Here is a 70,660-nt window from a genome sequence, read left to right as displayed (position 1 = left end):
GACCCGGTCTCAATAAATAAATAAATAAATAAATAAATAAATAAATAAATAGAAAACAAACCTAAGAACACATGCTGTGCACCAATTGTTAATATTTTGGCCATATCAGAGCGTTAACTATAGCGGCTGGAGGAACACGTTTCTGGAAGTACCTCCGAATGACTTGCTCCCCTGCCCAGTATGTGTAAAGATCTGAATTCCTTATAAATGTGTCATTGATTAGGAGGCAATTACCCCAATCTTCCTGGCTTTGTTGTGTTTTGTTCCATTCTGGCCTGCACATGTCTGCTCACGTAAAATTGTACCAGCAAGTACAATGTTCCACTCCCGCCATGCCCGGCTGGAGCCTGCTCCCAGACGAAGGTAGGTATGGAACAGCATATGAACAGGGCTTCCCAAGTGGGCACTGCCCAGGTGCCCTGAATTGGGATCACTCCATTCATTTTTTTTTTTTTTTGAGACGGAGTCTCACTCAGTCACCCAGGCTAGAGTGCAGTGGTGCGATCTCGGCTCACTGCAAGCTCTGCCTCCCGGGTTCACGCCATTCTCCTTCCTCAGTCTCCCAAGTAGCTGGGACTACAGGCACGTACCACTACGCCTGGCTCATTTTTTGTATTTTTTTAGTAGAGACAGGGTTTCACTGTGTTAGCCAGGATGGTCTCGATCTCCTAACCTCGTGATCCGCCCACCTTGGCCTCCCAAAGTGCTGGGATTACAGGCGTTAGCCACGGCGCCTGGCCATGGGATCACTCAACTTTTTACAAGTTCTTTAATTGGTGCTACTACTATCTTATTTTACTAAGTGTAAAAGCTCATTTGGAGGGTTTGGGTTTACACTGTTACCATTTGTACCAAAGTGGGCCAGTGTCAACAATTTCAAAGTAACTGTTTTAAAATTTGGAATGAAAACCTAACAATGTCCAGACTTTCTGTGATAAATTTTAAAGTATTTTCTACTCTGGGATGAAGACAGAAACTCTGGCAATAGTCCCTCCTTGAGTCCTTGCTATGCAGGAGGATGAGAAGGTCCCAGAAGCCAACAGATTCCATTCTGAATCCAGCCAATCATCTTACCCTTTGCCAGCTCCTCATTAGATAAATTAAAAGGCATCCTGCAGTTGTTTTTTTTTGAGAAGCGGAGTGCCTTACTCTGTCAGCCAGGCTGGATGCAGTGGCCGATCTCAGCTCACTGCAACTCCCCTCCCGAGTAGCTGGGGACTACAGGCTCACCACCGCCCGCTAGATTTTTGTATTTTTAGTAGAGACGGGTTTCACCGTTAGCTAGATGGTCTTGATCTCCTGACCTTGTGATCCCACTCGCCTCTGCCTCCCAAAGTGCTGGGATTTCAGGCTTGAGCCACCGCCTCCCGCCCCTGCAGTTGTAAAACTAAATTTTTTTAAAGTTATTGGATGCAATTGCTGTGAATCCAGATTGCCTTAGCATAAAGTAAAAGGTGATGGTTTCACATCCTTTGGGAGATTTTAGGTCAGGAGATCAAGATCATCCTGAGTTAACACGGTGAAACCCCGCCCTTCAGGTCACAGAACCAGCCGGGCGAGGTGGGCGAGGTGGAATGAGTGAACCCGGAGGCGGTTGCAGTGAAAGTTGAGGTCCGCCACTCCAGCCTGGCGACAGATCTCCTCAAAAAAAAGCAAAATGAGATACTGAGGCTACTTTTAAAATACTGCAGCCTCTCGTGTGTGAATGCACGTAAGCAACATAGCCCTTTGCTGGTTAACTTTTTTTTTTTTTTTTTTTTGAGACGGAGTTCTGTGGCCCAGGCTGGAGTGCAGTGGCCGGATCTCAGCTCACTGCAAGCTCTGCCTCCGGTTTACTTATTCTCCTGCCTCAGCCTCCCGAAAGTAGCTGGGACTACAGGCTCGGCCACCGCCTCGCTAGTTTTTGTATTTTTAGTAGAGACACAGGGTTTCACCGGTTAGCCAGGATGGTCTCGACCTCCTGACCTCGATCTCACCTGGCCTCGGCCTCCCCAAAGTGCTGGGATTACAGGCTTGAGCCACCGCTACCGCCGCTATTAACTTTATAGCAAATATTTCTTTTAAATTTTTATTAATAAACCTTTTGCATTCCTAATTTTGTGCTAATTTTACCATTTCTTTATACTTTTTTTTTGGAGAGAGACAAGGTCTTGCTATGTTGCCCAGGCTGGATTCAAACTCCTAGGCTCAAGTGATCCTCCCACCTCAGCCCTCCTGAGTAGCTAGTGCTGCAGACAGGCACTACCGCTTGCTGAGAATTTTTATACTTTTTAAATGTGGGTACAAGATTACATATGGGCCTTGCATGCTATTTCTTTTTTTTTTTCCTTTTTCTTTTGAGACAGGATCTTGCTTTGTCACGCAGACTGCAGTGCAGTGGTGTGATCATACTTGACTGCAGCCTCAGCCTCCCAAATAGCTAGGACTACAGGCATGTCCCACCACACCTGGCTAATGGTTTAAATATTTTTTGCAGAGATGGGGTCTCACTATGTTGCCCAGACTAATCTTGAACTCCTGGTCTTGCAATCCTCCCACATCAGCTTTTTTTTTTTTTTTTTTTTTGAGACGAGTCTTGCTCTGTCGTGCCCAGGCTGGAGTGCTGTGGCCGGATCTCAGCTCACTGCAAGCTCCTCGGGCCCGGTTCGGGCCATTCTCCTGCCTCAGCCTCCCGAGTAGCTGGGACTACAGGCGCTCAGCCACCTCACCAGTTTTTGTATTTTTAGTAGAGACTGGGTTTCACCGGGTGGTTAGCCAGGATGGTCTCATCTCCTGACCTTGTGATCCGCCTGCCTCGCCTCCCAAAGTGCTGGGATTACAGGCTTGAGCCACCCGCCCCACATCAGCTTTTTTTTTTTTTTTTGAGAGACGGGAGTCTTGCTCTGTCGCTTCAGGGCTGGAGGCAGTGGTGCAATCTCTGCTCACTGCAGTTCGGGCCCCTCCCAGGTTCACACCATTCTCCTGCCTCAGCCTCCCAAGTAGCTGGGACTATAGGCGCCCACCAGCATGCCTGGCTAATTTTTTGTATTTTTTTTTTTTTTTTAGTAGAGACGGGTTTCAACATGTTAGCCAGGATGTCTCGGGATCTTCCTGACCTCGGATCCACTCACTTCGCCTCCCAAAGTGCTGAGATTACAGGCATGAGCCACTGCGCCCAGCCCCACATCAGCTTTTGAAAGTGCTGAGATTGGCCAAACACAGTGGCTCATGCCTGTAACCTCAGCACTCTGGGAGGCCAAGGCAGGCAGATCACTTGAGGTCAGGAGTTCGAGGCAAGCCTGGACAATATGGCAAAACTGCATCTGTACTAAAAATACAAACATTAGCTGGGTGTGGTGGTGGGTGCCTATAGTCCCAACCACTTGGGAGGCTGAGGAATGAGAATCACTTAAACCCAGGAGGTGGAGGCTGCAGTGAGCTGAGATCATGCCACTGCACTCTAGCCTGGGTGACAGAGTAAGACTGCCTGAAAAAAAAAAAAATTGCTGGATGCTGGGATTACAGGCATGAGCCATAACGCTCAGCCCTATAACAAATATTAACTTGAAATTGTAAAATAACCTGTACATCAATACATACATTATACGATGTATACCGGCCAAGTGTGGTGGCTCACAAGCACTTTAGGAGGCCAAGGCAAGTGGATCACCTGATGTCAGGAGTTCAAGATTAGCCTCACCGACATGGTGAAACCCCATCTTTACTAAAAATACAAAAATTAGCCAAGCATGGTGGTGGGTGCCTGTAATCCCAGCTACTCAGGAGTCTGTAGCAGGAGAATCACTTGAATTCGGGAGATGGAGGTTGCAATGAGCCGAGCTCTTGCCACTGCACTCCAGCCTGGGCAACAGAATGAGACTCTGTCTTAAAAAACAAACAAACAAAAAAAAGTGCTGGGTGCTGAGATTACAGGCATGAGCCATGGCGCCCAGCCCTATAACAAATAAATGTTATTAACTTGAACTTGTAAAATAACCTGTACACCAATACATACATTGTAAATTGTGTACCAATAAAAATAAAATGCCTGCCAGGCACAGTGGCTCATGCCTGTAATCCCAGCACTTTTGGAGGCCTAGGAGGGGGCAGATCACTTGAGGTCAGGAGTTCAAGACCAGCCTTGAGGCCGAGCGCGGTGGCTCATGCCTGTAATCCCAGCACTTTGGGAGGTTGAGGTGGGTAGATCACAAGGTCAGGAGTTCAAGACCAGCCTTGCCAACATGGTGAAACCCCACCTGTACTAAAAATACAAGAAATTATCTGGGCATGATGGTGCATGCCTATAATTCCAGCTACTCGGGAGGCAGAGTTTGCAGTGAGCCGAGATCGCACCACTGCACTCCAGCCTGGGCGACAAGAGTGAAACTCCATCTCAAAAAAAAATACACAAACAGCAAGTTGTTCCATAAACCTGTGCCCAAGAGCTTAAAGGACATCCCCTCCCATCATCCTGGGACAAAGAGATGAATTGGAATCCCACCGCCCCCACGCCCCTGCCACACACACACATCCTTTATAAGCCACATGGCTTTGGGCAAGCCACTCACTTCTCAGCTTCAATGTCCTCATCTGGACAGGGAGTGATAGCTCACCCCTGCTTCATGGGGTGCTGCTGGAACTCAGTGCAGTCACATGGAGGAAGCGCTCAGTGCGCATGCCCGTCACGGCACACAGTAAGTACTGGCTCCACCAATGCTGGTTCCTGGCCCGGGCTGTCATGGCCCTAACCCAGAGCCGCCTCCTGGTCTGTGAAAGAGGAGAGCAAGCCACTGAGGTGCGTGGCAGGCCCCAGCTCCCTCTCACCCACACTCCCTGCCCCGACGGGGGTGGAGCCAAGGGGTTCTGCCTCCCAGGAACGGACGTGTCTCTGGGGAGCTGACTTTCGGCTCCAGCTAGCACCCAGCCCACCGGCATTATCACCCACAGAAGAATGAGGCCCCATCTCCCCATCCTGCAGGGCGGCGCCTGCTGCCTGCATTCCACTCCCACAGCGCTCTGCACCTCCCAGCCTCCATTCCCACCCCCACCTGTCTCCCTGTCCCCCCTTCTTCTGCTGAGCCTCCAACAGGGTCTGAGACCCATGGGAACCCACACTCCAATCCAGGCAGCCCCGCTGGAGGCAGGGGGTGGGTGAGGCCAACTCTGCCTCAAGTTCTCTTCTCTCTGGGTCTGGGCCACAGATGGCGGGTCCAAGCTGGCATGGGTGACTGATGGTTGTAAGTTGTTGTAAGTCGTCTGTCTGGCCCAGAACTGTGCACAGCACGAGGCAGATGCTGGAAGTGTGCGAGGAAGGAATCTTCCCTTTCCCCCGCAGGTGCATGAAGAAAGGAGAGCCCACCACATGAACAGGCCTGGAGGGTGGCTTCACCTCACAGCTCAGTGTGGGGCAGGGAGTGGGTAGGTGGGAGACAGGGCAGGGGGCAGCCGTGTGGAGCATTTGGGACCACAGAACATCTAAGCCAGAGGACCCCCAAAGGTGAGTCCTAGCCTCTTCTAAGGCGAGGAAGCTGAGGCCCAGGGAAGTCAGGCGAGTGACCCAAAGTCTGCCAGCCATTAGGAGTCAGAGACCCCCCCTCAAATCAAACTCAGGCCTTCTGGCTCCTGCTCCAGTATTCTTTTTTTTTTTTTTTGAGACAGAGTCTCTCCCTGTCACTCAGGCTGGGGCGCAGTGGCGCAATCTCAGCTCACTGCAACCTCTACCTCCTGGATTCAAGCGATTCTCCTGCTTCAGCCTCCTGGGTAGCTGGGATTATAGGTGCCTGCCACCACGCCTGGCTCATTTTTTATATTTTTGGTAGAGACGGGGTTTCACCATGTTGGCCAGGCTGGTCTCGAACTCCTGACCTCAAGTGATCTGCCTGCTTCAACCTCCCAAAGTGCTGGAATTACAGGCTGAGCCACCACGCCGGGTTCTGCTCCAGTATTCTTTACCAACCCCATCTCTCCCTCTATTTAATTCAGTGGGTACATGACGTGAGCTACCATGCTGGGCATGAAGGAAAACTACTCCCCACCTTCAAGCAACTCGTGCTAGATGGGGGGTCAGAGGAGAGGTTGTGAGCAGTGTTCTAGAGGGACTGGAGCCTCGCAGAGTGGGTCCTGGGAGGTTTCTGGGAGGAGGAGTTTGAGCAGGTCCTGAAGATAGGCAGGGCACAGTGGAAGGAAAGGTGCCGTGGACACTGGAAGCGAAGGACTGGAGCACAGGCATATTCCTGAAGACCGTGGGAAAACAATCTTTTTTTTTTTTTTTTTTTTTTTTGAGACTGACCTTGGTCTTAAACCTTTTTAAGAGATTGTTTTCAGGCCAGGCGCAGTGGCTTGCACCTGTAATCCCAGCACTTTGGGAGGCCGAGGCAGGCAGATCAGGAGGTCAGGAGAGGAAGACCATCCTGGCTAACATGGTGAAACCCCGTCTCTACTAAAAATACAAAAAAAAATTAGTCAGGAGGGGCGGTGGGCACCTGTAGTCCCAGCCACTCAGGAGGCTGAGGCAGGAGAATGGCGTGAACCTGGGAGGCGGAGGTTGCAGTGAGCCGAGATCGCGCTACTGCACTCCAGCCTGGGCAACAGAGCAGGACTCTGTCCCCCGCCCTCAAAAAAACAGACTAAGGTCAGGAGGCCGAAAGGGCCTGAATCAAGTACCCAGGCCTGGGCACTCTCCCAGCAGCCATTCTCTAGGCTTTGGGGGTCCTGGCAGCCTCTGGGTGGCATGAGGTGTGGGACAGCAGGCCCAGGCCCCCTCCTGCCGCTCCTCCAGCAGGCTCTGAACACACCCTTCCTGTTGTGACAATTCTATTCTCTGTGCAACTGGTTCCAGCCCCTGGCTCAGGTTTCAGATTGCAGCACGTGCACTCATTAAGGCTGATGGCAGTATCATGTGGGCACCGGGGAGAGCCTGCCTGCCTGCCAAGCCTGGCCTGGGTTAATTACAGGTCACAGCATTCCTGCTGTATGCCTAGACAGTGGGCAGCCAGACTAGGACCAGGCCTGTGACACAGCCACCCACCACTCATTTGCACAGCTGGTGGGTTAGTCAATTGCCCATGGGGGCAGACCCTGTACTGGGCACGCAGGGAGGGTCCCAGTGACTGCCACCCTACTAATTCCCTCCACAGTGGCCGGCCGCATGCTCAGTGTTTTATACACGGCACCTCAGGTTTCCTCACAATCTCCCCACTTTGCAGTTAGGGAAACTGAGACTCAGAGGTAAAGGTCATGTAGCTCTCGTGTGGCTTCAAAGCCACGCCCTTCTCACATGCATGAGCACTGGCCTTGGAGCCAGGCTGGATGTCTGCAGCATGTTTCCAGAGCTCACTCTGTGATGCTCTTGCCCACTGAGCCCCCATGCCCTCTCCGTCTCTATGCTTTGGTTCCTGCAGCTCCCACCACCTGCCAGCATGCCCATCTGGCAGATGGTGCTCCTTCCTGGAGATCCCTAAACGCAGCACCCCTTTCTGAGGAGCAAAGGCACCTCCATGACCTGCTGTCTTTGTCAAACTGCAGTTAGGTAGCTTTGGTTTTTGGGGAGTCTCCTCCTGGCGCCCAGGCTGGGTCTGGTGGCCCGGATCTCCCAGCTCACTGCAAGCCACTGCTCAGGTTCCGCATCATTCTCCTGCCTCAGCCTCCTGAGTAGCTGGGACTGGGCCCACCACCTGCTTGGCTGGTTTTGTTTTGTTTTGAAGTAGAGCGAGGGTTTTGCCGGGTTAGCCAGGATGGTCTCAATCTCTGACCAGCCTTGTGATCCATGCGTCTAGAGGCCTCCCAGAATGCTGGGATTGCGGGCTTGGTACCACGCCCGGCCTTTTTTTTTTTTTTTGAATGGAGTCTCTGTCACGCAGGCTGGAGTACAGTAAAAGCAATCTGCGGTTCACTGCAACCTCCACCTTCCAAGTTCAAGTGATTCTCCTGCCTCAGCCTCCCGAGTAGCTGTGATTACAGGCATGCACCATGGCACCCGGCTACTTTTTGTATTTTTAGTGGAGAGGGGATGTTTCACCACGTTGGTCAGGCTGGTCTTGAACTCCTGACCTCAAATGATCCGCCCACCTCGGCCTCCCGAAGTGCTGGGATTACAGGCGTGAGCAACCACACCCGGCCACCCCTTATTCTTTATATGCTGTATTAGGGTGATACCTTTACAATTGATGAGTCAATATTGACACATTATTATGAATTCAAGTCCACAGTTTACATTAGGGTTCATTGTTTGTGTTGTAGTTTGTGAGTTTTGACCCATGCGTAACTACATCATACATAGTAGTTTAACTACCCTAAAAGTCCCCTGTGCCTCATGTTTTCATCTCTCCCTCTTCACTCCCAAGCCCCTGGCAACCACCAATCTTTTTACCATCTCCATAGTTTTGCCTTTTCCAAAATGTCCCAGAGTTGGAATCATAGTATTCGTAGCTTTTCCTTGCTTCTTTCATTGGGTGATATGCATTTAAGTTTCCTCTATGTCCTTTCTTTTTGAGACTGAGTCTCTCTCTATCGCCCAGGCTGGAGTGCAGTGACACCATCTCAGCTCACTGCAACCTCCGCCTCCTGGGTTCAAGCGATTCTCCTGCCTCGGCCTCCGGAGTAGCTGTTATTACAGACGCCCACCACCATGCGGCTCACATTTTTATACTTTTAGTAGAGATGGGTTTTTGCCATATTGGTCAGGCTGGTCTCAAACTCCTGACCTCAGGTGATTTGCCCACCTGGGCCTTCCAAAGTGCTGGGATTACAGGTGTGGACCATCATGCCCGGCCTAATTTTTGTATTTTTAGTGGAGATGGGGTTTTACCATGTTGACCAGGCTGGTCTCGAACCCCTGACCTCAAATGCTTGGCTACCTCCAGCCTTCTAAGCTGGCTGGAATTACAGGCATTGAGCCACCCGTTAGCCCAGCCTAGTTTTTGTATTTTTTAGTAGAGGATGGGAGGTTTTACCATGTTGACCAGGCTGGTCTCGAACCCCTGACCTCAAATGCTTGGCCTGCCTCAGCCTTCCAAAGCGCTGGAATTACAGGCGTGAGCCACCACACCCAGCCTAATTTTTGTATTTTTAGTAGAGACGGTGTTTTACCATGTTGACCAGGCTGGTCTCCAACCCCTGACCTCAAATGATCGGCTTGCCTTGCCCTCCCAAAGTGCCCAGATTACAGGCATGAGCCACAGCGCCCAGCCTCCTCCATGTCTTTTCCCAGCTTAATAGTTCTTTTCTTTTTTTTTGAGCCAGGGTCTTGCTCTATCACCCAGGCTGGAGTGCAGGGGTGCGATCTTGGCTCACTGCAGCCTGGAACCCCTGGACTAAAGCAATCCTCCCTCCCCAGCCCCTCAAGTAGCTGGGACTACAGGCACACACCGCCACATCGGGCTAATTTTTCTATTTTTTTGTAGAGACAGAGTTTCACCATGTTGGCCAGGCTGGCCTATCCAGCCTGGGTGCTATTCAAAGCCTGAAATGTCAAGGGCAGGCAGAGGACAGTGGCAGGGGCTACGTCAGAAGATGGCTGAAAGCCTCAGGGAAATGTTTTGCTTTGTTTTTGTTTTTGAGACGGCGTCTTGCTCTGTCACCCAGGCTGGAGTGCAGTGGCGTGATCTCGGCTCACCGCAGGCTCTGCCTCCCGGGTTCATGCTATTCTCCTACCTCAGCCTCCCAAGTAGCTGGGACCACAGGCGCCTGCCACCACACCCAGCTAATTTTTTTTTGTATTTTTAGTAGAGACGGGGTTTCACCATGTTAGCCAGGATGGTCTCGATCTCCTGACCTCGTGATCCGCCCGCCTCAGCCCCCCAAAGTGCTGGGATTACAGGCGTGAGCCACCGCGCCCGGCCGGAAATGTGTTTTAATTGGGTGGATCGAGCAGGAGTTCAGCAGGTGAGGGAAAGGGGAGGGGACACACATACCGGACACAGGTATGGCATGAGCTGTGGCTCTGGGGCAAGATGGTGAGGAGCACAGGGGTGCCTGAAGGTTCAGTGCCTGTAGTTGGGAAGGCCACTCCTGGCCAAGTGATGGGGCCGAGCCAGGTGTAGATTGGTGGCTGATACCCCAAGGACTCTCCCATGAGGAAGGGATTCCTGGACAGCTGTTAGTCAAAATTTTCCAGCTACCCTCCTGTCTCCTTTCTTTCCCAAAGCCTTTCTGCTTGGGCTCACTTGCCCAAATGTGCCAAATGTGAGACACGGCACCCTCCAGGCTGGAAGTGGATGTCCTGTCACCACAACACACCCCTGACCTTATGGCTGTGACTCAGCCTTCTTCCAGCCCAGGGTTCTGCCAGCCCCAAGCTCACCTGCCCTTGGCACTGGCCCATGTTCCAGCTCCACCAGCTGGGCTGTTCTTCCTCACAAGCCAGCAGGTGGTGGGCAGGGTCTGAAAACTGCCTGCCTGGGAAACCATGGGAGGGGAGGGGCAGCACCCAATGGCAGGTATGCCTTCATGGCGGCTAACAATAGCCGGAAAGCAACCAGACCCAGGCACAGGTGTGCAAACTTGGTCACCTGGGAGGTAGGAATAGCCATTACCCTCATGTCACCATCTGCAAGGAAATATACTCAGAGAGGTGACGGAGCCAACCTGAGCTCACACAGCCAGTTAGGTGGGCAGGGAGTGCCTCCACGGCCTCTTAATTCCAGAGCTCAGGCTTTTTCTCTGGAGGTGTCTGGCACCGTTCTGCACACTGGGGCTACTGAGGGGACTGTGATGACAAGCTCCTGCCCTCATGGGGCAGCCCTGCTCAGTGGGGAGAAACATTCAACAAAACAACAAGCGAGCGAGCAGAAATTCCTTCTCAGGGCCCCGGAGCTCGGCCTGTCCTCGGCCTGGCTTCTCTGTGTCGCTCAGTTCCCAGGCTGGTGCTGTCCTTCCCTGTCCCAGAAGTCCCAGGGCAAAATCTGGGTCTCCCCTGAAAGCTGGGTCAGTGCAACACATGGCCTTCAGCTGAGGGCACTCAGAGGCAGAAAGGCCATCTTTTCCATGTGTCCCTTCTACACACCCCCTGGGGGGAATCCGGCCTCTGCTTGAACTTGCCCTTGATGGGAGACTCATTACCTCACAAAATGAACCATGCCATACCCAGGCAATGTTAATGAAGACATCCCCTGGCCCCTAACATTCGGCTAACATGGCAGCTCACGCCTGTAATCTCGGCACGCTGGGAGGTTGAGGTGGCCGAGGATTCGCTTGAGTCCAGGAGTTCGAGATTAGCGGGGTTTTTTTGTTTTTGTTTTTTGTTTTTTTTAAGACGGAGTTTCGGTCTTGTTGCCCAGGCTGGAGTGCAATGGTGTGATCCCGGTTCACCACAACCTCTGCCTCCCGGGTTCAAGCGATTCTCCTGCCTCAGCCTCCCAAGTAGCTGGGATTACAGGCATGCGCCACCACGTCTGACTAATTTTGTATTTTTAGTAGAGACAGGGTTTCTCCATCTTGGTCAGGCTCTTCTTGAACTCCTAACCTCAAGTGATCTACCCGCCTTGGCCTCCCAGAGTGTTGGGATTATAGGCACGAACCATCGCACCTGGCCGAGATTAGCCCTTTTTTTTTTTTTAAGACGGAGTCTTGCTCTGTCACCCAGGCTGGAGTGCAGTGGCGTGATCTCGGCTCACTGCAAGCTCCGCCTTCCGGGTTCACACCATTCTCCTGCCTCAGCCCCCGCCCAGCAGCTGGGACTACAGGTGCACGCCTCCATGTCCAGCTAATTTTTTTGTATTTTTAGTAGAGACAGGGTTTCACCGTGTTAGCTAGGATGGTTTCAATCTCCTGACCTCGTGATCCGCCCGCCTTGGCCTCCCAAAGTGCTGGGATTACAGGCGTCAGCCACCGTGCCTGGCAAGAGATTAGCCCATTTTTAACCCTTCCTATTGCCCTGACACCTCAACATCCCCACACACAGGCTGAGAGCACCCCACCCTGGCAGCCAGGCAGCCCCGTGGAATAAGCCTGGTCCCTGCCCCAGGTTCCCTTCCAGCCTTCCCCTGAGGGTCACCCAGTCACTCTGAAACACACCGGCGAGATCTGCTCACGTCTCTGGCTAGTGCCTTCCGCCCTGACCCCCAGGAAAGGCACTTGCCTGCGGGACCTCAGGCCCTCATGCTCTCTTGGCCCTGCACCTGCTAGGTGGGCCCGCTCCCTGTGGGCTCCTCCCATCCAGCCCCCTACATGGGGGCCAGCCTTCCTCTCTGGGGCCCATGAGTGTAATTGAGCCCTCACCTACACCTCTCTGAGTGTGATTTCTGCGGCTGTGCTGGAAAGACCCCAAAAGGCCAAAGGGGCTTCCCTGTCTCCAGCACTCCCTCCCTCCATGAAGCCAGTGCCCCTCGCCCATTCCTTCTGTGCCCTGCTCCTCACTCGGCCCCCCGAAACACACACGTCATGAATTGCCCCTCATCACCTAACGGCCTCTGAAATCCTTTGTGTTATACCTAACTCATCCCTTCTTTTTTTTTTTTTTTTTTGAGACTGGAGTCTCGCTCTGTCGCCCAGGCTGGAGTGCAGTGGCCGGATCTCAGCTCACTGCAAGCTCCGCCTCCCGGGTTCACGCCATTCTCCTGCCTCAGCCTCCCGAGTAGCTGGGACTACAGGCGCCCGCCACCTCGCCCGGCTAGTTTTTTGTATTTTTTTTTTAGTAGAGACGGGGTTTCACTGTGTTAGCCAGGATGGTCTCGATCTCCTGACCTCGTGATCCGCCTGTCTCGGCCTCCCAAAGTGCTGGGATTACAGGCTTGAGCCACCACGCCCGGCCGTATTTTTAAAATAATAATAAAATAGAAGAGAAAGAAGAGACCAGTGGAGACTAGAGTCACCAGGAAAGGCTTCATGGAAGAGGCAATGATGCCTTCTTGAAACCACAGAATTACAGAGGAGTCATTATTTCCTATGAGCAGTACAAAAATCACCCCTTTAAACATGCGGCTGGGCATGGTGGCTCCTGCCTGTAATCCTATGGGAGGTCAAGGTGGGCGGATCATGTGAGCCCAGGAGTTTGTCTGTTTTTTGTTTTGTTTTTGTTTTTTTAGACGGAGTCTCGCTCTGTTGCCCAGGCTGGAGTGCAGTGGTGCAATCTTGGCTCACTGCAAGCTCTGCCTCCCAGGTTCACGCCATGCTCCTGTCTCAGCCTCCCAGGTAGCTGGGACTACAGGCGCCCGCCACCACACCCGGCTAATTTTTTGTGTTTTTAGTAGAGATGGGGTTTCACCGTGTTAGCCAGGATGGTCTCGATCTTGCGATCTGCCCACCTCGGGCTCCCAAAGTGCTGGGATTACAGGCATGCGCCACCACGCCCAGCTGAACGCAGGAGTTTGAAACCAGCCTGGGCAACATGGCAAAACACCATCTCTACAAAAAATACAAAAAAAATTAACCGGGCATGGTGGCACATGCCTGTAGTTCTAGCTACTCAGGAGGCTGAAGTGGGAGGATCACCTGAGCCTGGGAGGTTGAGGCTGCAGTGAGCTGTGATTGTGCCACTGCACTCCAGCCTAGGTGATGGAGTAAGACCCTGTCTCAAGAAAAATAAAAAATAAATATCAAAACAGTTTCTCCCACAAAGGTATACAAATGGCCAATAAGCATATGAAAAGATACTCAACATCATTAACTGTCAGAAAAAAATGCAAATCAAAACCATAATGAGATACCACTTCAGGGGAGCAGTGGTTCACACTTATAATCCCAGCACTTTGGGAGGTCAAGGCAGGCTAATTGCTTGAGGCCAGGAGTTCAAGACCAGCCTGGGCAACATGGTGAGACGCTGTTGCTGCACAAAAAATAAAAAATTAGCAGCCGGGCATGGTGGCTCATGCCTGTAATCCCAGCACTTTGGGAGGCTGAGACAGGTCAGGAGTTCGAGACCAGCCTGGCCAACATAGTGAAATCCTGTCTCTACTAAAAATACAAAAGTTAGCCACATGTGGTGGCGCGTGCCTATAATCCCAACTACTTGGGAGGCTGAGGCAGGAGAATCGCTTGAACCCAGAAGGCAGAAGTTGCAGTGAGCCGAGACCACAGCATTGCACTCCAGCCTGGGTGACAGAGTGAGACTCTGTTTCAAAAAATAAAATAAAATAAAATAAAATAAAATTAGCAGAGTGTGGTGGCGTGCACCTGTAATCCCAGCTACTTGGGAGGCTGAGGTGGGAGGATCACCCCAGGAGGTCAAGGCTGCAGTGAGCTGTGATCATACCACTGCACTCCAGCCTGGACGACAGAGTGAGACCCTGTCTCAAAAAAAAAAAGAGCTATCAGGCTGGGCATGGTGGCTCACGCCTGTAATCCCAGCACTTTGGGAGGCCGAAGCAGGTGGATCACAAGGTCAGGAGTTCAAGACCAGCTTGGCCAAGATGGTGAAACCCTGTCTCTACTAAAAATACAAAAATTATTTTGCCGGGTGTGGTGGCGGGTGCGGTGGCGGGCGCCTGTAATCCCGGCTGAGACAGGAGAGTCGCTGGAACCCGGGAGGTGGAGGTTGCTGTGAACCAAGATGACGTCATTACACTCCAGCCTGGGCAACAGAGCAAGACTCCATCTCAAAAAAACAAAAAGAACTAGTACAAGGTGCAGGAAGAGAAGCTGCCCGGTGCTGTTCTTGCTATTCAGCCATGGCCTCGAGGCAGCATTGTTCATAACCATGAGTAGCCTGGCCTCTCTGAACAGCTCCTGAAAAGCACTTTTGTTACTGTAACTTTGCAGTTTACCTCCTTCTACGTTCAGGGCTCAAACCCCGTTTAACACGCGCCCCCTACTGGGCCACTGAGAACTGCTTGTCTCTGCAGGTCCCCCTCCACCCGGTGTGCAGGCTCCCTGTGCGCAACTCCCCTCCTCCAGTGTCCAGGGCCCAGACTGAGTTCACATTCTGGTCTGCACTGCCAGATCTCCCTCCAGCCTCTCACCAGCTCCATCATCCTCTGATCTGCCCCAGAGGCACATCTCTAAGAACACTAATGCCATCACTCAAAAACATTTGGCTGGAAGCTGGGCACGGTGTCCCATGCATGTAATCCCAGCACTTTGGGAGGTGGAAGACGGCAGATCACTTGAGGTCTGGAGTTCAAGAACACCCTGGCCAACATGGTGAAACCCCGTCTCTACTAAAAATACAAAACTAGGCCGGGCGCGGTGGCTCAAGCCTGTAATCCCAGCACTTTGGGAGGCCGAGACGGGCGGATCACGAGGTCAGGAGATCGAGACCATCCTGGCTAACACAGTGAAACCCCGTCTCTACTAAAAAAATACAAAAAACTAGCCAGGCAAGGTGACGGGCACCTGTAGTCCCAGCTACTTGGGAGGCTGAGGCAGGAGAATGGCGTGAACCCGGGAGGCGGAGCTTGCAGTGAGCTGAGATCCGGCCACTGTACTCCAGCCTGGGCGACAGAGCGAGACTCTGTCTCAAAAAAAAAAAAAAAAAAAAAATACAAAACTAGGTTGCGCGCAGTGGCTCATGCCTGTAATCCCAGCACTTTGGGAGTCCGAGGCGGGTGGATCACAAGTTCAGGAGATTGAGACCATCCTGGCTAATATGGTGAAATCCCATCTCTGCTAAAAACACAAAAAAATTAGCCAGGCATGGTGGCAGACGCCTGTAGTCCCAGGTACTCAGGAGGCTGAGGCAGGAAAATGGCATGAACCTGGGAGGTGGAGCTTGCAGTGAGCTAAGATCATGCCACTGCACTCCAGCCTAGGTGACAGAGCGAGACTCCGTCTCAAAACAAAACAAAACCAGCCAGGCATGGTGGCCCATGCCTGTAATCCCAGCTACTCGGGAGGTTGAGGCGTGACAATCACTTGAACCCAGGAGGCAAAGATTGCTGTGAGCCAAGATCACGCCACTAGCCTGGGCAACAGAGTGAGACTCCATCTCAAAAAGAAAAAAAGAAAAAAAAGGAGGGAAGGGAGGGGAGGGGAGATCAGGTAAGTTAAACCAGGGGTCGGGGGGAAAGTTGGCCAAGTGGCAGGCAGGGTGGGCCTCGGCCTGAAGGAACGCCGTGGACCCGTAGACTTGCTCCTGCTGACAGAGCACCAGCGGCTGGGCAGGAGCATGAATGAGGTGGGTTTGCGTCTGTCACTGGAGGAGCGCTCCGAACGCTTCTCAGGACAAAAGCAGGAGGCTGCCACTGTTCACAGGGTGTGAGATCTAATATGGTTCAGGCTGGGGCAAATCAGTGAAGACCAAAATCCCTCATCTTCCACAATGAGGGACTGGAATCAAAGGTGGATATGCTCCCGCCTGCTCCCAAAGCGTCCTCACGTGCCCCAGGGCCCTCCGCTGAGGGTGCCCGGTCGCTGAGCAGCTACAGACGCTGTGCGTTACCAGCAGGTGGGGCCCTGCAGGAGACCTTGGCCCCCCCAGACCACAGGGGCTGCAGGGCTGCTGCGGGGAGGGGGCCAGGCAGCCGCAGCACAGCTGGGAATGGCTCCAGAGGGGAGGGTGGAGAGTGCGCTGGCCCCTGGGGGGACTCAGAGAGGAGTTGTGTGTGTTTGGCGCTGGTGGATGTGGTGTGTGGCGGTGTGAGCCAACAGGCCAATGGGCGGCAAGCATAGGAGGCTTTATGGAGTGCCCTGAAGAACCACTGTGTGGAGGGGAAATGGCCCCTGTGAGGAAAGTCCCAGCAGCCAGTGGAGCACAACCAGATGCGGGCCCAGACTGGTGGGGTCTCCCTGGGAGTCCAGGTGGGAGGCAGAGGAGGAAAAGGGAGACAGTGAGAAGTTTGTCACCAGGCCCTCACTAATACTCGGGGAGCAGCCCGTGTGCAAAGGAGGTGAAGGATGGTGGTTTGGTTTTTTGTTTTGTTTTGTTTGAAATGGAGTCTTGCTCCATTGTCCAGGCTGGAGTGCGGTGGTGCGATCTCGGCTCACTGCAACCTCCGCCTCCTGGGTTCAAGTGATTCTTCTGTCTCAGCCTCCCACGTAGGTGGGATTACAGGCATGAACCACCATGCCCATCTAATTTTTGTATTTTTAGTAGAGATGGGGGTTTCACCATGTTGGCCAGGCTGGTCTCAAACTCCTGACCTCAGGTGATCCATCCGCCTCGGCCTCCCAAAGTGCTGGGACTACAGGCGTGCGCTACTGTGCCCAGTCGAGGATGGGTTTATATTGGGAAAAACGAAGCCTATCAAACTCGGTGAAAATGACGACAGGATGCAACCTTCTGGCCTGGGACCCACCCCAACAAGTGGAAAACAGCAACGGCTCCTGGACAGCTCCCAGCAGGGCTCACTGCTCGGGCCCAGCCTAGCGCTGAGTAGGGCTGTTCCTGGCCCGACAGCCTCCCGAGGCCGGCTGCCAACGCCGCACCCTTCCCATCTGTGTCCTGGAAGTGCTCAGAGGAAACCTCTGCCCAGAACATGACATCACTAATGAGACAGTCACTATATGACATAAATCCACTTAGCACAGCCTCACCCTCACCTAGCAACTGGGTCACCAGCAAACTAACCACTTGGTGTGACTCCTCCATTAGGACTACGTGGCCCGGGAGCCTCAGAGGCCAACGTTCCCAACCAGGGACTCCACCCTTCTCCCAGAGAGAGGCAAAAACAAAACAATGGAACTGAGAACCCGGTGGAAGAGCTGGAAACGGTTAACAGGGTGTCTTTCACCTCTGTGTGTAGGAGCCGAGGTGGAGCCGCCAGCTGTGCAGAGGACGCCCCCTCCTGGGGGGTAAGAGCAGAGGACGCCCCCTCCTGGGGGGTAAGAGGCCTCACATGAGGCAGGCGGGCAGGGTCCCTGTGGGGTGGCATTGGCTGTTTCTGAGGCAAACAGAGCTCCCCCCGGCCTTTTTTTTTTTTTTTTAACGGAGTTTTGCAATTATTGCCCAGGCTTGGCACAATCTCGGCTCACCGCATCCTCTGCCTCCTGGGTTCCAGAGATTCTCCTGCCTCAGCCTCCAGGCTAATTTTTGTATTTTTAGTAGAGAAGAGGTTTCACCATGTTGGCCAGGCTGGTCTCGAACTCCTGACCTCAGGTGATCCACCCTTCTCGGCCTCCCAATGTGCTGGGATTACAGGCGTGAGCCACTGCGCCCGGCCACAGAACTCCCCATTTTATACAGTGGGAAACAAAGGCGCAATGACCCTGGGGACAGGCTTGGGAAACAGCTGATAAACAGCAGAGCCAGGCCACAAGGCCAAGTCTGACTCGGGGGCTCCATCCCACACCCGCTATCAACAGCAAACACATTAAAACTAAATGCCACGGCTGGGCGCAGTGGCTCACACCTGTAATCCCAGCACTCTGGGAGGCTGAGGCAGGCGGATCCCCTAAGGTTAGGAGTTCGAGACCAGCCTGGCCAACATGGTGAAGCCCTGTCTCTACTAAAAATACAAAAATTAGCCAGTAATGGTGGTGTACATCTGTAATCCCAGCTACTTGGGACGCTGAGGCACAAGATAAAACGAACCGAGGAGGCAAGAGTTGCAGTGAGCTGAGTCCTACCACTACTGCTCCAGCCTGAAGCGACAAGCGAGACTCTGTCTCAAAAACTAAAACAGGCGTGGTGGCTCCGCCTGTAATCCCTTACTTGGGAGGCCAAGGCAGGCGGATCACAAAGGTCCAGGAGGTCGAGACAATCCTGACTAACACGGTGAAACCCGTCTCCACTAAAAAAATCTAAAAAAACCTTGGTGAGGTGGGGCCTGTAATCCCAGCTACTCGGGAGGCTAAGAGGCAGGAATAAAGCGTAAACCAAGGAGGCAAGAGCTTGCAGTGCACTGAGAGATCCGGCCCACTGCACTTCCCAGCCTGAAGTGACAGAGCCGAGACTCCGTCTCAAAAAAAAAAAAAGAAGGCAGGCAGCGGTGGCTCAAGCCTGTAATCCAGGAGGCCCGGCTGAGGTGGATCCGAGGAGTCAGGAGATGAGACCATCCTGGCTAACCACGGTGAAACCTGCTCTCTACTAAAATAAAAACTTAGCGAGAGTGGCTGGTATATGATCCCAGTGCACCGGAGGCTGGTGGGAGAATGCGTGAACCGGGAGGCAGAGCTGCAGTGAACTGAGATCAGCCACTGCACTCAGCCTGAGAGCAGGCGAGACTCCGTCTCAAAACAAAACAAAACAAAACAAAACAAAGCAAAACAAAACTTAAACACCAGGGAACACACACAACGCACATACCAGTAAGATCGTGAAGAAGGAGCGGCTGAAAAGTCCACCAATTGCAGTTTATTTGGAGTCTAGCCAAGTACCATTTGTATTGTTTCTCTCACTTTCTATTCTACCATATGTGTTGAAAAGATCTATTTTTCCCTAATTGGCAGTGAAACGTCATCAAATATATGTAAAATATACACACACAATATGGCATGTACACTTAACATACGTCCATGCATGGGTACTGAGAGCGCTTGGGCAAGGGTTAGGGAAGACCCTTATCTGAAGGACATACCCTTGGTGCCATTTGGGAGAACAAACTCCTGTTACTAGCATCGCAACAAAAACAGGTGGCAAGTTTTAAAGATAAACTCAAGACAGCGAGTGAAGCTTCAGCAAATACGACCATGAGTAAAAGGCCCTTCCTGGCCGGGCGTGGTGGCTCACGCCTGTAATTTCAGCACTTTGGGAGGCCAAGGCAGGAGGATCACCTGAGGTCAGGAGTTTGGGACCAGCCTGGCCAACATGGTAAAATCCTGTCTCCACTAAAAATACAAAAATTAGTTGGGTGTGGTGGCGGGCGCCTGTAATCCCAGCTACTTGGGAGGCTGAGGCAGGAGAATCGCGTGAACCCAGGAGGTGGAGGTTGCAGTGAGCCTAGATCTTGCCATTGCACTCCAGCCTGGGTGTGTCAAGAGTGAAACTCCACCTCAAAAAAAAAAAAAAAAAAAAAAAAAACGAAAGAAAGAAAGAAAGAAAGAAAGAAACAGCACTGTAACTCGTGAGTTATTACTCAGATGCATCTGTCCGTCTACCCGCCGACTCAGGTCCTCTCCATACACTCCTGTAAGTCACTGGGCTACCAGAAGACTGCATGGGAACGCCATGCTCGTGCAGCCTGTCAAGCAGCCATCACTCCTCTTACAGCTCCTGGCTGCCCACGTGCTTGCCTGCAGCAAACCCAGCCGCTGATGTCATAAAAGGGACAGCCGGACCTGGCTGCACTCATCTGCTTCAATTTACTACAGACTCATCCACGAACCTTAAGTGGCAGAAACAGGTCTTTCTGAAGCCAGGCATGGTGGCTCACGCCTGTAATCCCAATACTTTGGGAGGCTTAGGCAGGAGGATCGCTTGAGCCCAGGAGTTCGAAACCAGCCTGGCCAACGTGGTGAAACTCTGTCTCTGCAAAAAAATGTTACAAATTAGCTGGGGGTGGTGGTGTGTGCCTGTGGTCCCAGCTACTCGGGAGGCTGAGGTGGGCGGATCACATGAGCCCAGGAAGCTGAGGCTGCAGTGAGCCATGATTGCACCACGGCACTCCAGCCTGGGTGACAGGGCGAGATCCTGCCTGAAAAGAAAAAAGAAAAGAACACAGGTCTTCCTGGGATCACCTAGACAAAGGCCTTTGTAAAGATAAATCACTGAGGAATATTTCTAGTTGCCTGTTTTCTTCAAAATCACAGTCAAGTAAGCCAGGTGCGGTGGCTCACATCTGTAATTCCAGCACTTTGGGAGGCTGAGGTGTGCAGATCACCTGAGGTCAGGAGTTTGAGACCAGCCTGCCCAACATGGTGAAAGCCCGTCTCTACTAAAAATACAAAAATTAGCCAGGCGTGGTGGCGAGTGCCTGTAATCCCAGCTACGTGGGAGCCTGAGGTGGGAGAATTAGTACCCAGGAGGCAGAGGTTGCAGTGAGCCGAGATTGTGCCAGTGCACTCCAGCCTGGGCGACAGAGCAAAACTGTCTCAGGAAGAAAAAAAAAATCGCAGTCAAGGAAAAAGAAATGGAACTAAAAGAGCCGTCAGTTAAATACATTCCTCTCTCATGGCACGACTAGTCTATAAGATTTGTTTTGTTTTTAATTTAGTATAAAGTTTTTTTAATGTTAAAACCCTGTGACACATCAAATTACATGCTGAAGCTGTTACTTTCTGCCAAAAAAGTGAGTTTTTAATACGAAAATTCTGCTTAGGTTAAAAATTAAAGGCCGGGCTGCCGGGTGGCCTCAAGCCTGTAATCCCAGCACTTTGGGAGGCCGAGACGGCTGGACGTAATGCAGGTCAGAGATCGAGACCATCCTGGCTAACACGTGAAAACCCCGCCTCTACTAAAAAATACAAAAACTAGTCACAGGTGCATGGCTTCTGTAGTCCTAGCTACTCGGGAGGCTGAGGCAGGAGAATGGCATAAACCCGGGAGGCGGAGCTTGCAGTGAGCTGAGATCTGGCCACTGCACTCCAGCCTGGGCGACAGAGTGAGACTCCGTCTCCAAAAAAAAAAAAAAAAAAAAAAATTAAAAAACAAAAAATGCGAGTTTTATACAGCCACATGAATTAGTACCTTTTGCAATAGTCAAACAGACTACAGAATCTTCCAAAGAAGTGCCTTCATTTATTTACAGGGCTTAGGAAAGGAAAAAAGCTCTAGAAAAGGGAAATTTCAAAATAGGGCTTCAGCAGGGGCCCGGGTAGAGTGAGTAGTTTTGATAAGGTCCGGGTGGGAGTCACTTCCAGGTGGTAAGGACGGCTCTCCCCGAGTCTCTGGATCGGCCTGCTCTGGGCCCCAGAGACTGGCCCTGACGACTTCTCAGCTCCCGGTCGGCCCCATCACCCTGGGCCAGTTCTTCATCGTACCTGGAGACAGAAAGAGCCAGGATCATGGCAGGCTCTCTTTCAAAGGCAACAGACCAGGCTGCTGTGTGCCAAATGCAACATCACCCAGAGAAGCGACCTGAGGGGGCCCCCTGGCTCCTGCCAGCTCCCGCCCACCTCCCACCTGGCTCCAGCCCACCTGGTGGCTTTTGCAGCCCAGCAAACGCTCCCCAAGGCCACCGTGCCTATGTGTATAACCTTAAGTTGTTATTATGGACAGTGCTCTCTCCACAGAAGCTAACATTTTATACAGGTCACCAGGTCAAATTTGGCAAGGACTCCAAAGACAACATGAATGAGGTGACACGGAACCAGCCCAGGGTACAGAGGTGAGACTGCCTGGCTGGAAATGCTTCACACAAGGCACCTGCAGGCTGGGGAGACTAACTCCATTTCAGATGGGAGCAGCACATGAGCACCGGCCAGGGGAGGCCAGGGCAGAGAGGCCCACAGTGCACACTCAGCTAGAGACTCTGCCAGTGTGACCCACGCCACCCCTCCCCATTTTCTTCTTTTTTTTTTTTTTTGAGATGGAGTTTCGCTCTATCGCCCAGGCTTGTATACAGTGGCACCATCTCGGCTCACTACAACGTCTGCCTCCTGGGTTCAAACGATTCTCCTGCCTCAGCCTCCCGAGTAGCTGGGATTACAGGCATGTGCCACCACATCCAGCTAATTTTGTATATTTAGTAGAGACGGGGTTTCCCCATGTTGGCCAAGCTGGTCTCGAACTCCTGACCTCAGGTGATCCGCCCGCCTCAGCCTCCCAGAGGGCTGGGATGACAGGTGTGAGCCACTGTGCCTGGCCCCCATTTTCTTTAACTGCCTGTTTCCCAATTAAAGTTCATGCATCCTCAGGCTGCATGCGCTAAGAAGGCAACAGTGCAGGAAACAGCCTGAACTTGTGTGTATAGAAGAGGTGGACAGCAGCTGCAGCTCCCCAGACGGGGCGGTCACAGCAATGGGCAAGTCCTGGGTCTTTCCCACAGTGGCGGGGCCCTTCTCTCCCGGGTTCCTGGAGCACGGTCATTGCTGCCGGCACCTATTGCAGGCTGCAGCAGGGAACAGGCTCCGGGGAACGGGGCCGCCCCTCCACGGTGACTCACATTACCCTCCCAACTCGGGCGGCAGCACCAGGACTTGCTTCCTATGGGGGGAAACTGGGGTTCTAGAGGTTTGCTCAGGGCCTAGGGTCCCACAGCCGGTCTGTGGCAGAGGTAGGATTAACCTCCAGGACTTCTTTTATATATATATATATATATATATATATATTTTTTTTTTTTTTTTTTTTTTTTGAGACAGAGTTTTGCTCTTGTTGCCCAGGCTGGAGCACAATGGCGTAATCTCGGCTCACGGCAACCTCCGCCTCCTGGGTTCAAGCGATTCTCCTGCCTCAGCCTCCTGAGTAGCTGGGATTACAAGCACGCACCACCACGCCCGGCTAATTTTGTATTTTTAGTAGAGATGGGGTTTCTCCATGTTGGTCAGGCTGGTCTCGAACTCCCAACCTCAGGTGATCCGCCCGCCTCGGCCTCCCAAAGACCTCTAGTGCTTCTGATTCCTAATTCGGAGCTTTTTGTCCCACAGAGCTGAGGAGTGTGGAAAGCATCTCTGCCCCGGTAAAAGCACATCCGTCGGTGTGCTGTGCCGGCCATCCTGACCAGGACCTTCGGTTGTATGTAGGTATTTATGTCAAAAACAAAAGGTACCCAGATCCTGAGTGCTAATCTTGTGGACTTCTGGAAAAAGGTAGATTTCTATGATAAGCTTATTACCAAAACCAGAGTCTGCAGGTTGAATGTAGTATTGGTTAGAAACTTCTGAGGTTGAGGCCGGGCACTGTGGCTCACGCCTGTAATCCCAGCACTTTGGGAGGCTGAGGTGGGTGGATCATGAGGTCAGGAGATCGAGACCATCCTGGCCAACATGGTGAAACCCCGTCTCTACTAAAAATACAAAAATTAGCTGGGCGTGGTGGCGCATGCCCGTAATCCCAGCTACTTGGCAGGCTGAGGCAAGAGAATCGCTTGAACCAGGGAGGCGGAGGTTACAGTGAGCCGAGGTCACGCCACTGCACCCCAGCCTGGCAACAGAGCAAGACTCCATCACAAAAAAAAAAAGAAAAAAAAAGAGAAACTTCTGAGGTTAAAGAATGCATTTTCTACATTGTGCTTCTGGTGGCAAACTGGGACTGAAAGAGCAGGAGGGAAGAAAGCATTTTCTGACTACTTTTTTTTAAATGGTCATGCAGACTGGAGTGTAGTGGTGCAATCTCGGCTCACTGCAACCTCTGCCTCCTGGGTTCAAGAGATTCTCATGCCTCGGCCTCCCAAGTAGCTGGGATTACAGGCACATGCCACCATGCCCGGCTAATTTTTTGTATTTTTGGTAGAGATGGGGTTTCATCATGTTGCCAGGCTGGTCTCGAACCCCTGAGCTCAAGCAATCTGCCTGCCTCGGTCTCCCAAAGCGCTGGGATTACAGGCATGACCCAGCGCGCCTGGCCGCATTTTCTGACTTCTGTCTGTGCAGCAGACACCACAAGCATCCAGGCTCTGCACCAGGGTGGGGCTGTCAGGACAGTGACACGGGTTTGCTTCCTCCCTGGCTCTCGAAGGAGAGACAGCCACAGTCCCTATGACACAAGGAAGCCAGACAGGACACCCCCGGAACTCTGGAATCTGCCTGGGTGGGAGGTCCTCCAGGATGCCTCCCTGGTCCGTCTCCACAGGATCAGATACCCCGACCCACTGGGGACTCCACATTCATAAATGTCATCACTCCACTGCCCCTCCATGTTTGCCTCAGTGGCCAGGGGGCTGCAGTGACCGCCCGTCTGGTTCGTGGCTGCCCCCGGCAGCTTGCTCAGGGGCTGGTGGATAGGAATGTACTGAATGAATGGAGAAAAAGACCACATATGGTGACCAGTTTCACGGAGCACTTGTGCTGATCTGTGCAGCTCAAAAAACAAAACAAACAGAAAGCAGCATTTGGCAAGCAGCTGGCACCGGGATGTGCTGTTCCCAGGGGTGGTCTGGCCACCTACTGAGCCAACGCAGAGGAGAATCAGAGCCAAGATAGTCCTTCGAAGCTCCTGTTCTAGCAGGCTTTTCTTCCGGGTTTTCACAGAAAGAATCTAGTCACTATTAGGGTTTTTTAAAGGCTGTAAAAGTACAGCCAGCAACTTCAGAACAGGGTCCACCTCCAGGTGGCAGATGCAAAGTGCCAGGCCTTGTGGGGCCACAGCCAATGGCGTGGCCTGGGGCACGTCAGCTGCCTCCTGCCCACCTTGGCCTCCCAAAGTGCTGGGAGTGACCTCATGCAGCCAGTGTCCTCCACTAGATGCTGCTGGGCTCTGAGGGGTTGCTGTGGGCACACAGAGTACCTGGCATGGACGGGCGGCACCACTCAGATGACGTGGCCCTCGCAGTCAGCACCAACTGCTACTGCTGCAGGTGGCTGCACCTGAAAATGGAGCTGAGGTTCTCTGATCATCTGAAGGCCTAGGGGAAGCGAGCCCTGACTGGGACTGGAAGCGTTTAGAAGCCATCAGCTCTACACAATAGCCTTCCATTACCCCTCAGGAGCCGGGGGAGGACGGCTGGATCAGGGAGGGGGGTCACCTTATTGTCTCTTCAACTAAAAGCAGTGAGGCGCTGGCCTCTGCTTCTTCTTTTCTGGTTTTTTTTTTTTTTCTTTCTTTCTTTCTTTCTTTTTTTTTTTTAGGAGAGTTTTGCTCTGTTGCCCAGGCTGGAGTGCAGTGGCACGATCTTGGCTCACTGCAACCTCCACCTCCCAGTTCAAGCCATTCTCCTGCCCTCAGCCTCCCAAGTAGCTGGGATTACAGGTGCCCGCCACCACAGCTGGCTAATTTTTGTATTTTCAGTAGAGACAGGGTTTCACCATGTTGGCTACGCTGGTCTTGAACTCATGACCTCAGGTGATCCACCTGCCTTAGCCTCCCAAAGTGCTGGGATTACAGGTGTGAGCCACCATGCCTGGCCTGGCCTCTGCTTCTTAGCCTGGAGATGGCAAGTCTGGTCCTCTCCCTCAAGAAGGCCACGGGCTGGACAGGTCTCAGGCTCCACACACTCCCAACAAGCCAGCCTCCCCACCACCCTCACTCAGCTGGACTGAAGAGAACCCCCCAAGGTCCTCATGCTACTGACAAGTCTCCCCGCCACGGTCCCCACCCCTGTGCACCCTCACAGACCCCCTTGGTCCTCCAGCACAGGGACCATCAGGACCCAGCCCCCAAGGCCACCATTGCAGTTGCCGTCCCCACCCCTGATGTTACCCTTCACCTCCCAGGCTGCCAATCCCAGTCTGACCCCATCCCCAGAATCGCCCTCTGTGGGCTCCAGAACTCTCTGCCCATCGTCGCACCTGCCACTGCCCTCCGCTTGTCCTTCAATCTCCGCTTCCCTTTCCTGTTCTAACGGGCTCCTGAGTCTCCTGGGAGACGCTGCTTCCCCCGCAGCTCCTGGTATGGAGGCTGCTTTCTCTTCCACCCACCATCCTCCCGGTTGGAGCGGCCTCCTCTCTAAAACCCCCAGCTTTTTCCAGGCCTGGTCACCACAGTTACCTCCCTCCTCGCACAGTCACCTCCAGTCCTCCAGGTCACCACCCCAGATCCCTTGGAGAGCCAGGCTCCTAGTTCATGGTGGCAGGTGATGGCAATGACCAAACAGATGAAAGCCCCAACTCCCTGACCTCTGGTGCCCCCATCCTCTACTCCATCTCAGTCCCATCCCCAGGGAGTCCCCAAACCTCATCACCCCTCATATTATCTCCAAGGCTCACTCCCTGACCACTGCCCCTTCTCCTCCCAGCCCACTTCCCTAGTGCCCGACTCCAACAACCCTCCTCCCTGCCGGACTGCCACCCACCCCCGCCTTCTCCCTGTCCCCGCTGCCCTCTCTCTTGCCATCACAAGCTCCCAACCCTGGTCCCTCCCAACCCTCTGCCTTCCCTGTACCTAGCCTGGGCAGCTGACCATGGAGCGAGAGAACAGCTAACCACACACATTGACTGCTTGCCCCTGAAGTTCACAGCCACCACCCTGTAGAGGCCCCGAGGCTGCCAGCAAGCCCAGCGTACTTCCATCTAAACTCCCCTTCCACCTGCTCCTCCTGTCCCAGACAATGAGCTGGGACATGCACATCCACACCACACATCACCCACAGCAGAGGCAGGAGCCAGCTGAGCGTGGGCTCCAGAGTCCTGGGCCCGTGTTCAAATCCTCCCACCAGCAGCGCCTACCAGCTGCAAGCCTGAGGTCTCTTATGTGTGTGTGTAAATTTCACTACATTTTTCTTCTTTTGTTTTTTAAAAATTTAAATGAAACGCACATTTTTGCTTTGACAGAAGCATGTAACTGTGATCCTAACACACCTACTCCTCCGCCTTTTGCTGCCGTCTGTTTCCCTCTTTTCTGGCTCCCTCCACACCCACTCGACCGCAGTATCGATGCCAACAACATGATGTGTGTCCTTCCACGTTTCCCTGCTCATGCATTCGCATGTAAGCCACTGCACACATCACTGTATGTACACACAGGGGACTCTGAGGCCAATGTTTTACAAAGAATAAACTATACACCCTTTTCTGCAGTGTGTTTTTCCCAGGCAACCTCCCAAGCCCCACAGTGTAGCTCTGGGTCAATCTTTTTTTGTCTTTTGTTTTTGTTTTTGAGACAGTCTCACTCTGTTGCTCAGGCTGGAGTGCAGGGGTGCAATTTGGGTTCACTGCAACCTCCGCCTCCCGGGTTCAAGTGATTCTGCTGCCTCAGCCTCCTGAGTAACTCAGATTACAGGTGCGCACCACCATGCCCAGCTAATTTTTGTATTTTTAGTAGAGACAGGGTTTCACCATGTTGATCAGGCTGGTCTTGAACTCCTGACCTCATGATCTGCCCACCTCAGCCTCTCAAAGTGCTGGCTGTGAGCCACCGCGGCCAGCCAGTTCAATCTTTTTAAAGCCCACCTCACAGACCACAGAATGAATGAACCATACTGTGTTCAGCCACCACACTCCTGATGGGCTCTCACTTTGTTCCCACTTTCGTCACTACAAGTATGCCGTGGAACCGGTCTAAGCCTTTGTTTCCACACCCGTGAAATGGAGCTAATAGTCTTACCTACTTCAAAATATTACTGGGGAAAGGAATTGATACTGTGTGTAAAGCATTCTGCACAGTTTCTGACACATGACCAGCCCTCGAAAGTTAGCTATTTCCTTCCCACTCTGTAAGATAGATCTTATTATATCCCTATTTTTTTTGTAGAGATGGGGTTTCGCCATGTTGGCCAGCCTGGTCTTGAACTCCCGACCTCAGGTGATTTGCCTGCCTCAGCCTCCCAAAATGCTGGGATTACAGGCGTGAGCCACTGCACCCGGCTTATTATACCCATTTAAAGGTGGACAAACTGAGGCTCAAACAGTTGCACTGAGTTCCTCCCTGTCACCCAGCTCTATGTGGCAAAGCCAGGGAATGACCCCCAGTGACCTGTGAGAAACAGGCACTCCATCCAGCCAGCTCCAGCTATCCTGGCAACCAACGGGGGCCTGGCACGTGATCAGTGCACCACACGTATGGCATAAGCAGGAGAATCCACAATGATCAAGTTTAGCACCCAAACTGCTTTTCTGGGCTGTGTGCAGTGGCTCATGCTCGTAATCTCAGCACTTTGGGAGGCCGAGGTGGGAGGATCACTTGAGGTCAGGAGTTCAAGACCAGCCTGGCCAACATGGTGAACCCTGTCTCTACTAAAACTACAAAAATTAGCCAGGAGTGGTAACACATGCCTATAATCCCAGCTACTTGGGAGGCTGAGGCAGGAGAACTGCTTGAACCTAGGAGGCGGAGGTTGCAGTGAGCCGAGATCGTGCCACTGTAATCCAGCCTTGGCGACAGAGTGAGAATCCCTCTCAAAATAATAATAATAGTAAAATAAATAAACAAACTGCTTTTCCGCTACAACACAATCTATCCCATAATGTCATTAGTAAATGAAACGTTCTGCCCAAATAAGGGGAATCCACACATGCCCAGAAATCCGAGCTGGGCTATGGCACATGCCATTAGGAAACACAGAAGAACAAGCGCACAGTCACACGCAGACTTACAGAATCTCGTAATTGCCGAGGACTTCCTTTGGGGGCGACTTGTTCCATTTGCAGTCTGGGATTTCACCGTTCGGGACGGCGATGTTGAGGGTGTCATTAATCAGGTTATACTTGAGGATGCGATCGTTGGCAGTGCTGGACGTGAGAGACGGGGACGCGTTCACCTGTGAGACAAAAGACCCACGTTCCTCAGCTGTGTCTCCTGCTCTTTTGGAATGAAAACGTGCACTGCAGAAGGAGATGCTGGCTGCTGCACACTGTAGTCAAGTTTTTTTTTTTTTCTTTTTTTTGAGACGGAGTTTCGCTCTTGTTGCCCAGGCTGGAGTGTAGTGGCACAATCTCAGTTCACTGCAACCTCTGCCTCCTGGGCTCAAGCGATTCTCCTGTCTCAGACTCCCGAGTAGCTGGGATTAGAGGCATACACCACCACGCCCAGCTATTTTTTGTATTTTATTAGAGATGGTGTTTCACCATGTTGATCAGGCTGGTCTCGAACTCCTGACCTCAGGTGATCCTCCCACCTCAGCCTCCCAAAGTGCTGCGATTTCAGGCGTGAGCCACTGTACCTGGCAAGTTATTTAACATTGCTACTATCTAATATCGTCAGAGCACCTTGCTAGGAAGCACTTTGTGATCCACTTTTATTAGCTGGTCAGTGAAATATAAGTAATACTTAAAGGTGGGATTAGAATTAGGATCTACAAATCAGCAATCACACAAACATTTTGGGCCAGTGTACATCAGAAACATTATCAGTGCCTACCTGTGTGACTGCTTCTGTCCTAAGTACCAAGAGCCCCCCAGCGGTTTGTTAGAATCAGCGAACCAAATGACCCTGCCCAAGCGGCAGTGTGGGTTTAAGTAAAAAGCGATGGGCCTCCTTTTCGCGAAGAGAGTAATATCTCATCAGTAAAGCAGCATTCCGAGTCAAATGATGAATCAACACATGGCAAGGTGGTCCCATAAGGCCTCTGAGAAGCTAAGTAATGTCACAAAATCCACACACTAAAATGGAGACATTCACTTTGTTCTGTGGAGAGTCCCATAGGCCCTCAGTCACTACTTTTTTTTTTTTTTTTGAGATGGAGTCTTGCTCTGTCACCCAGGCTGGAGTGTGGCACGATCTCGCTCACAGCCACTCCTACCTCCGGGTTCGGGCACCCCTCCTGCCTCAGCCTCCTGAGTAGCTGGGATTACAGGCGTCTACCACCACGCTAATATTTGTATTTTTAGTACAGACAGGGTTTCACTACATGTTGGTCAGGCTGGTCTGACCCCCTGACCTCAGGGATCTGCCTGCCTTGGCCTCCCAAAGTGCTGGGGTTACAAGTGTGAGCCACTGTGCCCGGCCAGTCACTACTTATTTACTCACATTTTAGGCACAGTTCTAATGACCTCGGTTAGTTGTTTCAGGTCATGGGGGATTAGAGGGAGCAAATCTGTAAGCTGTTCAGGTTTCTCCCAGTCAGACTGCCTGTCTATGCTGCTAGCAGGGTACCGAATATGTACTGTGCCAAAGAATTGCACAGATCTCATTGTCCTCAAAATGACCACTGTAATATACCATAATACTGTAATTCCTATTATGAACACATGAAGACTAAGAATTGTTATTAGGGGCCAGGCATGGTGGCTCACGCCTGTAATCCTAGTACTTTGGGAGGCCGAGGCAGGTGGATCACGAGGTCTCAAAAGAGTTTGAGACCAGGCTGGCCAACATGGTGAAACCCCATCTCTACTAAAAATTTTAAAAAATTAGCCAAGCGTGGTGGCAGGCACCTGTAATCCCAGCTACTCGGGAGGCTGAGACGGAGAATCGCTTAAACTCCAGGAGGTGGAGGCTGCAGTGAGCCAGGATCGCACTACCTCGCACTCCAGCCTGGGCGAGCAGAGTGAGACTCCGCCTCAAAAAAAAAACAACAAAAAAGAATTGGTCGGGCTGTGCCTCAAGCCTGTAATCCCAGCACTTTGGGAGAGGCCAAGACGGTGGATCACCAGGTCAGGAGATCGAGACCATCCCATAACACGTAGAAACCCCCGCTCTACTAAAAAAATACAAAACTAGCCATGAGGTGGCGGGCCAGTCCCAGCTACCGGGAGGCTGAGGCAGGAGAATGGCGTGAACCCGGGAGGCGGAGCTTGCAGTGAGCCGAGACTGCGCCACCGAGATCCCGGCAACAGAGTGAGACTCCGACTCAAAAAAAAAAAAAAAAAAAAAAAGAATTGTTTTAGGCTGTGTGCAGTGGCTCACAACTATAACCCCAGCACTTTGGGAGGCTGAGGTGGAAGGATCGCTTGAAGTTAGGAGTTTGAGACTAGCCTAGGCAACACAGCAAGACCCCATCTCTACAAAAAGGAAAAAAAAAATTAGCTGGGAAGAGTGGCACACACCTCTAGTCCCAGCTACACAGGAGGCTGAGGTGAGATGATCACTTGAGCCCAGGAGTTCAAGGCTGCGGCAAGCAATGATGGTGACATTGCACTCCAGCCTGGACCACAGAGCGAGACTTGGTCTCTTAAAAACAAAAAACAAACCAAAAAAAAACAACCCAGGCCAGGCGTGGTGGCTCAAGCCTGTAATCCCAGCACTTTGGGAGGCTGCAGTGGGCGGATCACTTGAGGTCCGGAGTTCGAGACCAGCCTGACCAACATGGTAAAACCCCATCTCTACTAAAAATACAAAAAGTTAGCCAGGTGTGGTGGCAGTTACTCTGGCAATCCTGTTACTTGGGAGGCTGAGGCAATGAGAATTGCTTCTGAACCTGGTGGGGAGGCGGGAGGCGGCTGGCAGTGAGCCAGATCGCCACTGCACTCCAGCCTGCTACGCATACAAGGCAGGGGACTCTGGTCTCAAAAAGAAATAAAAATAAAAATAAAAAATACCCAAAACACTAGGGTCTGCAAAAGAGGGGAGAGAGAAGAAGGCGGCAAGGGTTTAAATACTCCCTATTGAATACTATGTTCACTATTTGGGTGACGGGTTCAAGAGAAGCCCAAAGCCCAGCATTCTGCAATATATCCATGTAACAAACCTGGATATGTGCCCCCTCAAACGAAAAAAAAAAAAAAGGCTGGGAGCAGTTGCTCACACTTGTAATTCCAGCACTTTGGGAAGCCAAGGCAGGAGGGATCACTTGAGCCCAGGAGTTCAAACCAGCTAGCGGCTACGCGGATGGCTCACTCTGTAATCCCAGCACTTTGAGAGGCCAAGATGGGTGGATCACCTGAGGTCAGGAGTTCGAGACCAGCCTGACCAACATGGAGAAACCCTGTCTCTACTAAAAATACAAAATTAGCCAGGCATGGTGGCTCATGCCTGTAATCCCAGCTACTTTGCAGGCTGAGGCGGGAGAATCGCCTGAACCCAGGAGGTAGAAGTTGTGGTGAGCCAAGATGGCGCCATTGCACTCCAGCCTGGGCAACAAGAGTGAAATTCCATCTCAAAAAACAAACAACAAACAAACAAAAAACACACAAAAAAACTCCAGCTTGAGCAGCATAGTGAGACCCCATCTCTAAAAAAAAAAAAAAGATTAGCCAGGCATGGTGGTGCATGCCTGTAATCCCAGCTACTTGGGAGGCTGAGGCAGGAGAATCACTTAAGCCCAGAAGCTGGAGGCTGCAGTGAGCTATGATTATGCCATTGCCTCCAGCCTAGGCCACAGAGTGGGACCCTGTCTCGAGACAGAAAAAAAAAAAAGGAAAAAAAAAGGAAAAAAAAAGAATTGTTGGGCATGGTGGCTCATGCCTGTCCTCTTAGCACTTTGGGAGGCCAAGGCAGGCAGATTGCCTGAGCACTCAGGGGTTTGAGACCAGCCTAGATAACATGGTGAAACCCTGTCTCTGCTAAAATACAAAAAATTAGCCGGAGGTGGCAGCATGCACCCGTAGTCCCGGCTACTTAGGAGGCTGAGGCAGGAGAATTGCTTGAACCTAAGAGGCAGAGGTTGCAGTGAGCCAAGATTGCGCAATTGCACTCCAGCCTAGGCGACAGAGTGAGACTCCGTCTCAAAAGAACAAAAACAAAACAAAACAAAAAAACAGAATTGTTATTAAGAAGTAGGGCCGGGTGCAGTGGCTCACACCTGTAATCCCAGCACTTTGGGAGGCCGAGGCGGGCAGATCACAAGGTCAGGAGTTCGAGACCAGCCTGACCAACATGGTGAAACCCCGTCTCTACTAAAAATACAAAAATTAGCTGGGCATGATGGCACAAGCCTGTAATCCCAGCTACTCAGGAGGTTGAGGCAGGAGAATTGCTTAAACCCAGGAGGCGGAGGTTGCAGTGAGCCGAGATTGTGCCACTGTATTCCAGCCTGGTGACAGAGCGAGACTCCATCTCAAAAAAAAAAAAAGAAAAAAAAAAAAAGTAACGTTCACAATTAAGATCATAGTTTATGCAGGAGAGACTTCCATTCACGTTACTCTATTTTTTTGTTTGTTTGGTTTGTTTTCTTTTTTTTGAGACAAAGTCTCCCCTCTGTCACCCAGGTTGGAATGCAGTGGCGCGTGGCGCGATCTCAGCTCACTGCAACCTCAGCCTCCCAAGTTCAAGCGATTCTCCTGCCTCAGTCTCTCCAGTAGCTGGGATTACAGGTGCGCACCACCACACCTGGCCAATTTTTTTCTTTTTAGTAGAGGCGGCATTTTGCCATGTTGTCCAGGCTGGTCTTGAATTCCTGACCTCAGGTGATCCACCCGCCTCGGCCTCCCAAAGTGCTGGGATTAAAGGAGTGAGCCACTGCGCCCGGCCTCAAGTTATTCTGTTTAACATGGAGGACAAGAAAGTACAAACACTGACGATCTATTCTCCGCTCACACACACAGCTTTGGCGGCATAAGGAGTTGCCTGGAAAATGCCACGATGGAACCAGCTCACTTGGCTTTTCCAGCAGCTTCCTGCAGGGGTTCCCATGACTCTACCCACAGGGAACCACGCCCTACAAACTGCTATTGTGGACTCAGGTGTCCTGGCTCAAAATGTGACCGAGATGAAGGGCCCGAGCAGTGCACTGGCAAATGAACTTCGTCGGGAGGGCATGCGGGGAGATGAACCAATAACCAATAGAGCCGGAGTTCTTTTGTCCCCTCGGAGGCCTGAAGCTCCTCCTCCTGGCTCCAGGGCAACAGTTGGGCAAGGTGGGTTTGAAGCTGGGGCCTCTGATAAGTGTGCCAGCGCCCACTGTGGCTGAGGTCGCACCAGCCAGGCTTGGTGTCAGGAGGCAGTGCTAAACAGACAGCCACCATAACATCCTCTCCACCCACTGAAAGAGGCAGAGGAATCCACTTCCAAACTCGACCTTCATAGATGCCGAAGAACAGCAGAGGCATTCCTTCCCTCAGGAGCGTGCTCCTGCTGGCCAAGGGCTGCCAAGGTTGTGAGCTGCTTTCCTAGACGGGAACACTGTCATCCATGAGGGCAGGGGAGGACCCGGGGGACAGGGTGCAGGACTGAGGGAGGATGGACTGGCCCAGAGGCACCCTGGAGGTGTCGTCACCACCAAGTTCACGTGAGATGCGCCACAGCTCCCTGTCGTGGGCTGGGCTCCGGGAGGGGAGCAGTGCAGGAATGTGCTTATAATTTAACTATCAGCAAACCATCAAACCTGAACATCGGTCCCTTTCCTGCCTGGCCTGAGAAACATCCAGGGCCTGGGGGTCCGCTGGGCCCGGGTCGGGGCAGAAGCACGTCGGGGGTGGTGTGTGGTGTGACCGGGTGTGGGTGCTCCCGTGGTTACCTCGATCAGCCAGGGCTTCAGCTTGTCGTCAATGATGATGTCATAGCCATAGCATTCAAAGCAGTGCTTGTCATTGTTCATCACCGGCTGGAGAGAGAGTGACCAGTGGGTGACACGGCCAGCATCGAAGGGCGCAGCCGAGACCAACGCCTCAGAAACAAGCAGGATCATCCCACGGTCCCGACCTCCCACAGCAAGGGTTCCCACCCTCCACCACAAACGCTTCCTTCCCTCCTCTCCCTCTTCCTCCCGCAGAGCTCAGAGACTGGACACTTCCCTCAGCCTGATAGAGGGAACTGATGGAACCATAACGGGCATCTCTGCATCTCACTCATCAGAGGCTTGACTAGCACCCAACCCCTCTGCCGGCGTGACACTGTCATCAGAGTGGACGGGTGTCCAGCTCCAAGCCCAGAACCTGCAGTGAAGGTCTGTGCAGGCTTATCACAGACAAACACAAACTGTCCCCCAGGCTGCCTGTCACCCCTTCCCAGGCCCTTAGGGATCCGGGTGCCAGACTATTAACCTCTGTTCCCAGTGTCAAAAGTAAATCCATTTATATACAAATTTTTGAATTTCCTTTGTAATTTTTGATTCCGTTTCACCTAGATACACATTAGATTAACTGTTCTCCAGATACATAAATAACATCACCTGAGGCTGGGTGCGGTGGCTCATGCCCGTAATCCCAGCACTTTGGGAGGCCAGGGTGAGAGGATCACTTGATCCCAGGAGTTTGAGACCAGCCTGGGTAACACAGTGAGACCCCCGCCTCTACAAGAAATAAAACATTTAGCTGGGTGTGGTGGTATGTGCCTGCAGTCCCAGCTACTCGGGACGGCTGGAGGCTGGGAGGAAGAAGAGTGCCATGAGGAGTGGTGAATTGCAGTGAGCCATGAACACGCCACTACACTACAGTCTGGGTGACAGAGCAAGAATCTGTCACTTCAAACAAACAAACAAACAAAAGAAACCTGGCTGGGTGCAGTGGCTGATATCTGTAATCCGAGCACTTTGGGAGGCTGAGGCGGTGGATCACCTGAGGTCGGGAGTTCGAGACCAGCCTGGCCAACATGGTGAAACCCCGTCTCTACTAAAAATACAAAAAATTAGCGGCGTGTGGTGGTTCATGCCTGTAATCCCAGCTACTCGGGAGGCTGAGACAGGAGAATTGCTTGTACCTGGGAGGCGGAGCTTGCAGTGAGCCGAGATCGCACCACTGCACTCCAGCCTGGGTGACAGAGCGAGAATCTGTCTCACAAAAAAAAAAAAAGAAGCAGGTCTTGGCCAGGTGCAGAGGCTCACATCTGTAATCCCAGCACCTTGGGAAGCCGAGGTGGGGAGATCATGAGGTCAGGAGATCGAGAGCAGCCTGGCCAATATGGTGAAACTCTGTCTATATTAAAAATACAAAAATTAGCTGGGCGTTGTGGCACATGCCTGTAATCCCAGGAACTTGGGAGGCTGAGGCAGGAGAATCGCTTGAACCAGGGAATTGGAGGTTGCAGTGGGCCAAGATTGTGCCACTGCATTTCAGCCTGGGTGACAGAATGAGACTCTGCCTCAAAAACAAAAACAAAACAAAACAAAAAATAGGGTCTTGCTTTGTTACCACAAGTCTCAAACTTGTGGGCTTACGTGATCCTCCACCTCGGCCTCTCAAAGTCCTGGGATTACAGGCGTGAGCCACACTGCCCGGCCCGGGAAATACTAATAGTAGCCAGCTTGCTGGTGCTCAAATGTTCGTTTCTCTCCTCTTCCTTGAAAATAGACGTGCACCTGCTTTAACACTGTAAAGCAAAACACGAATGCCAACTGCAAACCAGCAAATAAACAAAAAATGAGAAGATAAAAAAAGAAGAGGCATGCTATTTCCAGTACAAAATACCTATGAAATACTAAAGTCAGGACATCTACAGACAAAAGGCTGCTGGAAGTCCATCTCCAATATATCACTTTATGTCAAAATAGTTATTATTGACTTAGTGGGTATAAGAGGAGTGAAGGGGCCGGGGCCTGTGGCTACACCTGAGAGGCTAGCCCAGCTCACCCCAGGGCGGCACTGGGCTGGAAGCTGGCCCCTTTCCCTCCCCGAAAAAACCGCAGCCTCTGGCAGACGTGCAGGCGGCAAGAACATCAAAACAGGCTTTTTATATTGTGAGTTTGTTTTGTTGTCTAGACTGGAGCTAATCTTGAAGATCGAGTTTCTCTTGGCTTCAGGCTGGAGTGCAATGGCACGCATCTTGCCTCACTGCAACCTCCGCCTCCCGGATTCAAGCAATTCTCCTGCCTCAGCTTCCTGAGTAGCTGGGATTACAGGTGCGCACCACCATGCCCAGATAATTTTTTGTGTTTTTAGTAGAGATACGGTTTCACCATGGCCAGGCTGGTCTTGAACTTCTGACCTCAGGTGATCCGCCCACCTCAGCCTCTCAGAGTGCTGGGATTACAGGCATGAGCCAATGTGCCCAGCCTGTTCTTTGTTTTTTGAGACAGAGTTCACTTATCACCCAGGCTGGGAGTGCAGTGGTGTGATCTCCTGGGCCACTGGAAACCTCCACTCCTCCTGGGTTCAAGCTTATTCTCCTGCCTCAGCCTCCCAAGTAGCTGGGATTACACGTGCATGCCACCACGCCTGGCTAATTTTTGTACTTTTAGTAGAGACAGGGTTTCACCATGTATGTGGGCCAGACTAGTCTCAAACTTCTGACCTCAGGTGGTCTGCCTGCCTCAGCCTCCCAAAGTGCCGGGATTACAGGTGTGAGCCACTGTGCACAGCTGAAAACAGGTATTTTTAACAAGAACAGCAAGCCCCCCGACTCCCAAACATGCCCTGGGAGCTGGCTCCCCCGCCCACAGCAAACTCACCGCCACAGCCTTCAAGGACTGCACGATGATCCAATGGATCTCGTCGAACAGCTTGCTGGTCACCTCCTTGCCGCGGGTGCTCTCCAGGTACAGCCGCAGGTTGCTCACTGTCCACTTGCCCCCATGGATGTGGTTGTAGTCCTCCTGGTGACAGGAAAGCGGGCAGGCATCCCTCAGGTTATGCACCCCAGAGGAACCCCGTGGAACCGTTGCATCCCCCAAGCATTTCTGGAGTGCCCCCTGGGTGTGGGCATGCAGCAACAAGGCAAACGTCTGGACCCTTACCCCAGGGAGATCTGGGCCAGCTATTTTCCATTTTGTTTTAAGATAGGGTCTCACTCCGTCCCCCAAGCTGGAGTGCAGTGGCATGACTTTGGTGTACTGCAGCCTTGACCTTTTGAGCTTAAGCGAGCCTCTCACCTCAGCCTCCCAAGTAGCTGGGACTACAGGCACGTGCCACCATGCCTGGCTGATTTTTAAATTTTTTTAGAGAAGAGGTCTCACTATGTTGCCCGGACTGGTTGTGAACTCCTGGCCTCAAGCGATCCTCCTGCCTTGGCCTCCCAAAGTGTTGGGATTACAGGCATGAGCCACTGTGCCCGGCCGCCTGGGCCTCCTATTATGTGGGGTTTTTTTTCTTTTGAGATAGAGTCTCACTCTGTCGCCCAGGCTGGAGTGCAACGGCATGATCTCGGCTCATTGCACTGTGAGTCACCGTCCTGGCCTTACGTGGGTATTTGTAAATGCTCATCTCCCTAAGACTCTCGGGCTTAATCATTTATGCCTCACAGCACAGGCTGTGGAGTGCTGCCGGGATACCCTTCAAGACCAAGGCACTCGTTCTTCCAGCTGAGACCCACCCTCACTGGGAGTGCCCTTGGCTTGAGGGAGCTGCCTAATCCAGGGTGAAAGCCTTCCCCAAGGGCAACAGCATACCATGTCTGGCTGACGCCATGTGTCAGGCCCTGCTCCCTCCAGGACAGCCCTGCAGGGCCACCCCCGCTCCACAGCACCCCGGGGTGGGCGGAGGCCTCCATTGCAGCAACATCAGCTTGCTGACTTCTACCTCAGTTTTTCCTGGGGAAGCCAGCCTAAGACGCGCCTGGGCTGCACACTGCAGTGTAAAAGCACCACACCCATAACTCTCCAACAACCTTGAGAAGTTGCCATTATCATTCCATTTCACAGAGGAGGCCGGGCTCAGAGAAGCAGTTACTTGGCCGAGCTTTCCTCCTGGGCTGGGATTGGGCTGGGCCCCCAGCCCATACGTTCTGAGCCAGTTCTGAGCTCTTCCTGTTTTGCCATCCCTGAAAATTAATTCTCCATACAATGCTTGCCTTTGAAGGCAAAGGGCTAGAAAATACCCAAATGTATTACATTGTTAGGAGACTGTAATTTCATTTTCTAAGTATAAAGTGAGAACCATGAACTAAAACAAAATCAGCCTACTAACTGCTCGAGCAAACATCACTGACTCAAAGCAGATAAAAGGAGAATTAACCACATTTTAAAAGACAGTCCAGGCATGGTGGCTCACACCTGTAATCCCAGCACTTTGAGAAGCCAAGGTGAGAGGATCACCTGAGGTCAGGAGTTCGAGACCAGCCTGGCCAACGTGGTGAAACCTCATCTCTACTAAAAACCCCAGTCAGGTGTGGTGGCACGCACCTATAACCCCAGTTACTCGGGGGGCTGAGGCAGGAGAATCACTTGAACCCGAGAGGCGGAGGGTGCAGTGAGCCGAGATCACGCCACTGCACTCCAGCCTGGGTGACAGAGCAAGACTCTGTCTAAAAAAACTAATAATAATAAAGACATAAATAAAAAATAAAATTTGTCACGGCCGGGCGCGGTGGCTCAAGCCTGTAATCCCAGCACTTTGGGAGGCCGAGACAGGCGGATCACGAGGTCAGGAGACCGAGACCATCCTGGCTAACAAGGTGAAACCCCGTCTCTACTAAAAAATACAAAAAAACTAGCCGGGCAAGGTGGCGGGCGCCTGTAGTCCCAGCTACTCGGGAGGCTGAGGCAGGAGAATGGCGTAAACCCGGGAGGTGGAGCTTGCAGTGAGCTAAGATCCGGCCACTGCACTCCAGCCTGGGCGACAGAGTGAGACTCCGTCTCAAAAAAAATAAATAAATAAATAAAAAATAAAATTTGTAAAACTGACGCTTGCTTGGTTTGCTCTCAGGAAGACCTGAAGGGGAAGTGAGTTAGGCCAGCCGCATGTGGAAACCACTTGGCCCCGGTAAACGGTGGCCATCGTCATCCCAACACCAGCAAGGTGAACCCCTGGCTCCTGTTGGCAGCTGTGGGCCTGGAGGGCTGGTGAGCTGCCCACGTCACACAGAGGTAAGTGATGGGCGGAGGACCGAGTCCAGCCTCGTCTGAACAAACTCTTCAGCAGGTTCTTCAGAAATGCATATTTCATACCAATACTCACTCTCTTTCTCCTCAAATTAGAAAAAAGATCAGAGCATTCAAGGCTTCCATTCAAAGAAGATTCAAACAAAGAAAGAGTCTTTCATAAAGAAACGAGACTTTTGGTTTGTGTTGGGGTGAAATGAGAGCCCCAAACCTGAACCGGACCCACAAAGCCCTGTGTGTCTGCCCTCGCTGGCCTCTCCAGTCCCTCCCCATCCACTGCCCTCACGCCAGGGGCTCCCGCCACCTTGGCGTCCTTTCAGCCCCTGTAAAGCTCCCTCTGGCAACGGCCTCGGCACACGCTGTACCCACCATTATGGAACCTTCCCTGCCTCCTCTGGATCATCCCGACTCATGCTTCAGATCTCGGCTCCAGCACTACTTTGCAGGGAAGCCTTCTCCAACCACTGGACGAGGGGCTTCTTTTGTTCCATGCTCTTCTAGATGTGCGTTCCTCACTTTCAGAGCAAGCAGCTCGGTTTGTAATTTCATGTTCATCAGGGTGATTAGTTGATGACTATCTCCCCCGGAAGTTCTGGGATCCATGAGAGTAGGTACTAAGGTAGGCTTTGCCTATCACTGCGTCCTGGGCACTCAGAAGGGAACCAACTCACATAGGTGCTCAATGCATACAGAGGCCCCTTGGTGGGGTTATGTCCAGATAAGCCCAAAGCAAGTTGAAAATATCATCAATTGAAAGTGCACTTGGCCAGGCGCCTCTAATCCCAGCACTTTGGAAGGCCGATGCAGGCAGATCACCTGAGGTCAGGAGTTCGAGACTAGCCTGACCAACATGGAGGAAACCCCGTCTCTGCTAAAAATACAAAATTAGCCATGCGTGGTGGCGCATGCCTGTAATCCCAGCTACTGAGGAGGCTGAGGCAGGAGAATCACTTGAACCCAGGAGGTGGACGTTGCAGTGAGCCAAGATCACGCCACTGCACTCCAGCCTGGGCAACAGAGTGAGACTCCACCTCAAAAAGAAAAAAGAAAAAAGTGCATTTAATACACCTAACCTACTGAATATCATAGCCTTGCCTATCTAAAACATGCACAGAACACTTACAATAGCCTGACGTTCGGCAAAATCATCTAACACAAAGCCTATTTTATAATGTGTGTGAAATACCTCAGGTAATTTATTGACTACTGTACTCAAAGAAAAACTAATGGTTGCATGGGTACTTGAAGTACGGTTCCTACTGAATGCATGTCGCTTTCACACCACTGGACACTTGAAAAACTGTAAGTCGAGGCAGGGTACCTCAGGGACAGTCTAAACAGAAGTCACCTCATGACATCCTCCCACAGTCCCGCCAGGTAATACTAAGACTTCCTTTTATAAATGGAGAAACTGAGGCTCTGAGAGTTACACTGACTTGCCCGAGGCCACAGAACTAGAAAGGCAGGGCTTGAGCCTGCCGCCTTCTTTCTCCAGGTGCCTCCCTGCAGCCCCGGGCATTCAGCTGATGTGCCCCATGCCAGCCCGCCTGATGCCTAGAGCCTCCCAGTCCCATCAGTGCCAGGCCTTAGACCAGGTTACTCTTCAAGTATCACTCCTATACTCACCCTGTTCTTGCAAAAATAGAAGAAAGAAATCCACAAAGTTGGTCTTTTTTTTTTTTTTTTTGGAGACAGAGTCTCGCTCAGTTGTCCAGGCTGGAGTGCAATGGTGCTATCTTGGCTCACTGCAACCTCTGCCTCCCCGTTCAAAGTGATTCCTGCCTCAGCCTCCCGAGCAGCTGGAATTACAAGCGCCAGCCACCATGGTAATTTCTGTATTTTTTTTTTTTTTAGTAGAGACAGGGTTTCATTGTGTTGGTCAAGCTGGTCTTGAACTCCTGACCTCAGGTGATCCACCCGCCTTGGCCTCCCAAGTGCTGGGATTACAGGCATGAGCCACCACACCCAGCCTAATCTTTTTTTTTTTGAGATGGAGTCTCGCTCTGTCACCGAGGCTGGAGTGCGGTGGTGCAATCTCAGCTCACTGCAAGCTTGCAAGCTCAGCCTCCCGGGTTCACGCCAGGGACTACAGGCACCCGCCACCACGCTCAGCTAATTTTTTGTATTTTTAGTAGAGACGGGGTTTCACCATGTGAGCCAGGATGGTCTCCATCTCCTGACCATGATCCACCGCCTTGGCCTCCCAAAGTGCTGGGATTACAGGCGTGAGCCACCACGCCTGGCCAGATCGTGGGTTTTAAATTTTGATGAGGTTCAACCTAGTACTTTGTTCTTTTACAGATCATGCTGTTGGTGTCTTATCTAAAACACCATTGCCCAATTCAAGGATACAAAGGTTTTCTTCTAAAAGGTTTATAGTTTTAAATTTTACTTTAGATCTATACTCCATTTTGAGTTAATTTTTGTATATGGTAAAAGGTATGGAAGTTCATTTGTTGTTTTTTTGTTTGTTTGTTTGTTTTGAGATGGAGTTTCATTCTTTTTGCCCAGGCTGGAGTGCAATGGCGTGATCTCGGTTCACCACAACCCCTGCCTCCCGGGTTTAAACAATTCTGCCTCAGCCTCCTGAGTAGCTGGGATTACAGGCGTGTGCCACCATGCCTGGCTAATTTGGTATTTTTAATAGAGATAAGGTTTCTCCATGTTGGTCAGGCTGGTCTCGAACTCCTGACCTCAGGTGATCTGCCCACCTCAGCCTCCCAAAGTGCTGGGATTACAGGTGTGAGCCACTGCGTCCGGCACGCCCGGCCTAATTTTTATATTTTTAGTAGAGATGAGGTTTCGCCATGTTGGCCAGACTGGTCTTCAACTCTTGACCTCAGGAGATTGATCTACCCACCTCGGCCTCCCAAAGCACTGGGATTACAAGCGTGAGCCACCGTGCCTGGCCTGAAAGTCAGTCCCTTTCTGTAAGCACAAATGAAAGGACACACTCACCCCATGTTTCTGGATGGCGACGTTGGTGAGATGAACGAACATGTTGTCCAGCTCACTGGTACTCGGGGTGTATTTCACTGTGCAAAACCGGCAAAACCCAAGCTTATACCTAGGTGGGAATGTAGATTAATTCAAACTCTGAGGAGAAACACAAAGAAAAGACACCACTTCATTCTCTAAACAGAGCTACTTTTGTGTGTGTGATTGACACGACTCATGCCAGCATCAGGCCTGACTGCTCTTACTTCCCTCAATCCCTGCCCCGTGCCAGGCACCGCACATGCATTGTTTCACCAAACCTCACAATGGTGCTAAGAAGAAAGACGTTTTGGGTGAAAACACAATCAAGAGGGAATCAAAACCTTAGGGACGCTTACATGTAACAGCGTAGCGGGCGGTACGTGGACACCAGAACGTACAAGCGCAGGTCAAACTTCCTCCCGCCAATTAGTAACGGGTTGTTGATATAGAGAGAAATCACGTAGGCTTCTTTATTAGATTGAGACACAAACCTAAATATGGCAGAGAAAGTAAAAATTAGATGGTAAAAGATGGAATACCGAAGACACAATCCATGAAAAGAATAACTGATAAGCTAGACTTCGTTAAAATTAAAAAATTAGAGTTTCGGCCATGAGCGGTGGCTCACGTCTGTAATACTAGCACTTTGGGAGCCCGAGGCAGGTGCATCACTTCAGGTCAGGAGTTCAAGATGAGCCCGGTCAGCATGGTGAAACCCTGTCTCTACTAAAAAGAAAAAAAATTAGCCAGGTATGGTGGTGTGTGCCTGTAATTCCAGATACTCAGGAGGCTAAGGCATTACAATCACTTTAACCCGGCTGGGCGTGGTGGCTCACGCCTGTAATCCCAGCACTTTGGGAGGCCGAGGCGGGCAGATCATGAGGTCAGGAGATCGAGACTATCCTGGCTAACACGGTGAAACCCCATCTCCACTAAAAACACAAAAAATTAGCCAGGCATGGTGGTGGGCGCCTGTAGTCCCAGCTACTCGGGAGGCTGAGGCAGGATAATGGCGTGAACCCAGGAGGCGGAGCTTGCAGTGAGCTGAGATCCGGCCACTGCACTCCAGCCTGGGCAACAGAACGAGACTCTGTCTCAAAAAAAAAAAAAAAGAAAACCACAAAGACTGCAGAACAGCATAAAACGGTGAACTGGGACCTGGCACACAAAGCAGGTGGCTGCCCACACTTACGAAGACGTCTTGCTGTCCCGGGACCACTTTTTGATCTGTGAGAGCTTGTTGATAAGGAAGATGCCCTTTCCCTGGGCCTTGCCACAAGGCTTCATGATCCAGGTGCTGGACGGGCTCTTCCGGAACTCCTCTACAAACAGGTTGTAGTCAGCAGGCAGCATATAGGTGACAGGAACAAAGTCTGCAAAGCAAAGACACCCAGCGCTGGTAAGCGGCCAGCCCGGCAGTGGCCATGAACAGAAAGATCTTGCCCCTGCCTTTCCAGGGTCTATGGGTTTAGTGCCCCCCGCCACAACCCAGCAGCTAACAGAACAAGGGCCTCTGCTGCACAATCCCTGGGCAACACTCAGAAGTTACATTTACAGAGCCTACCTAAGCACCTGAGAAACCTGTATTTTTCAATCCCCACGGCTACCTGGGAGCTCCTGTAAATAAACCCTGTAATGATTCCCATTTAGCAGACGAGGAAACTGACACCCAGGGAGGTCAGTTAGAGAATTCTGCCCAGGTTTGTGAAGGAATCTGAAACTATTCAGTCCAGCTTTTATCCCGGACTGGACAGGGGCACACTGTCTTTCCTGGGTATAGCCAGACATAGTCATGAGCCCTCATGGCAGCCTGTGGCTCAAGAAGTGTTTCCCCGGGCTGAGTACTGAGGGCATCCTCTGGCTTACACAAAGTCCATGCCGGCTGGGCATGGTGGCTCATGCCTCTAATCCCAGCATTTTGGGAGGCCGACGTGGGTGGACCACAAGGTCAGGAGTTCGAGACCAGCCTGGCCAATATGGTGAAATACCGTCTCTACTAAAAATACAAAAAGAAATTAGCCGGGCATGGTGGCGGGCACCTGGAGTCACAGCTACTTGGGAGGCTGAAGCAGGAGAATTGCTTGAACCCGGAAGGCGAAGGTTGCAGTGAGCTGAGATCACGCCACTGCACTCCAGCCTGGGCGACAGAGTGAGACTTCGTCTCAAAGAAAGAAAAGAAAAAAAAGTCCATGCCAGGCAATTCCCAAGGCACTCACAGAAACTAGGATCCCAAATTCAGGCCCCTCCTGCTCCCTCATTCTGGAGACACCTGAAATGAAACAGGTGCCACCACAACTCGCGTGGACATACTCATGCATCAAAGCCAACAGTCGCCACCTCAGCGCCTCGCGCCCCAAAGAAACGATTCCGCTGTTTACTGAAAACATGAGCCAGTGGGAAAGGCACAAACCCAGATAGAGGTATTTCCCACTTTCATCTTTTCCTGCCAGGGGACTCCCTTCTTTCTCCAGCTCCTTCCTGTATCTTTTGATGTTCTTCACCATCAGGTCCTTCCGGGTCAGTTCATAGTGGTTTGGAAAATGGTTGACTATTTGGTCATCTGAGAGCCGATATCCAGTTTCGACGCTGAACACATTTCGGATGGTTTGCACGCTCATCCTGAAAGAGATGAGCAGGACAGATGCTGGGCAGTGACGTCTGTGTGGCAGGAGCCCTTGTTCCCATCCCCGCAAACACCCTGAACCCTCAGCACCCTTCCCCGCTACTCCCACATCCCCCGGCACCTGAGCCAGGGGCTGCCCGGCCCATAGCAGCACAGAACAGGTGTCCAGGACCCAAGCTGTGTGAGGGCCAGGAGCTGTGCTGATTCTGCACCCTGAGCTGTTCCCCTCTCTGGCCCAGAGCAGGGGCTCAATAGATGTTTACTGATTCGTGATAACACGGATTAATGATAACACTGTCAACAAATATACCCTTTTCAGACTCTGAAGTCAGGAAACTCATTTAAACAGGATCTGTACCCAAATTCAGGAAGGTCAAGGACCCTTTCAAAACAAAATCACAGGGGTTGGTTACGGGCCCTGAGTCAGTACTCGATATTCTTGGAGAGTCTGCTGAAGGGGCAAGGTTGGGACAACAGAGTTGAAAGAGAAATGGATTCCTTCCAAGCCTCTGAGAATGCCATGGTCTCCCTGCCACACGCCTGTCCTCACCACACCCGCTGAGAAGCAGGGAAGGGGTACGGAGGAAGAGCTGGCCCCGCCCAGAGCCAGAGTCACAAAACATGGCAAGTGGCCCCAGCCTCTTGCACTGTGGTCCCTGTGCCTCCAGCCTACCCCCACCCCACAGCACCACCCTGGAGAAGGTGCCCAGAGCCCCCAAAGGGTTGCTGTGGATTCCAGGATGGCTAGAATAAAGGGAATCTTTTTTGACTTTTTATTATGGAAAACCTCCACCACACTCAGAAGGAGAGAGAAAGCGTTGAGGGGACCCCCATTGCCCCATTCCCCAGTTAATGGCACGTGGCCAGTCCCGTTTAGTCTGAACCTCCACCTCACTCAGCACTGGCATGTTCTGAACCAACTCCCAGACATCATATGAGTTCATCCAAAGCATTTCTGTAAGATTCTCTAATGGTTTAAGACTCCATGTTCTATTATGTGATATCCTAATTTATGTAAGTATCACAACTAAAAAAGTATGTATGTATGTATGTATTTATATATTTTTGAGACAGGGTCTCGCTCTGTTGCCCAGGCCAGGGTGTCATGACTTGATCTTGGCGTGCTGCAACCTCTGCCTCCCAGGCTCAAGCAATCCTCCTACCTCAGCCTCCCAAGTAGCTGGTACTACAGGAAGGGGCCACCGTGTCCAGCTAAATTTTTATAGTTTTTTTTGTAGAGACGGGGTTTTGCCACGTTGCCTAGGCTGGTCTCAAACTCCTGGACTCAACTGATCCTCCCGCCTCAGCCTCCCAAAGTGCTGCAATTACAGGCGTGAGCCACCGTGCTTGGCAACGGCAGGAATACTTCTATAGGGAAAAGCTTCCCTTCATCAGCAATCTAGATGCCTCAAGAAGAGTTCATACACAAAACACAGCATCAGTGCTTGATTCCTTCCCTTTATTTATCAGTTTTTCAAAGTAAAGAGCTGGCCAGGCGCAGTGGTTCACATCTGTAATCCAACACTTTTGTTTTATTTTGGTTTTGTTTTGTTTGTTTTTTGAGATGGAGTCTTACTCTGTTGCCCAGGCTGGAGTGCAATGGTATGATCTTGGCTCACTGCAACCTCTGCCTCGTAGGTTCGAGCCATTCTGCTGCCTCAGCCTCCTGAGTAGCTGGGACTACAGGCATGCACCACCACACCCAGCTAATTTTTGTATTTTTAGTAAAGATGGGGTTTTGCCATGTTGGCCAGGCTGGTCTTGAACTCCCGACCTCAGGTGATCTGCCTGCCTTGGCTTCCCACAGTGCTAGGATTACAGGCATGAGTCACCATGCCGGCCCATAATCCAGCACATTGGAAGGCTGAGAATTGGGGCAGTGTTCAGTTGAGGAATTTTTTTTTTTTTTTTTTTTTTTGAGACAGAGTCTCACTCTGTCGCCCAGGCTGGAGTGCAGTAGCGCGATCTCAGCTAACTGCAAGCTCCGCCTCCCGGCTTCACGCCAGCCACTCTCCTGCCTCAGCCTCCGGAGTAGCTGGGACTACAGGCGCCCGCCACCACGCCTGGCTAATTTTTTGTATATTTAGTAGAGACGGGGTTTCACTGTGTTAGCCAGGATGGTCTCGATCTCCTGACCTCGTGATCCGCCTGCCTTGGCCTCCCAAAGTGCTGGGATTACAGGCTTGAGCCACCGCGCCGGCCTCAGCTGAGCAATTCTACTCCTCTTTGTGGTACTGACTGAGGTCATTCAGAAGTTTAGAGCCAGTCGATGGGATAAGCTGGGGGTCCCAGAAGGTTTTCTTCACGTCTGGCACCTTGACTGGCCTAGCTGGAGGCTGGAAGGTGGGCACAGCTGCACTGCCATGTAAAAAACCTACCTGTGACTGCTGTGGGACAAGGGCTTGAGGATGGCACCTTCTCACAAGACAGCTCGGGGCACTTGCATGTTTCCAATAGAGGAACTGGCCTGGGCCCAGGCATGTGTGATTTTTACTATATTCCACTGGTCAATGTGGTCAAAGAGTCTTTCACGAGGAAAGGCCAAAGACCTCAACCTTAGAGTGAAGCAGTGGCAAGAACTTTGTAGCCACCTTTATTTTCTCTCTCTCTTTCTCTCTTTTAGAGACAGGGTCTCGCTGTGTTGCCCAGGCTGGAGTGCAGTGGCACAGTCAACGCTCACTGGAGTCTTGACCTCCTGGGCTCAAGCAAGCCTCCCACCTCAGCCTCACAAGTAGCTGGGGCTACAGGCACGAACCACTACACCTGGATAATGTTCGTATTTGTTTGTAGAGATGAGGTTTCACCATTTGCACAGGCTGGTGTCAAACTCCTAGGCTCAAGAGACCTGTCCGCCTCTACCTCCCAAAAGGCTGGGATTACAGGCATGAGCCACTGCACCCAGGCATCCCACCACCCAGCTCATTTATTTTTGAGACAGGGTCTCAGTATATTGCCCAGGCTGGTCTCAAACTCCTCCCAAAGTGCTGGGATTACAGGCATGAGCCACTGTGCCCAAAAGTTCTATGCCCTGGCCTATGGCCATCTTTAACCTGCCACAAATTGGGTATGTGGCTTTTGGGGTATTTTTCTGTTTGTAGTTGTATGAACTTACAGATTCAAACACATATGATAAGTTCCAATCCACTGCAATTCTTTTTTTTTTTTTTTTTTTGAGTCAGAGTCTTGCTCCGTCACCCAGGCTGGAATGCAGTGGTGTGATCTCGGCTCACTGCAACCTCCGCCTCCCGGGTTCAAGCAATTCTTCCTGCCTCAGCCTCCCAAGTAGCTGGGATTACAGGCGCCTGCCACCGAGCCCAGCTAATTTTTGTATTTTTAGGAGAGACAGGGTTTTACCATGTTGGCCATGGTTGGCCAGGCTGGTCTCGAACTCCTGACCTCAGGTGATCCACCTACCTGGGCATCCCAAAGTGCTGAGATTACAGGCGTGAGCCACTGCGCCCAGTCTATTTATTTATTTATTTATTTATTATTTATTATTTATTTATTTTTTTCTTTGAGACGAAGTCTCGCTGTCGCCCGGGCTGGAGTGCAGTGGCCGGATCTCAGCTCACTGCAAACTCCGCCTCCCGGGTTTATGCCATTCTCCCGCCTCAGCCTCCTGAGTAGCTGGGACTACAGGCACCCGCCACCTCGCCCGGGTAGTTTTTTGTATTTTTTTTTTTTTTTTAGTAGAGACGGGGTTTCACCGTGTTAGCCAGGATGGTCTCGATCTCCTGACCTCGTGATCCGCCCGTCTCGGCCTCCCAAAGTGCTGGGATTACAGGCTTGAGCCACCGCGCCCGGCCTATTTTATTTTATTTTTTGAGATACAGTCTCACTCTGTCACCCAGGCCAGAGTGCAATGGCGTGATTTCAGCTCACCACAACCTCTGCCTCCCAGGTTCAGGCCATAAGCTTGCCTCAGCCTCCTAGGTAGCTAGGGTTATAGGCACATGCAAAAAATTTTTGCATTTTTGTAGTGATGGGGTTTCATCAAGTTGGCTAGGCTAGTCTCCAACTCCTGACCTCAGGTGATGCACCCGCCTCAGCCTCCCAAAGTGCTGGGATTACAGGCAAGAGCCACTGTGCCCGGCCCATCACGGCTGCACCATAATCCACTCAAAGTACTTACTCCCTCCCACACTGTTTAACATTTAGTTGTTTCCAGTGTTTTACCCTAACCAATTTTTCTGTAAACCTGATAGTACACTTAGTGCTTAGAACAGAAGCTCTTCTTTTTTATTTTTCTTTTTTAATTTTTTTTTTGAGACAGAGTCTCACTCTGTCACCCAGGCTGGAGTGAAGTGGTGCGATCTCCGCTTACTGCTACCTCTGCCTCCCAGGTTCAAGCGACTCTCCTGCCTCAGCCTCCCGAGTAGCTGGGACTATAGGCAGGCACCACCACGCCCAGCTAGTTTTTTTGTATTTTCAGTAGAGACGAGGTTTGGTCATGTTGGCCATGCTGGTCTCAAACTCCTGGCCTCAAGTGATCCACGGGCCTTGGCCTCCCACAGTGCTGGGATTACAGGCGTGAGCCACCGTGCACGGCCAGAACAAGAGCTCTCAAAATATCAATTAGCTGGGCCGGGCACAGTGGCTCACACCTGTAATTCCAGCACTGTGGGAGGCCAAGGCCCACTTGGGGAAGCTGAAGTGGGAAGATCACTTGAGTCTACAAGTTTGAGACCAGCCTGGGCAACATGGGGAGACTCTGTCTCTGAAATAAATAAACAAACAAACACACACACACCAGCTTTATTACCAAAAAAAGAAAAAAAGAGTAACTCCAAACTGCTTCCTACTTCTGGCTTGACACGGGGGCTCATGCCTGTAATCCCAGCACTTTGGGAGGCTGAGATGGGAAGATCTTTTGAGGCCAGGAGTTCAAGACCAGCCTGGGCAACAGAGCAAGACCCTGTCTCTATAAAAGAAAAAAATGCGGCCAGGCACAGTGGCTTAAGCCTGTAATCCCAGTACTTTGGGATGCTGAGGCGGGTGGATCACAAAGTCAGGAGTTCAAGACCAGCCTGGCCAACATGGTGAAACCCCGTCTCTACTAAAAATACAAAAAAATTAGCCAAGTGTGGTGGCGCCTGTAATCCCAGGTACTTGGGAGCCTGAGGCAGGAGAATCACTTGAACCCAGGAGGCGGAGACTGCAGTGAGCTGAGATGGCACCATTGCACTCCAGCCTGGGTGACAGAGCGAGACTCTGTCCTGTCCTCTGGCCTAACTATAATGCATGCTCACTGGAAGGGGAGGGCTGAGGCTCTTGTTTCTCACACCAAATTCCCCATAGGGTTGCTGAGCTGAAACACCCCAGACTTCATACCCCAGGCTGAACACAGTGACGTGGGAACACACCACAACACATTCTCTCACAAAGAGCCTTAAGGAAAAACGTGTGCAGGGAGGCAGCACAATAACGGGAGACACCAGCTCTGAGGCCACTCTCTGCAGGGCACTGGAATTAGTAAAACCGATATGTAAGTCTCAGAGAAACGACCCAGCCCTGCTGTGCGTGCTTACCAGTAAAAATTCCAGTCCTCGTTTTCTGTCACTTGGACCCATCCTCTCTTTTCAAAGTTATTGATCAGCACTGACTTCTCGATATCAGTGACCCATTTTACTTTTCCTGCCATAATCCTGGAAGAGATCAAGATATCAGAGCTACAAAACTTCAACAACTCACTTTCCTTTAAACCCCAGGAATCCTCTAAACAGCATGCCCCACTCCAAACTCGATCTTACCCTGACAGTGGTTCTCAACCAGGGGTGATTCCGTCTCCCAGGGGACACCTGGCAATGTCTAGAGACAGTCTGGTTGTCATGACTGGGGGATGCCTCTGGCATCGGGCATGTCCAGGCCAGGGATGCCGCTTAACATCTGACTGCACAGATGACCCCTCACAACCAGTTATCCAGCCCCAAATGTCAACTGTGCAAAGGCTGAGAAACCCTGGTCTGGTGGGAGAAACAGGCAGCCAGCAAGTCGCCACCCGGGAGTATTCAACTGCAACTGTGCCAGGAGCCACAAAGGAGGGGCACACGGGGCTCTGAGAGCCAGAGGCAAGGCAGCTGGGGAGGGCTGCCCTGAGAAGGGAACCCTTGGGCTTCGGGCCGACTTCCGATGGGTGAGTGGTGGTCAGCATGCCTGTCCCATGTCCCTCCAGGCACTGCCTGTCTCCCTACTTCAAGTCACCCTCTGTAACTGCGGAGTGACCGTAAGTGTTTATCTGGACTGGGCGTGGTGGCTCACGCCTATAATCCCAGGACTTTGGGAGGCCCAGGCGGGAGGATCACCTGAGGTCGGGAGTTCAAGACCAGCGTGGCCAACATGGTGAAACCCCGTCTCTACTAAAAATACAAAAATTAGCCAGGTGTGGTGTGCGCACCTATAATCCCAACTACTCGGGAGGTTGAGGCAGGAGAATCACTTGAACCCGGGAGGCAGAGGTTGCAGTGAGCCAAGATCGTGCTACTGCCCTCCAGCCTGGGCGACAGAGCAAGACTCCATCTCAAAAAATAAAAATAGGCTGGGCACGGTGGCTCAAGACTGTAATCCCAAAACTTGGGGAGGCCGAGGCAGGCAGATCATGAGGTCAGGAGATCGAGACCATCCTGGCTAACACGGTGAAACCCTGTCTCTACTAAAAATATAAAAAATTAGCCGAGCGTGGTGGCATGTGCCTGTAATCCCAGCTACTTGGGAGGCTGAGGTAGGAGAATCACTTGAACCCAGGAGGCGGAGGTTGCAGTGGGCAGAGATTGCGCCACTGCACTCCAGCCTGGGCGACAGAGCGAGACTCCATCTCGAAATTAATTAATTAATTGATTAATTAAATGTTTTAATTAAATTATTTAACATTAATTAAATGTTAAATAAAAATGTTTTTAAAAAAGTGTTTATCTGACCACATCACTCCCATTTAATAACCTCCATGACTCCCCATGGTACTTAAACACACAGACCCCTTGCCCTCACCTGCTTCTCCAGGTCCACCTCACACCACCTTCTCCTATACACTCTATTCTGCCACCCTGGGCTTCCTCCGCCCACTCTCTCTCCTGCCGCAGGCCTCACACACACTGGGTCCCTCCGCCTGCAGCACGCTGCCCTCACTCTCTGCCTGGCTAAGCTGCCCCCCGCTCATCTGCCAGCATAAATGAATGTCGCTTGCTCCACTAAGCGTCCCTGACCCTCCAAACCAGGTGCTGGACCCCTCGGCACCCCGGAGCTCCGTATGAAGCACCTGCTGTCCCTGCTGGGGGCCAGGGAGCTGGCTTGCTTTCTTCTTCACTGCTCTGTGCCCAGGGCCCAGCTCCATGCCTGGCACGGGAGGGATACTCAGATCAGACAGACAGACTGGCTGCAGTCCCAGGCCTGTCAGCGCCACGGTGGGACTCGGAGCTGTAACAGTTACAAGAGGACTCTAGACCTCGGTTTGCTCTGAAAAGTCTAGTTTTCAAACTGCTCAGGCAGCCCAAGATTCAAGGCTCCCACCCCAGCTCCGACCAGGAAGGCTACAGGAGGCTGCCTCTCTACCCTGGCGACCCCCACACCACAGGCATCTGGCCTGTACAACTCACACGTTGTACTTAAGACAATCTTCTGGCCGGGTGCAGTGGCTCATGCCTGTAATTCCAGCACTTTGGGAGGCCGAGGCAGGCGGATCACCTGAGGTCAGGAGTTCAAGACCAGCCTGGCCAACATAGCGAAACCCCATCTCTAATAAAAATACAAAAATTAGGCCGGGCGCGGTGGCTCAAGCCTGTAATCCCAGCACTTTGGGAGGCCGAGATGGGCGGATCACGAGGTCAGGAGATCGAGACCGTCCTGGCTAACACATTGAAACCCCGTCTCTACTCAAAAAAAATACAAAAACTAGCCGGGCGATGTAGTGGGCGCCTGTAGTCCCAGCTACTCGGGAGGCTGAGGCAGGAGAATGGCGTAAACCCAGGAGGCGGAGCTTGCAGTGAGCTGAGATCCGGCCACTGCACTCCAGCCTGGGCGACAGAGCCAGACTCTGTCTCAAAAAAAAAAATAAAATAAAATAAAATACAAAAATTAGTCAGGCACGGTGGCGCACGCCTGTAATCCCAACTACTCAGGAGGCTGAGGCAGGAGAATTGCTTGAACCTGAGAGGCAGAGGTTATAGTGAGCCAACGTCATGTCATTGCACTCTAGCCTTGGTGACAGAGCAAGACTCTGTCAGAAAAAAAAAGAAAAAAAGAGAAGAGAAAAGAAAACAAAAGAAAACAAAAGAGAAGAAAAGAAAAGAGGCCGGGTGCGGTGGCTCACGTCTGTAATCCCAGCACTTTGGGAGGCCAAGGCGGGCGGATCATGAGGTCAGGAGATCGAGACCATCTTGGCTAACAAGGTGAAACCCCATCTCTACTAAAAATAAAAAAAATTAGTCGGGCGTGGTGGCGGTGCCTGTAGTCCCAGCTACTTGGGAGGCTGAGGCAGGAGAATGGTGTGAACCCAGGAAGCGGAGCTGAGCCAGATCGCGGCCACTGCACTCCAGCCTGGTGATAGAGGAGACTCGCCTCCCAGGTAAAAAAGAAAAGAAAATAAAGAAGAAAAAGAAAAGGAAAGGACTCAAGGCCAAAATTAAGCCTGTAATCCCAGCATAGAGCCCAGACTACCCACGCAGAGGTCAGGAGGAGACCATCCCGCATAACACGCGAAACTCGCCTCTACTAAAAATACAAGAAAATTGAAGGCCGGAGCGAGGTGTGGATGGATGCCTGTAGTCCCAGCCACTCGGGAGGCTGAGCAGGAGAATGCTGCTGAACCCGGGGCAGAGCTTGCAGTGAGCCGAGACGCCACTGCACTCCAGCCTGGGGCATAAAGACCCGCCTTCAAAAAAAAAAAAAAAAATGAAAAGAAAAAGGAAAGAAAAGAAAAGAAAAGGAACCAGACTCAAGGGAGTCCTGATGCCCTGATTCAAAGCCAGGGTGATACTACCCTAAAGTGCCACCTCTCGCCACACAGCCCGTCACTTCCCTCTGTGAACCTGGCCTTTGGCAGGATGATGACAACATCCAGCTCACAGGGTCAACGAGCAATAAACAGAATGGCTCTCTGGAAGCTACAAAGTGCTGTATAAAGGACTGCCATTAGGTGATCTGTCACGGTGCACGTGGAACCTCAGCAGTGGAACCTCAGCAGTCACACCAAGATGACAGTAAAAGCACAAGAGCCGCACCGTAGCACGTAAGCCAATCCCACACCCCTCATACCCGCAGACACGGGGGCCACGGGAGCCACACCCCAGAGCATGAGCCGATCCCACACCCCTCACACCTGCAGACAAGGGGGCCACAGAAACCACATCCCAGAACATGAGCCGATCCCACACCCCTCACACCCGCAGACACGGGGGCCACAGGAGCCGCACCCCAGAGCATGAGCCGATCCCACACCCCTCACACCCGCAGACACGGGGGCCACGCCAATGGCTCAGGGGACTTTTCGTTTTCACTATGTGATTTCAGCCTCCACATCCGTGATTTCCTGATGAATCCTGCTTGCGGCCTGGGGACTCCCAAACCACCGCCGTCCAGGCTGCATGGTTCACACGTTGTACTTAAAGCAAGCATCTTAGTGGGTGACCTCACACCAGCCACTGACATCTACCTGGAGGTGACAGAAGAGTAGTGACTGGAGACCAGGAAGGCTGTGCGCAATTCTCACACAGTGCTTCCCCAGGCCTCAACGCTTCCAGGTGTGAGACCCCAAACCCACCGAGACAGACGGGCCAAACATCCTCATCCACATTTCACTAAGCAAGTGAGGCAGGCGCTTTAGCCAGACCATCAGGTGTCCCTCTCTCCCACCGTGCGGACAAACGGTCCCTCAGGGGCCGTCTCAGGCTGTACCTACCATAGGCACTGATGGAGCACCACTGGCGACGCCCACGCTCACCTCGTTGTCGCTGACGTCACTGACGCTGGCCCCTCCTTCTTCCCTAAAAGTTAACACACAGACGAAATGTACATCGCACACATTAAGAAGACACTCCTTCACCATTTTTTGTTTTTGTTTTTTTGAGACAGGTTCTTACTCTGCTCACCCAGGCTGAAGCGCAGTGGTACGATCTCGACTTACTGCAATCTCCGCCTCCCGGGTTCAAGCAGTTCTCCTGCCTGAGCCTCCTGAGTAGCTGCGACTACAGGCGAGTGCCACCACACCAAGCTAATTTTTGTATTTTTTTGTAGAGACCGGGTTTCCCCATGTTGGCCAGGCTGGTCTCGAACTCCCAGGCTCTAGCGATCTGCCCACCTCAGCCTCCCAAAGTGCTGGATTTACAGGCATGAGCCACCGTGCACGGCTTCTTTAACCATTTTAAGAATACTATGACAAAACCATAACTAACTAGAATATTCAGTGGCTGGCATCTTGTTTAACAAATGCACACTAAAAGATGCTCCTAAGAGTCTTCCGTTACAGTAAGAATTTCTGAACTGTATTACTTACTGGCTCCAGCTGGCCTTCTCAAACTGCCACACCACCCTTCACGGCATGCACCCCTCGCCCAGCTGAGCTCAGCCCCTTCCCGCACCTGCCCGACCCTTTCCTCCCACCTGCAAGACTGTGTGCACCCTGTGCCCCTCCTGGAACAGCCCCTCTGCACGGCCTCTTCTCCAACTCCCACCAGTCATGCAAGGCACAGTTCAAAGGTCACTCCCTCCACAGAGAGCCATTCTCCGCCTTAGCTGGAGCTAAACTGCCCTCCCCAGACCCTCTGTCTCCTCTCCTACCATCCTTGTCGGCACTCAGAACTGCCTACCTTGCATTTCAGCCCTTTAAGTACATTCCTTCCATAAACACATGAGGGTGGGACTCTGAGTCACCTGTTCCCACTCTTGTGTGATTTTTTTTTTTTTTGAGACAAAGTCTTGCTCTGTTGCCCAGGCTGGAGTGCAGTGGCACATCTTGGCTCACTATAACCTCTGCCTCCTGGGTTCAAGCAATTCTTTCTTTCTTTTTTTTTTTTTTTTGAGACAGAGTCTCACTCTGTCGCCCAGGCTGGAGCGATCTTGGTTCACTGCAACCTCCACCTCCTGGGCTCAAGCGATTCTTCTGCCTCAGCCTTCCAAGTAGCTGGGATTACAGGCACCCATCACCACGCCTGGTTAATTTTTGTATTTTTAGTAGAGACAGGGCTTCACCATGTTGGCCAGGCTGGTCTCAAACTCCCGACCTCAGGTGATACATCTGCCTCGGCCTCTCAAAGTGCTGGGATGACAAGCGTGAGCCACTGTGCCCAGCTGCACAGATTATTTCCAGGCTATGGTGTGGCACGTGCATCAGAGCCCACAGTCCATCCTGCCTGACTCGAACATCTCTAGCACAAGCCCAGGCACAGTCAAGGCCCACGGTAAATATTCAGTGCATAGGGAGGGAGCGGGAAAACCCTCCAGGTGAGTCCCTTGAACCTGACTCTTTGCTTTTGACAGTCGCTCCCATAGAGATGTGTTATGGGTTAAGCTGTGCCTCCCACAAACTTACGGGGAAGTCCTAACTTGTCTGAAACAAGTACATGCAGCAGAAAGAGCGTTGCCCTGAAGCTCCCCACACACCCCTTCCATTTTTTATTTTTATTCTAATTTTTTAATCTTTTTATTTGAGACAGAGTCTCGTTCTGTTGCCTAGGCTGGAGTGCAGTGGCGCAATCTCAGTGCACTGCAACCTCCGCCTCCCGGGTTCAAGCATTCTCTGCCTCAGCCTCCCAAGTAGCTGGTACTACAAGCAGCTGCCACCATGTCTGGCTAATTTTTGTATTTTTAGTAGAGATGTGGTTTCACTATGTTGGCCAGGTTGGTCTTGAACTCCTGACCTCATGATCCACCCGCTTCAGCCTCCCAAAGTGCTGGAATTATAGGCATGAGCCACCACACCCGGCCTTTTTTTTTTTTTTTTTTGAGTAAGACTCTCGCTCTGTCACCCAGGCTGGAGTGCAACGGTGCCATCTTGGCTCACTGCAACCTCCACCTCCTGGGTTCAAGCAATTCTCTTGCCTCAGCCTCCCGAGTGGTTGGGATTACAGGTGCATGCCCCTACGCACGGCTAGTTTTTATATTTTTAGTAGAGGCAGGGTTTCATCATGCTGGCCAGGCTGGTCTCAAACTCCTGACCACAAGTGATCCATCCCCCCTCTGTCTCCCAAAGTGCTGGGATTACAGGTGTGAGCCACCGCACCCAGGCCCCTTCCATTTTTTTTTTTTTTAAATAACACAGATAATTGATTACGTTACATTAATAATATCTAACAAGGCTCTAGAGCTGGTAATTTCTGGGCTTGATATCACCACCAATAGCTCGAGTTCTTCCCATTTTACATTTTGCCATCCTCAGAAAATTGGCTCTGTCCTCAGTCAAGCCCAGTTAAGACAGCTACATTTCCAGGAGAAGAAAAGCCTGTTTCTCTTTCAGCGTTTCTTTTTATGTGAGAAAACCTTTCAGAAAAAAAAATAATGGCCAGACAGGGAGTGGGGCATGGTGGCTCATGCCTGTAATCCCATCACTTTGAGAGGCCAAGACGGGTGGATCACCTGAGGTCAGGAGTTCGAGGTCAGCCAGACCAACAGAAACCCCGTCTCTGCTAAAAATACGAAATTAGCTGGGCATGGTAGCACATGCCTATAATGCCAGCTACTCGGGAGGCTGAGGTAGGAGAACTGCTTGAACCCAGGAGGCGGAGTCAGCAGTGAGCCAAGATCGCACCATTGCACTCCAGCCTGGAAAACAAGAGCAAACTCTATCTCAAAAACAACAACAACAAAAACCCAATGGCAAGGGAATGAGCATATCAAACTGGCTTAGGCTAATTAGGATTTATTCCTGAGTTGAGGATATGATCACCTTCCCTGAGCAAAACTCTTGATATAATTAACCAAGAAAAAAAAAACGAAAAAAGGATATGTGTCAGCTACAAGTGTCTTGACAGATCAACTGAGCCAACTGAGATTTAACAAGTTGAGACTCTCAAAGCAGTTTGGTTAATTTCCTTGACATTAGTTATTTACTAATGTTTACCAAATTGCTACTTTGTGTCATACTTTCTACTAGCCATTTACCTAACAATATCATGGCATTAAAATAAACTAAATCTTTATTTTCGTCAAAAGGGATGCCAAGTAAGATAGAAACAGAGCTCCTGTCTAAAACATCTTTTTTTTTTTTCTTTTTTGAGATGGAGTCTAGCTCTGCTGCCCAGGCTAGAATGCAGTGGCGCAATCTTGGCTCACTGCAACCTCCACCTCCCAGGGTTCAAGCGATTCTCCTGCCTCAGCCCTCTGAGTAGCTGGGATTACAGGCGCCCGCCACAATGCCCAGCTAATTTTGTATTTTTAGTAGAGGCAGGGCTTCACCATGTTGTCCAGGCTAGTCCTGAACTCCTAACCTCAGGTGATCCATCCGCCTCAGTCTGCCAAAGTGTTGGGATTACAGGCGGCTCAGAGCCACCGTGCCCAGCCGACATCTTTTTCTTTCTTTCTTTGCAGGCTCCCCACCTGCTTTTTCTAGGTTTCAACCATAAGCCTCCAATCTCTTATCATCAGGTGGTTAGGTTGGAGTAATTCCAGCCAGGACCCTGGCTGGGCACTGGAGCTCAATCATGCCTGCAGAGTAAGGAATGACATATTTATATCATCACTAAGAACAAAAGCTACCACTTTTTTTTTTTTTGAGTCAGCATCTCACTCTGTCGCCCAAGCTGGTGTGCAGTGGCGTGTTCTCGGCTCACTGCAACCTCCGCCTCCTGGGTTCAAGTGATTCTCCTGCCTCAGCCTCCTGAGTAGTTGGGACTACAGGCGCATGCCACCATGCCCAGCTACTTTTTTGTATTTTTAATAGAGATGGGGTTTCACTGTGTCAGCCAGGATGGTCTCGATCTCCCGACCTCATGATCTGCCTGCCTCGGCCTCCCAAAATGCTGGGATTACAGGTGTGAGCTACTGCCCCTGGCAAATCACTTATTAAACACTAGCATGTGTCAGGCACTGGGTGGGGTAGTTTATGAGTATTCTTCTCCACTGTGTATATTCATATTATCATCTCATGTGATGCCCAAAGGCAGATGATATGGTTTGACTGTATCCCAATCTCACCTTGAATTGTAATAATTACCACGAGTCAAGGGCAGGGCAAGGTGGAGATAAACGAATCATGGGAGTGGTTCCCCATGTACTGTTCTCATGGTAGTGAATAAATCTCGTGAGATTTGATGGTTTCATAAACTCGAGTTCCCCTGCACAAGCTCTCTTGCCTGCCACCATGTATGATGTGCCTTTGCTCTTCCTTCACCTTCCGCCATGATTGTGACTATGAGTCAATTAAACTTCTTCCTTTTATAAATTACCCAGTTTTGGGTATGTCTTTATTAGTAGCATGAGAACAGACTCATACAGCAGGAATTCTCCCCATTTTACAGATGAGGAAAATGGGGGCCAGAGAATAAAAAGAAGAGGAGAGAGGGCAGCCTGTGGACAGCCTACATGCTTCCCTCCCACACCAGACGGCAACTGCTGTTTCACATATGCCTCCCACATCAGATAGCAGCCTCCTGCGGGGCAGCAGAGTGGGCTGGCTCAGGAGTGGGCTGACTCGCGTCTGTTCTCATGTCTGGTACGCAGCCAGCTAGGCCTGGTGTGGGGCTCCAAAATCGTGTGTAGACAAGTGATCCGCCGGGCCATGCCCCACAGTGCAGAAAAATGGGTGATTCCTTCTCAACCCTAAGCAATATTAAGCCCTCTTCCTTAGAAAAGTAAATAAATACCTAATATCAGATTGTTTTATTGTTGCTTCCTCCTAACACAGAAAAACGGAAGTAGGGTTAAGGGTACTGAGTAACATGTTGTATCTCTCCTGGTTCACGTGAATTGATGCATCTGAATGTTATGCCACTTTCTAAACTGAGTATCATAAAAACCTAACCAGGAAAAACAGAGAGTGACATATTGACCTTTTATGTTGAATGTAGCTCAGAACTGGGGTTGCGGCTGTCACCACCTGAGGTGTGCCCACCACAGAAAGCCATCCTGAAACCAGAGAGCTGCTGGTTATTTTCAGAAGACAGCCTGGGTCTCGCTCCTGGGGCAACGGGGTAGTATCGTCATGAGCTCGAAGAGAAGGTTTCCCACGAACACCCTGGGTGTCAGGGCCATTGATGGTTTAACTTCTCATCCATCCACACAGCCCTGACAGCCACTCAGTGCCAGGCCTGTGACAGAGAGACATTAAACTGAGAGCCCAGACGGGGGCGGGGAGCGCAGGAGACACATTCAACAAGCTGTTAAGGCCTGCCTGCAGCACAGGGCTTCAACAACACATCACAGTTCAACTGCGGCCTGGGAAGGAAGGGATGGTTAATTTGATCCAGCAGCAAATCAGGTCAGCTCCACTCCAGAAGATTCCAAATCCATCCTCAACTCCCATAGTGTCCCCTCTCTCCTGGGCAACTGCAGCAGGCCCCACTCTGTCCCCTGCTACTCTCCTCACTCCACTACAACCCATTTCTCACCGAGCAGTGGACCAGTGTGTGACACACACAACACTAACCATGTCACCCTGCTCACTATCCCACAGTAGCTTCCTATTGCACTAAAAACGAAGCTAGTGGTCCTCCATGGCCTACAAGGCCAGCCCTGCAGATATGGACCATCACCTCTTAGGCCCTGTCTCTCACCAACCCTCTGTAGCCCCTGACCTTCTTTCAGCTCCTGACACCCTACAAGCTGCATTTTGTCTCAAGCCTTTGCTCTTCCTCCAGATCTGGCCCCTTCTCAAAAGTCAACTGCTCAGAGTGGCTTTCCCCAACCACTCAATCTCAATCCTTCTCATTCTACCACACTGTCACTTTATTTTCTCCATGGCACTTGGGTTGTAAGCAATCATTTAGTCCAGTGCTACTCAAAGCATGGCCCATGGGTCAGCAGCACCTGGAGCTTGTTAGAAATACAGATTCTTTGGGAGGCCAAGGCAGGTGGATCACCTGAGGTCAGGAGTTCGAGACCAGCCTGGCTAACATGGTGAAACTCTGTCTCTACTAAAAATACAAAATTAGTTGCACGTGGTGGCGCACATCTATAATCCCAGCTACTCGGGAGGCTGATGCAGGAGAATCACTTGAACCTGGGAGGTGGTGGTTGCAGTGAGTTGGCATTGCGCCACCGCACTCCAGCCTGGGCAACAGAGTGAGACTCCATCTCAAAAAAAAAAAAAAAAGAAAACACGCAAGAATATGGCCAGGCATGGTGGTTCACGCTTGTAATCCCAGCACTTTGAGAGGCCTAGGTGGGCAGATCACCTGAGGTCAGGAGCTCGAGACCAGCCTGGCCAACATGGCGAAACCTCATCTCTACTAAAATTTAAAAAATTAGCTGGGCATGGTGGTGCGCGCCTGTAATCGCAGCTACACGGGAGGCTGAGGCAGGAGAATCGCTTGAACCCGAGAGGCGGAGGTTGCAGTGAGCCGACATCGCGCCACTGCACTCCAGCCCGGGCAACAAAGTGAGACTCCGTCTAAAAATAAATAAATAAAATAAATAAATAAATAAATAAATAAATAAAGTAATAACAATGCCAATGATGACTTCACGTTGAGCAGTGCATTCATTCACAGCGGTATTGTCACTGTCCATCTCCACGCCCGCACTGGGTGACAGTACCATGTTCCACAGTGACTGCTTACCAGTGTCTGTAATTTGAGGGCAGAGTAGGGCCCATCTTTTGTACCGCCACAACCCGGCACCATAATGTGCTCATCAAATGTTTCCTGAGCAAAGAACCTGCTTTGCAAATGCCAAAAGGGCTAACGAATGGTAAGATACTTTCACTTCCAGAATTAATCCCCTATAATGCCCCAGCTACTCTATGGAGAGGATGACTACCTCGCCCTGCCCTCTTAGCCGATGGGGAATCAGAGAGGGGAAATGTCTTGTTCCAGTCACCTAGCGAGAAGACACAAGGCTCTTGTCTCCTGCCCTGAGTTCTCTCCACAGGTACACTGCGCCCTGCAAAAGATGCCAACAGAAACAACACAGATTGCAAATGCATGGGAAACGTGTAGGAACAATGAAAGTCTGGGATAACAAATAATAAACATAATGATGCAATAACAACAACCGGACAGCACGAGGTAAGTCATAGGAACTCAGTGGAGGGAGAAAGGCATGGTGGTTAGCGCGGGCTTCCAGGACCGGCGAGCAGTATCCGAACCGCATTTTCGCAGCCGCGTAGACATAGGCGCCCACACTCTCTCACCCATGCGCACTCGCCCGCCCGCGCGCAGCCACACCCTCGGTGCCCGGGAGGCGGCGGCCTGGGCGACAGGACCTCACCTGTGGGCTCGGAGCGCCGAGGGACTCGGAGGAGCGCCCTGCAGGGATGCCTCGAGCCGCGCCCCCGCCCCGCCTCCAGCCCCTCTCCAGCGCTAGCAGGAGGACGCAGCCAGCTGCCAGGCGCACAGTCCCGCCCCACCCCGCCCCGCGCCGCACTCTACTTCCAGGGCGGCGCCCTGGCAACCCAAAACGCGACCGCCGGCGCTGCGACTACTTCCGGAGTCAGACTTGCCTGGGGCTCCTCTGAGCTTCTTTTCCGGGGCGCCCGCTATGCTCCGGGCTTAAATCCTAGGAAATGCCAGGCCATGCAACTTCGACACCTTCGGGGCCCAGAAAGGAGATTGAGAAGGGTCTGGAGCACGGGATTAAGTCTAAAAAGGAAGGTAGAGCGGTATGATGATTAGGTCCGAATCCTAGGTTTAGTCTTAATCCGCTGTTTAGCCTCTCCTACCCCCGCTACCTCGGCTTCCTTATCTGAAGAAATGGTGATGTTGGTAGCAGGCGCCTCCTAGGGTGGTCGTAAGGATAACGTAATATTCTGGGCCCAGCATGGAGTCATCAACACATGGCCCACTGAAGAACACCTTGTTTCCTAAGGGTTCCTCAAAACATATTGTAAATCCCTTCCATTAGGAAGAGGCAACCTGGCCCAGTGAGGACCTTAAAACTGAAACTGGACCTGAATCTGAATCCCCTCTCCAAAAAACGACTAGCTATGTGGCTTAGGCAGATCACTTCATTTCTCTGAACCTCAGTTTCCTTGTCTATAAATTGGAGATGACACCTACATTGAAGGGTTGTTGGGAAGACTATTTAAAAAAATAAATAAATAAAAGGAATGTAGTTGACATAGCACATGGTAGTTGCTCAAATACTTGTTTAATTGATTCATAATAAAAGCATGTATCCCAGACAGCTCTCGGCCATAAAAGAGCACTGGAGGGCAGGGTGCGGTGGCTTAAGCCTGTAATCCCAGCACTTTGGGAGGCTGTCGTGGGTGGATGACCTGAGGTCAGGAGTTGGAGAGCAGCCTGACCAACATGGTGAAACCCCGTCTCTACTAAAAATACACAATTAGCCGGGTGTGATAGTGCATGCCTGTAATACCAGCTACTTGGAAGGTTGAGGCAGGAGAATTGCTTGAACCAGAGACTGGGAGGTTGCAGTGAGCCAAGATCATGCCACTGCACTCCAGCCTGGGCAATAAGAGCGAAACTCCTTCTCGGGGAAAAAAAAAAAGTGCACTTGAAACTTGACAGGCAGTGGGAAAGAAGAGAAACAACAGGCTTTACATCCCTGCTCTGCTCTGATGCATTATAGCTGTCTAAGTGTCAGCAAACCCACTGTATTTTTTTTTTTTTTTTTGAGAGGGAGTTCTGCTCTTGATGCCCAGGTTGGAGTGCAATGGTGCCATCTCAGCTCACTACAACGTCCGCCTGCCAGGTTGAAGCGATTCTTCTGCCTCAGCCTCCCGTGTAGCTGGGATTACAGCGCCTGCCACCACACCCAGCTTTTTTTTTTTTTTTTTTTTTTAAGTGGAGATGGGGTTTCTTCATGTTGGTCAGGCTGGTCTCGAACTCCCGACCTCAGGTGATGCACCCACCTCAGCCTCCTAAAGTACTGGGATTATAGGCGTGAGCCACCTTGTCCAGCCAAACCCACCATATTAAATACAGTTTCCTTGTAATCCCAGCACTTTGGGAGGCTGAGACGGGTGGATCACAAGGTCAGGAGATCGAGACCATCCTGGCTAACATGGTGAAACCCTGTCTCTACTAAAAAATACAAAAAACTAGCCGGGCGAGGTGGCGGGCACCTGTAGTCCCAGCTACTCGGGAGGCTGAGGCAGGAGAATGGCATGAACCTGGGAGGCAGAGCTCGCAGTGAGCTGAGATCCGGCCACTGCACTCCAGCCTGGGCGACAGAGCGAGACTCCGTCTCAAAAAAAAAAAAAAAAAATTAATTAATTAATTAAATACAGTTTCCTTACTGTGAATTGGAAATAATGATAATCTCTCGGGGTGCTGAAAACATTTAAATCCCTTGTGAATAGCACCTAGAAGGGTGTTTAACAGGTTTTACCACTTCCTTCTGCCCCCATGCGGCATACAGGCCATTCCAAAGAATAGTGAATACAGTTCTAGGAAAATTTGTGACCAACATGAAAATTAACTGGAAGCTAGTAGTTCTGAGAGAAAAGCGGAAACCGAAGGCCTGACTCACAATGCTAATCTAATTGTGTAAACCTAGTTAAAAAAATCTTCAAGATAAAATCTTGCCATCAAGATAAAATCATTGCCATAAAGTCCAAATTCCTTAATATGTTTTTAGTTTTAATCTTAACCATTTTCCTATATATAGGCTTGGTTTCCTGTCATGCCTAGGAAGACTCATCCACATAAGTTGGAAAAAAAAACTTATGAAACCAGATATACAATAAACTGAAAATACATGGGGCCGGGCGCGGTGGCTCATGCCTGTAATCCCAGCTCTTTGGGAGGCCGAGGTGGGCGGATCACAAAGTCAGGAGATCAAGACCATCCTGGCTAATACAGTGAAACCCCCTCTGTACTAAAAATACAAAAACAAAATTAGCTGGGCATGGTGGCGGGCACCTGTAGTCCCAGCTACTCGGGAGGCTGAGGCAGGAGAATGGCGTGGTGAACCCGGCAGGCGGAGCTTGCAGTGAGCCGAGATTGCGCCACTGCACTCCAGCCTGGGCAACAGAGCAAGACTCCATTTCAAAAAAAGAAAAAAAAAAGAAAAGAAAATACATGCATGGTGTATAACAAAGCATTAATATGCACAACATACAGAGTTTGCACAAATCAATGAGAAAAAAAGCAATACAAAAATGGGCAAAGGTCAGGCGCAAGTAGCTGGGATTACAGGTGCTAACCACCAGGCCTGGCTAGTTTTTTATTTTTATTTTTGGTAGAGACAGGGATTCACCATGTTGGCCAGGGTGGTCTCAAACTCCTGACCTTCAGTGATCCACCAGCCTTGGCCTCCCAAAGTGCTAGGATTACAGGAGCAAACCACCACCCCTGGCCAAGATAGTTAAACTACAGAAATAGTCTTAATCCAGAACAGATTCGTTTCCAGATTTGGTTTTCTGCCTAAGCGACCATCTGCTATAAATCTGTGACATAGCTGGAAAGCTAGAAGAGGCACTCCCAGTAGACAGAACAGTGAGCAATTCCTGGACCGTGTGATGAGAACAGATAAATGGGGAAATCCCAATACAAATGAGAACAAACACTCTCTACCAATCAAAAGAGACAACCTCCAAAGAAGTGAGCTTTCGAGGCTGGGTGCAGTGGCTCATGCCTGTAATCCCCGAACTTTGAGAGGCCAAGGCGGGAGGATCCCCTGAGGTCAGGAGTTCAAGATCAGCCTGGCAAACATAGTGAAACCCCGTCTCTACTAAAAATACACAAATTAGCCAGGCCTAGTGGTGCTCACCCATAATCCCAGCTGCTCGGGGGGCTGAGGCAGGAGAACCACTTGATCCCAGGAGGCAGGATTGCACCATTGCCCTGCAGCCTGGGCGACAAGAGCGAAACTCTATCTCAAAAACTTAGGGAGGCAAAAAAGAAAGAAAGAAAAGAAGCGAGTTTTCATCCCAGGAGGCAGAGGTTTCAGTGAGCCGAGATCTCACCACTGCACTGCAGCCTGGGCAGCGCAGCAAGACTTCATCTCAAAAAAAAAAAAAAAAAAGAGTTTTCAGAACAAAACTCTGGAATTACCCTAGAATGTAAGAAGGAAACCCACGCCGCTGAATGGGTTTCCTTAGAGACCAATTGGGTTCTCTGGTATTTAGTCTGAAGCCATTAGAATGACTCCTCAAAGAGTGAGTTCAAACAGTTCTGGTTCAGACGAAAAGCATTAAGGAAAACCAGCTACTCAGGAGACTGAGGTAGGAGAATTGCTTGAGCCTGGAAGGTTGAGGCTGCAGTGAGCTGTGACTGCACCACTGCACTCCAGTCTGGGTGACAGAGTGAGACCTCATCTCAAAAAGCAAACAAAAATGTCCTCAGGTTACTGGCTGATTGCAGCCCACCATCTGTTTCTGTGCAGCTTAAAAGCTAAGAATGGTTTTTACGTATGGCCGTTTGAAATCCATTTATGAATAGGGAACATACTAATTTTGAACCCCAATTAAGTGAAATGTCCTTCTTCTTCCTCCAAAAGAATTTTCTTATTCTCAGCTGGGCGTAATGGCTCACACCTGTAACCCTAGCACTTTGGGAGGCCAAGGTGGGCAGATCACCTGAGGTCAGGAGTTTGAGACCAGCCTGGTCAACATGGGAAACCCCATCTCTACTAAAAATACAAAAATTAGCTGGGCGTGATGAATTAGCACCTGTAGTCCCAACTATTTGGGAAGGCTTCAGAGGCAAGAGAATACAACCCAGACAGGAGGCAAAGGTTGAAGTGAGCCAAGATGTGCCACTGCACTCAACCTGGGTGACAGAGCAAGACTCCGTCTCAAAAAGAAGTTTATTATTCATTATAGACCTGTGTGTTACCCCAAATTTTCTTTTTTGTGAGCCGGTCAGCTCTGCCAGGCTGGAGTGCGTGGCAGGATCTCCAGCTCACTACAAGCTCCGCCTCCCGGGTTCACGCCACACTCAGCCTCCCGAGTAGTTGGGACTACAGGCGCCCGCCACCGCGCCCGGCTATTTTTTTGTATTTTTTAGTAGAGACGGGGTTTCACCGTGTTAGCCAGGATGGTCTCGATCTCCTGACCTCGTGATCCGCCCGTCTCGGCCTCCCAAAGTGCTGGGATTACAGGCTTGAGCCACCGCGCCCGGCCCCAAATTTTCTATACAATTATTCATTTTTAATTTCATCAATTTAAAGAGTTACACAAACTTGTGCAACTTGTAAGTGACAGAGTCTGGCTTTGAACCCAGGACGCCTGACCATTCATGCTGCTGCCTCTCAGGAGGGGTGGTGGCGTGCTTTCTTAGTGATGACTGGAGCTTTGCTAACATCACCTCCTATAATCTCCCACACAACCGCCTCCCAGGCCCGGAGCACATTCAGCTCATCATTTACTTTTGGCGCCATCTAGTGGAACCAACACTAATCTGGAGTCCAAATTGCCAACTCATACCCTTCAGCGGCTGTCTAGTTGTGAGGCCTTGAGAAGTCCCAAGGCTTCTGGCTACAGTGTTCTCACCTTAAACCCGGGAGGTGAGTGAAGGCTTGCACAGCACCAGCACCCGAGGGAAGAAATGCTTAGGGCCTGGCATAGTAAAGTGTTCAATAAACATTGTGGCCCTCCGGCATGTTGCCTCATCCCTGCAATCCCTTTGGGAGGGATTGTACTTTGGGAGGCTAACACGGGAGGATCGCTTGAGGTCAGGAGTTCCAGACCAGCCTGGCCAATATAGCAAGACCCCATTTCTGGAAAAAAAAAATCTTTTTAATTAGCCAGGTATAGGGGCGTACGCCTGCAGTCCTACTCAGCTACTCAGGAGACTGAGGTGGATCACTTGAGCCTAGAAGATTGAGGCTGCAGTGAGCTATGATCCTGCCACTACACTCCAGCCTGGCCAACAGAACAAGACCCTGTCTGTAAGAGAAAAAAAGTTAAAAAAATAATAATAATTTTAAGGCCGGGCACGGTGCCTCACACCTGTAATCCCAGCACTTTGGGAGTCCGAGGCGGGTGGATCACCTAAGATCAGGAGTTCGAGACCAGCCTGATCAACATGGCGAAACCCTGTCTCTACTAAAAATACAAAAATGAACTGGGCATGGTGGTGCACACCTGTAATCCCAGCAACTTGGGAGGCTGAGGCAGGAGAATTGTTTGAACCCGGGAGACGGAGGTTACAGTGAGCCGAGATCACACCATTGCACTCTAGCCTGAGCAACAGGGCGAGACTCCGTCTTAAAAAAAAAAAAAGAATTTTAAGATGGCAACAGCAGCATTAAACGAACTGCAGGGCTTGTCTGAGCACAGGGTCCTATGGGTCTGTACAGGTCACAGGCCCATGAGGCTGGCCCTACCCTAAGAAGCTGGCCACTGCTCCCCTCAATCAATCCCCACGAGAGCTCTGCTGAGTTAATGGTGTTCATCACCATTTTTTAGAAAATAGCGGTAAAGGCTGGGCGCGGTGGCTCACACCTGTAATCCCAGCACTTTGGGAGACCGAGACAGGCGGATCACAAGGTCAGGAGTTCGAGACCATCCTGGCTAACACGGCGAAACCCCGTCTCTACTAAAAAAATACAAAAAACTAGCCAGGCGAGGTAGTGGGCGCCTGTAATCCGAGCTACTTGGTAGGCTGAAGCAGGTGAGTGGCGTAAACCCGGGAGGCAGAGCTTGCAGTGAGCCGAGATCCAGCCACCACACTCCAGCCTGGGCGACAGAGCGACATTCCGTCTCCAAAAAAAAAAAAAAAGAAAACAGTGGTAAATTGGCTGGACGTAGTGGCTCATGCCTGTAATCTCAGCACCTTGGGAGGCCGAGGCAGGTGGATCACCTGAGGTCAGGAGTTTTCCACCAGCCTGACCAACATGGAGAAACCCCATCTCTATAAAAACACAAAATTAGCCAGGCATGGTGGTGCATGCCTATAATCCCAGCTACTCGGGAGACTGAGGCAGGAGAATCGCTTGAAGCCAGGAGGCAGAGGTTGCGGTGAGCCGAGATCAAGCCATTGCACTCCAACCTGGGCAACTGGGCAACAAGAGTGAAACTCGGTCTAAACAAAAATAGTGGTAAAGGCCAGGTGCGGTGGCTCACATCTGTAATCCCAGCACTTTGGGAGGCCGAAGTGGGTGGATCATGAGGTCAAGAGATCAAGACCATTCTGGCCAACGTGGTAAAAACCTGTCTCTACTAAAAATACAAAAATTAGCCAGGCGTGGTGGCACACGCCTGTAGTCCCAGCTACTCCGGAAGCTGAGGCAGGAGAATCACTTGAACCTGGGAGACAGAGGTTGTAGTGAGCCGAGATCGCGCCACTGCACTCCAGCCTAGCGAAAGAGTAAGACTCGGTCTCAAAAAAAAAAAAAAAAGTGGTAAAATACATATAACATAAAACTTACCATCTTAGCCATTTTTAAGTGTGCAGTTCAGTGATTTTAAGTATATTCACATTGTTGTGCAACCAATCTCCAGGACTTTATCATCTTACAAAACTAAAACTCTTTTTTTTTTTGAGACAGAGTCTCACTGTGTCACACAGGCTGGAGTGCAGTGGCGCAATCTTGGCTCACTGCAAGCTCCACCTCCCAGGTTCACGCCATCCTCCTGCCTCAGCCTCCCGAGTGGCTGGGACTACAGGCGCACACTGCCATGCCCGGCTAATTTTTTGTATTTTTAGTAGAGACAGGGTTTCACCGCGTTAGCCAGGATGGTCTCGATCTCCTGATCTTGTGATCCGCCCGCCTCGGCCTTCCAAAGTGCTGGGATTACAGGCATGAGCCACCGTGCCTGGCCACAAAACTAAAACTCTTTACCCATTGATCACAACTCCCCATCCTTCCTTCCCCAACCCCTGGTAACTACCTTTCACTTTTCTGTCTTAATGAATTAGACTTCCTAAGTACTTCATTTAAGTGGAATCTGGGCCGGACACAGTGGTTCACGCCTGTAATCCCAGCATTTTAGGATCCTGAGGCAGGAGGATTGCTTGAGCCCAGGAGTTTGAGACCAGCCTGGGCAACACAGGGAGACCTCGTCTCAGAAAGAAAGAAGGAAGGAAGGAAAGAAAGAAAGAAAGAGAAAGAAAGAAAGAAAGAAAGAGAGAGAGAAAGGGAGAGAGAGAGAAAGAGGGAGGGAGGGAGGGAAGGAAGGAAGGAGAGAAAGAAAGAAAGAAAGAAAAAGAAAGAAAGAAAGAAAAAAAGAAAAGAAAGAAAG

The 70,660-nt window shown here is 51.2% G+C and overlaps 1 protein-coding gene across 4 annotated transcripts; it reads right to left on the bottom strand.

Annotated features, from left to right (window-relative positions):
* Window positions 1–21,446: 21,446 nt before the first annotated feature.
* TTLL1 (tubulin tyrosine ligase like 1) lies at window positions 21,447–62,935 on the bottom strand. Of its 4 annotated transcripts, none has more exons than XM_003905658.2 (11): window positions 62,779–62,935; window positions 55,319–55,403; window positions 50,958–51,074; window positions 45,217–45,425; window positions 43,999–44,179; window positions 43,163–43,297; window positions 42,786–42,894; window positions 37,461–37,604; window positions 34,593–34,679; window positions 28,855–29,018; window positions 21,447–21,708 (listed from the first exon to the last, which is right to left on the bottom strand). In XM_003905658.2, exons 3-11 carry the CDS (start codon window positions 51,068–51,070, stop codon window positions 21,579–21,581), a joined length of 1,272 nt encoding a protein of 423 aa, XP_003905707.1. In that variant the 5' UTR covers window positions 51,071–51,074; window positions 55,319–55,403; window positions 62,779–62,935; the 3' UTR covers window positions 21,447–21,578. The 4 variants fall into 4 exon arrangements, with proteins under 4 accessions (XP_003905707.1, XP_009215699.1, XP_009215698.1 ...); XM_009217435.1 differs by having other exon boundaries at window positions 45,238–45,425; XM_009217434.4 differs by lacking the exons at window positions 55,319–55,403; window positions 62,779–62,935 and adding an exon at window positions 54,834–54,853.
* Between the last annotated feature and the right edge of the window lie 7,725 nt (window positions 62,936–70,660).

The sequence above is a fragment of the Papio anubis genome, chromosome 16 (assembly GCF_008728515.1).
Source record: "Papio anubis isolate 15944 chromosome 16, Panubis1.0, whole genome shotgun sequence".
Lineage (NCBI taxonomy): Eukaryota > Metazoa > Chordata > Mammalia > Primates > Cercopithecidae > Papio > Papio anubis.
This window is presented reverse-complemented; position numbering and strand designations above follow the sequence as displayed.

What these genes read in the sequence shown, in the direction of transcription:
- TTLL1 (XM_003905658.2), bottom strand. Translation starts at nt 51,070, where the DNA reads ATGGCAGGAAAAGTAAAATGGGTCACTGATATCGAGAAGTCAGTGCTG. An exon ending in GAGGACTGGAATTTTTACTG is followed by an intron (nt 45,426 to 50,957) that starts GTAAGCACGCAC and finishes CATCTCTTTCAG; the next exon opens with GATGAGCGTGCAAACCATCC. An exon ending in TGAAGCCCTGGCTGATCGAG is followed by an intron (nt 29,019 to 34,592) that starts GTAACCACGGGA and finishes TTTGTCTCACAG; the next exon opens with GTGAACGCGTCCCCGTCTCT.